Source organism: Sorghum bicolor, chromosome 3 (genome assembly GCF_000003195.3).
Source record: "Sorghum bicolor cultivar BTx623 chromosome 3, Sorghum_bicolor_NCBIv3, whole genome shotgun sequence".
Taxonomy (NCBI): domain Eukaryota; kingdom Viridiplantae; phylum Streptophyta; class Magnoliopsida; order Poales; family Poaceae; genus Sorghum; species Sorghum bicolor.
In genome coordinates this window covers 36,882,972-36,955,060 of record NC_012872.2, presented here as the reverse complement: position 1 = coordinate 36,955,060, position 72,089 = coordinate 36,882,972, and positions in this window count along the sequence as shown.

The window sequence follows — 72,089 nt, the reverse complement described above, 5'->3', positions numbered from 1 at the left end:
TTCGACAGCCGATCTCGAGCACCAGAGTCAGGGATCCCCAGCGAGAGGTCGAAGATCGAAGCCCGCCTCGAAGACTCGCTAGGGATGTCCAAGGTAGGGTCGAGACAGTCGAGAGGAATCCCCCCGACGGGAGGCATGGAGCCGCTGGACTCTATCGAATGAGATCAGTATCCCCGACCACGTCGACCCTGCTTTATGAGAACGCCTTTGGGCTACAGCTGACCCCCTCGCAAGGGGCACAGGCTCTCACTTGGACTACCCGTTAGGAACTCAATTTGGGATGGAAGACGCTCGCTCTATCGAGAGTACGTCGAAACCCCCGCACAAAACAAGCCAATCAGGACCTTCCACCACCGGTGTCGATAGCGTTTCTGAGAAGTTAGGCAATATAACCCTCGAAGGAGTCAAAAACTCCTCCAAGGGCTCGGGGGATACCCCCGCGGGGTCGCTCGCGCGTCCCCACAGAAACTCAACCGCAAAATAAAGCCTCCACTCGAGCGCCAGCGCTCGAACAGAGACTCGGGGGCTACTGTCGAGGGCATCAGTAAGGGGTACCCTAACTGATACACTCTAAGAGATTACCCGTGCACAGATCGAGGCCTTCAACTCGACGTTCTAATAAGCCATGCGGTCATCGAAGGCTGTAGCCTCGAAGACGTAAAGGACGTCGAGCGAACCACTCAGGGGTCGAGCGCTAACTACCGTCGAATACGGGAATAGGCTCGAGCGAATCGGAGGCGTCGAGCGCAAGGACACTGTCCGTCGCCTGACGCGCGCACGAGAGCCAGGGCATTTAATACGCCTATCGCCTTCCCACCTAACACACTGACCACGGGAAGCGTGATAGGGAAGAGGCACCCGTCCCATCATCCTTTTTGTAGCTTTCCCCACCAAACAACCCAGAGCGTACCAGGACGCAGAAAGCAGGGATGGAGCGTCTAATCGGGACCCCCTCGAGATGCCCAAGGTCAACGCTTTAGACAACAAGGCACTGCACGATGTCTGACCCTCGACCAGACATGTTTCCTTCCTGGGGAAGAATTAGGCGTCGACTGACAACACCGCAGCCACTCCGCTGGATCTGCCGCTATACCGTACAGCCGTGCGACCGGTGAACCAACCCGAGACGGCGTGCTGAGCCGGATACGGGGGCACGCATAATCATCATCAAGCTACCAAGACGGGACGGCTCGAGACCACGCCAGTACGGAGGCCTCGAGTAGGTCAGCGCGCCATGCCTCTATCGACCCCTACTCTGACACCTATACATGTACCCTAGGCCTCTCCTTGGAGCTATAAAAGGGGAGACCCGGGAATAGACATACACCACGCAACACTACACTCCTATGCAGTAGAACTCCCATACTCCATCTCATTCCATACCACACTTGTATTCGCCCCTGTACAAGCACTTATGTGCAAGATAATACAAACTTCCCTCCCCCGCTGGACGTAGGGCCTTCTCTTGCTCGAACCAGGATAAATCTTTGTGTCTTCTTGCATCACCATCTGGAAAAGGGAGCACGCATACAAATTTACTCGTTGGCGTGACCCCCCGTGCGGAAAACACCGACAAGCATCAACCAACATATCGACAACTGGCATTGGATAACCATCCATCGGTGTGGCTTTATTGAGGCTCCTAAAATTGATGAAAACACAAAGTTTTCCATTCTTTTTGTAGATAGGAACAACATTAGAAATCCATTCGGCATACCGACACTGCCGAATAAACTTAGCCTCAATGAGTTTGGTTATTTTGGCCTTAATATCAGGAAGAATATTAGGATTACATTGGCGTGCTGGCTGCTGATGTGGCCGAAATCTAGATTTAATAGGCAACCGATGTTCAATAATTGATCGGTCTAAACTATGCATCTCAGTATAATCCCAAGCAAAAATATTCTTTTAACAGATTGGTTAATTGCTACTTACATTCAGAATCTAACTTAGCACTAATAAAGGTAGGCTTTGGCCTATCACCACTTCCTATATCTACTTCTATTAAATCATCAGCCGATGTAAACCCCTATCCTAACTTTCCATCATCGGCGAACCTATCCATTAAAACTCTTCGTCAGAACCGACTGTTTGGATCAGTGGAATCTCATAATCGGCAACCTTGAGGAAATCTTTCTCCCAACCTCTCTTAATATGCATCTGGTCCGCTCATAGGTATCTGACTCCGCCGTTGCAATGACATATGAAGAATCTCTCGGGACAATCTCAATTTTGTCACCTACCCACTGAACAAAGCATTGATGCATTGTAGAAGGAATAAACCAATTCACATGAATCCAATCTCTCCCCAGCAGTAAATTATATGCACCTTTTCCACTGATAACAAAGAAGGTCGTCGGCCTGGTCTTGCTGCCGATGGTTAATTCAACGCATATAGCTCCCTTAACTAGAGACACATTTCCTTCAAAATCTTTCAACATCATATCGGTCTTAGTCAAATCCTGATCTCCTTTGCCAAGCTTCCGATACACCCCGTATGACATAATGTAATCGCGGCTCCCCCATCAATAAGTATTTTGGAATTCGGCTGCCCATCAACCCTGCCTTTGACAAATAAAGCTTTAAGATGCTGTCTTTCATCATCGGAAGGCTTCTCAAACATAGCTGTCATTGGATCAAGTGTCAACTGAGCTATCTGATCAGGGAGACTTATTTCTTCATCATCACTAAAGGGCGCAAGAAACTCCATCGGCAACATAAACACTATGTTAACATCTGCCGATGATCCTTTTCCCTTGGGATCCAATTGCTGCTGATTCTTAGACTTAGAAGAATTTTCTTCCCTATTCAAATCTTCTTGACGTTCTCGCTGCATCCTCCTTCTCTATGTCCTTGTTAACCATTCTTGACACCATCGGGGAAGCTTTGTCTTCCATGCTGGCTGATAGCGAACCTCTCTTGATTCTACCTGATGAGTATTGGCATCTCTTCAAAATATAAATTCATTGGGAACCCGTGCATCGGCCATTTCTTCAAGTTCCTCTTGGTTCCTTGGAAAATGACCAACACGTTCACCAAGGCTATCATGCATACTAAGCCTGCCCACCAGCCGATCATTGTTGACACTTACTTACACCACTTGTATACTAGGTTGTCATTCCCAGCATGGTGCCAGAGTGTACAAAGGTATTTATGAATATGGAGGCTCTCTAGAAAATAATCTATTCTATCCGCAAGCGCACAGATAAAATACCTCATTGTAGCATTTCACCAGGAAAGTATTCCGGGTATCGTTATTTATATTTTGCTTAAGAGAACGACGAAAGTGAAAACAGGGGTAAAATCTATCAAGGCATAGACTAGAGATAAAGTTGCAATAACATGATTACTAATGAGAAACTCGTCACACAGTCACTTGCTTTAGCAGAGGGTAAGCCATAATAATAAAGATAATGAAATATAAGCTCATGGGTAAATAACATAGCGATTAGAAATAGACTACTCCATATAAATGTAAGGTGACATCGGAGTAGCTAGAGAATGGATTCTGAGTATCTACTATCTACTAAGTCACCATTTACTCTAGTTATCTACAAGATCATATATAGCACAAAAGACTCTTTATTCATGTATAAGGAACATTGCTAAAGTAAATCAGAACATAGCAAGACTTACTCCTCAATACAAATTATTCCTGTCCTATCAACGGAGGGTGGACTATATAAGAATCAACGAAGCTGTCACCATCGCGAACTACCACATGACCCGGCCAATAGGATACATTTGCAGGTAAATAATATCTAAGTACCACGCCCACATATGATCTACCACTTAGCTCCCTCGAGTCAACAGCTAAGTGCTTTCCAAACTTATACATAAACTCATTATCAATTATAACTATATCATAAATAGAACTAGAGCAAACTAAGAACATAATAAATAGAGACATAATGCAATTAGAATAAAGTAGTAGAGAAAGATATGAAATAATACCAATCTTTATTGATGAAGATCCAAAACCCAGAGCGCTAGGCTCTACTTTTCTAATTTTATCTAATCAATCCTATAGAACTTGAAGGAATTGTGAGTAGCTAATTCTAATTCTCTATGGGAGAGAAATTCCTAAACCCTAACTTTGATGGCTTCCTCTGATAATGATTTCTGCTCTCCCGTTGGGATGGAGAGGCCTTGCTTATATAGCCACCTCAAATGAATGTGAGCCGTTGGATCAAAACGACCTTAATCGAACGGTTATTCTTGAAGATTAGAGGCGGTGGAGCACGATCTGCGAGACCAGGGCAGGGTGGGCGCCCAAGGGGGAGGGTGGGCGCCCTGCCCCCGGACCCGATCGGCCTCCTGTTCGTTCCCGTGGCTTCTGGACTCTTCTTGATTGAGGAAAATTGTGGGGCACGTAATTATCTCGTTGTAAACCTGACATGTGGGCCTTCTCTCCATATTTTCTGATAACCCCCTGCAGAAATAGACAAACACCAAAGCTCGTGGAATTCTATCAGGTAAAACCTTAATTCTTGATGTTTGGTGCATATTGATCCTTTTCAAAGTTTAGTTGATTGTTAAATTTAGTACTTAAGGACCGTCAACAAACTCCCCCAAGCTTACCCTTTGCTCGTCCCTGAGCAAACAGCTAAACTTAGATGGATCAGGAGTTGCTTCGATGTTTTCTTTCCTGACAGGCACTCATACTTTCACATAAAAATTCTCCCACATTAGAGTGAAGTGTCATGGAGCTTAGTACCTGCACTTAAGTCTTAAGTAACCGAAAGACAAAATAATTAAGTCAAGCACTATTCTTTCTGTCTATACTTCACCTTTGTTCTGGAGTTTTGCATACATTTTCAAAAATAAAGCTCAGAGTACCCAGCTATGATAATCTCAAATCTCTCTATATATGGTATTTGTGGATCCTTACAAAAAATGTCACTTACCTATAACTAAGGGAATGCTTATGTGGAGCTCAAAGGTGTGAAAAACAGCTCATATATATGTTGTCTAATCGAGCCATGGATCCAAAGGAACTCAACATGCAATTAAATCAAAATGTGCATGTGTGGTAGAGTAAATGATAGTAATGGTGAAAATATAAGTAATGATAAAACTTACTTCTCATTGCTCCTTATATTGCTATCTCTCCTCCTCTTTGATCTTTGCTTTGGGAGAACATGGACTATCTTTTTTTTCTTTTTTTCTTATTTTTTTTCAGGTGGGTAGCGAATACCCCTAATTCTACTGTCGGACACTTGTCCATTTTTTCCGCTCAGGTGGGCATCTTTGTACCCCCGAATTCTACTCCGGACACTTGTCCATTTTTACCTCTCATCTCACTCTTTTTTTTTCTTTTTCGAGGTTCCGGGCACTTGCCCCTTTTTATTTCCTCGCATATTTTTGCATAACCCATGCCTCTTCTGCATTGAATCTTTTTAGAGAGAGAGAATAACAATACTTCGGACAGTGAGTGATAATATTTTTAGCAATTTTAATGAATGATTGTAGATGGTGTAGTAGATGTGTGCAGGTGAATATCTTAATTTAACCACATGAAAAGCTCCTAAGGGTCTACACAGCTCGATCAAACTCAATGTGAATATAAGTAGCAAAAGATGCTATAGCAAGTATGGCTGTGGTAGAAATTTTGTCATGCTAGGAACTCATCATGTGATCTTCAAGTTTTTAAAATAAATCTCCAGAACTTAGTGTAGTAAGAACAAGATAAACAGCAGCTCAAACTTTATATCATGTCCTTCTCTTACCTAGACTTTACTTTTAGGCTCATGCTCACATAGATATTAAATTTCAGGTTTTAGTAATTCCTGAAAGAACTTTAATATAAAAGCTAGGTACTTGAAAGTAAGCAAACAGAGCAATTGTTCATCATTTTCATCAGGCATCTTTTTGGTCTTTTTATTTTTCTAGAGATTAATACTTAGGAGATAAATAAAGCACACTTATCTACACTTTTTTTATTTTGTTTTCATGTTTATAGAATGCAGTAAATTAAAGCAAGAAAATATTTATTGGTTTTTTTGAAATAGAGCAACAATGAAACACTAAAACAGAAAAGAATAAATAAGAAGAGCAAATAAAAACTTACTTGATAAAATGGGGAGGAACTCCCCCAAGCTGGATGTGGTTGTCGGTCTTACCCGATGTTCCAGAATCGCATCATAGTGGTGATGTTGTCGTTCATAGTCGTGGTGTCTTGCCTCAGTTCTTGTACTGCAGCGGCGTGGTCCTGGTTCCACTTTTGTTGTTGTTCCAGGAGTTGTCCATGTTTTGTTTGCATATTCTAGATGTCGAGGAGGGTGTTGTCGGTACGGGTGAAGAAGGCGCCGACCTCTTGGTAGTAGTCGTTCGTGAAAGCATAAGAGGCGTCGGAGTACCGTCCTGCATCCAATTGGGGCTGGGGCCTAGACCCTGAAGCTCCATATGGATCAGTGGAGCACCTCCGCGTACCAAAAGGCGGGTTTGCCCACTGGTCATCTTGGCCCTCCGGCATGTCTCCTGTGTCGGCTCCTGTGGCTGAGCATGTCGAACCCATGGGTCCCGAAGGACTCAGGGGTTGTAGTCACGGTAATGCAGGTGCGCTGCTTCTTCGGGCCCGGGATCAGCTCCATACCAGGTGCATTCTTGATGGGTGGTCATCCTTTCGGATGCCACTCGCTGTGGAGCTCTCTAGTTTACCGGTGTCACTGCAATCTCAATCAAATAATTTTGAACGACATAGAGGACAAGGTTCGGGTGAGGTAACCAAATCTTGTCTTTATTATTGTATAACATATACATTACGTTCCTCTCTTTTTTCAGCATCCGAGCTTGCCTAAATGTGTCATAGCTATGATAAATTCGTGACTCATCAATGAATTCCAATGACGAGTTTTCTAGCAAATTAAGACTAGAAGCTAGACGAGTGATGAGTGAAGTACAACAGACAGGTCCCTGAAGACTAGGTATACTAAGCCAATGAGAAACCAAAAGAGTAACAGGTGAAGTGGGTATTTTTTTATAGCAGCATATAGAAGTTGTAAATCTCCTACTCTTACTTTTCTAATATCGTCGCGATGGAAAAGATTGTACCCGAGCCATTTGTGGAACATCCTAAGAGTGGGGTGCTTCATGTCACTGGTTCGGGCTTGACTACAAAACTCATCCCTAGATATCTCTCTCCAGAACTGGTGCCTGTCAAAATTAGGCAAGCCGAAGTCAATGTCCAGGATGCATCTTGAAGAGAAACCGAGATGGTCGCTCAATTCTCTCCAAGACAACATAATGTCCTGTTTGAACATCCGAAAAGCGATTCCCCCCTCTTAATATTGCAAAGTGCAAAGAAATTCAAGGGTGAGAAGACGGGAACCTAGCTTAGTTATGTCCCAAAAGTTTGTCCATCCCACCATCTGGAGAATCAAGTCAAATTCGGTATCCATACCTGTTTCTTGTAGCAGGATAGGATCAAGAGTGGGGTGTGAATGAAATCTTTGTTCTTCAGCTGCTGGAAAACTTCCTTCTCCCTACGGGTCTTCAGTCCAAGGTCTCATGTCTTGAGGAGGACCTTGACTTGTGTACCTGACAAAGACGACAGAGCTTGCGGAGGCGTCGGGTCGATGCTCATCTCTGACTGGTGTGAGGAGTGTCAGAATGAACTCCTTGTACCTGTGCTCTTGAGGGTCTTGCCCGTGTTCTTTACCTTCTTGAACATCCTGTAGAGAAAAGTTGACACAAACACAAGTAGTGGAAAATGTTAAAGCCAGCTGTCTAAAATGTCAGTCGTTCAGGGGTTAGTCGTCTGAAACAAGTTTTAATTTTGGCGGCACTTCCCCCTAAACAACTTTTTAATTTGCTTTGGACAGCAGGGTCTCTACTTAATAATGAACCTTGCTCTCTTACTCCCAGGCTAGCAAACTCACTTTCACTCTTCTCTTCTCCTCTACTCTCCTTCTCACTTCACTACTAGAGCTCCTCCTTTAGAAACTGAGAACTAAAGTGTGCGTGGGTTTTCTGGAATGCTTGTGTGATGGAGATGGAGGTAGGAGGTGGCAATTTATAGGAGGAAGGGGGGACAGGGCGGGCGCCCTCTGCAGGTGGGCGGGCACCCACTTCTGGTGGCTATCCTGGCTGCCCTTTCTCTACTGCCTCGTTTGCTTAGTCTTTACGCCAAAAGATGACTTATGGGTGGTGGTTGGTCGGTGGAAAATTGCTGGTGAGTTCAAACATGTTGGTGGATCAAATAATGTGATGAGATATGTGGGACTCAAGGAATGTGGGTCATGTTTCTAGAAGGTTGCTATAATATAATGCAGGAAAAACTATGAAAATTTGAAACTTTTTGAAAATGAACATGGAAAAATATTTTTGTGCCTCCACAATAATTCATAAATGTGGGTTGTTACACACCATAAATATTATTTATATGGGTATTTTCATTATTATAATAATGCTATGAATAAATATGGATAATGCAAGAATTAAATATGAAAGAATTTTAATGATGCGGATAAATACTGATTTACCTCCAGGTGAGGGTTTGGGGTTTTTAGGTTCCCTAAGCTGGACCTCCAAATCTTTTAATCTTCTGAATTACCTTCCTCCAAAGATGGTGTCTCCAGTGGTTCCTCTTCATGAACTTCCTTCACTGCAGAGTCTCTCTCTAGTCTGGGCTTGAATGTGAAGTGTTCTTCTTGTCCGTTTATGTTGAATTTGATTTCTCCCTTCCCGACATCAATGTGGGCATTGGCAGTGCTCAGAAATGGCCTTCCAAGGATGATGGACACTTTTGAGTCGGGACTCATGTCCACTACCACGAAGTCTACTGGCACAAGGAAATCTCTGATCTTGACTGGGACGTTTTCAGCGATGCCCATCGGGTGTCGAACTGATTGATCTGCTAGTTGCAGGCACATTGATGTTGGTTCGAGGGTCGTATGCTAAAGCTTCTTGTAGACTGATGCTGGCATCACACTAACACTTGCTCCGAGATCACAAAGTGCATTGCTGAAGTGTTGGTTTCCGATTGAGCAATCAATGGTGGGACATCTTGGATCCTTCTTCTTCCTTGGTGGTTTGTTGAGGATGGCCGCACTGCATTCTTCTGTCAGCTTGATAACCTCAGTGGTGGGCAGTGGTCTCTTCTTGTTAAGAATATCTCTGATGTACTTTGCATATGTGGGTACCTGTATGGCATCAAGTAGAGGTATGTTGACATATAATTTCTGAATGACCCCTACAAACTTACCAAACTGCTCATCCGACTACAGTCTTCTGTTTCTTCTGGGAAATGGCAAATAGTTGGTGTCGTGAAAATCTTTCCTCATTTCTCCAGCTCTTGGTGGTTGTAGCAGGTCTTCTGCTTCAACTGGGCTTTCTTCTTCTATCACTGCTGGTTGCACTAGTGCTGATGTTCTCTGTTTCTCTTTTGGGTATGGGGGATCCCTAGTGTCGACGAAAGCTGGTCGGCAGTCTACCTTGGGGTATACCCACGGTAGTAGTTTATCGGTAGACGGTGCGCAAACTACGAACTCGATGGTGACGCAGGACACGGACAAGCTTTTTATCCAGGTTCGGCCGCCGAGTTGGCGTAATACCTACGTCCTGCGTCGGGTTGTATTGGATTGTGTTGAGAGATTATGATGTATATGACTTGTCCTCTAGGGGACCCCTGCCCCTCCTTATATATCCTGAAGGGACAGAGTTACAAGCAAAGTATCCTATTTGGTACAAAATCTTGTAGCCTTGCGGTGCACGCCGACCAGTCGTGCGCCGCACGTCTTCATCTTGTGGGCCGAGCCACCTCTGATGGTTCGGCCCATATAGGCCCATGAGGGTATAGGGGTTTATACCCCCACAGCTAGTCCCCGAGCACCATGTATTGTGATGTAACACGCCGTCTTGAGCTTCTTCGATCAGCGAGGCTTGACGTCTTCAATAAACAGGAAAGTCGCCCAAACAGTTGCAACGGTATTTTGACCAACTCAAAAGACAGTTGATCAACATTGACATCAAAGAAGCAGGTTGTTCGAAGAATGCATGGTGCTCCAAATTAAAAAAGATTTCTTTCCTGGTGAAGTGTGCCCACTTTACTTTTCTGAAAAGTATAGTCTTTCAAAAAGCAAGCACATTCACCGCAAGGTGAAGTGTGCCCACTTAGTCCCCGAGCCTGGTAGTAGGTGACGTAGGCACGTGGTGCCAGGGTCAAAAAGAAAAGTCCTCAAAGAAATTCTGAAACTGAGATGCATCGCCAGATGCATCGTACCGATGTAGTCCCCGAGCTTGCTGGAAGGCGAAGTATGAGCCTTGTAGCAAGGTCTAAAAAATCAGTCCCCGAGCATATCATGCTCGTATGCAATTGAATAGACTAATCGACCAGTCCCCGAGCATAGAACGCTCGGTGGTCGGTACAGTCCCCGAATTCTCAAATTGGTGGGCTGGTCGACCAGTCCCCGAGCGTATAGTGCTCGGTGGTCGGTGCAGTCCCCAAGCTCTTAAATTGGTGAGCTGGTCGACCAGTCCCCGAGCGTATAGTGCTCGGTGGTCGGCACAGTCCCCGAGCACGGCGTAGGGACCGGTGGACAAGTCCCCGAGCGTGGTTGGGAACGTAAACGTGCTCGGTGGTCGGCACAGTCTTCGAGCATAGCATAGAGAGTAGTCGACAAGTCCCCGAGCGTGGTTGGGAACGTAAACGTGCTCGGTGGTCGGAGCAGTCCCCGGGCACAGCGTAGGGAATAGTCGACGAGTCCCCGAGCGTAGCTTGTCGACTGGGCCAAACCCCTGAAAAATAAATATAAAGAATAGGTAGTACATGATGTATAAATAAACTTTAGATAAAAATCAGTACTGAGATAAGTTTTAGATTTTTTGTTATAAAATTAGCACAAGTAGTTAATTCATCCTAGAGCTTGTACCAGCTCTGGTCTAGCCAACAATCAGCATGAGGTGCGGAACCTAGGCATGCGTAGGATTGTCAGCCACGTCAGAGAGTACTGCCGACCACCCGGAACGCAGAGGGCGGATCTCGTGCACGTGTAGGGAGGAGTCGGAGACAATACCGGCTCTGGAAAGCTCGTGTAGGAGAAAAAACTAGTCGGCTAAAAAAAAGTTGTTTTGAAGAATAATAATCTTAAAAATATTATGCCAAAAATAAATAAAATATTAGAAGTGTACTTATCTTTGAAAGAAAGTCTAGTCGGTGACGACAAAATTGTCCGGCCCTCGAGCTTTTCGACTTGTCATGACGGTGGTCGCTGTTGTCATAGCGTCGTTCTTCGCGGCGATTATTATTGCGACTGGTGGTCAAAGCAAGTAGGCCAAACAATTCGGTCGATGGCCCGAGCAGGTCGGTGTTGTCGATCTGCCTCCCTTTGTAGCAGGGAAGCGTGCGACGCGTTGTCGGCGTGGTCGGAAACGTTGCTGGTGTGGTCGAAGTCGTAGCCAGCGTGGTTGGAGCTGCAGCCGACGTCGGTGAAGAAGTGATCGGCACAGATTGGATCTACGCCTCCTTCGCGGTCGTGGTGGTGAAGCTGTTGAAGCTGACGGTGAACGTGAAGCCGCCCACCATGGCCGCGAAGTCGGGGATGATGGCCATCTTGTTCGTCGGAAAAGTTGCACGCACACCCCCTACCTGGCGCGCCACTGTCGACGAAAGCTGGTCGGCAGTCTACCTTGGGGTATACCCACGGTAGTAGTTTATCGGTAGACGGTGCGCAAACTACGAACTCGATGGTGACGCAGGACACGGACAAGCTTTTTATCCAGGTTCGGCCGCCGAGTTGGCGTAATACCTACGTCCTGCGTCGGGTTGTATTGGATTGTGTTGAGAGATTATGATGTATATGACTTGTCCTCTAGGGGACCCCTGCCCCTCCTTATATATCCTGAAGGGACAGAGTTACAAGCAAAGTATCCTATTTGGTACAAAATCTTGTAGCCTTGCGGTGCACGCCGACCAGTCGTGCGCCGCACGTCTTCATCTTGTGGGCCGAGCCACCTCTGATGGTTCGGCCCATATAGGCCCATGAGGGTATAGGGGTTTATACCCCCACACCTAGTGGCTTTGCCTTTTCTAGTAGTTATGTTCTTTACCTGCTCAATGTTAGTGGCAACAGGCAATGCAGCAGCTAGCTTTATTAATTTAAGCTCTACCCTTTTATTAAGAGTGTTTTGCTCATCAAAGGCAGTTAATAGAAAATCCATTTTATTGTGTATATCTTTTAGAGATGATTCATTTGTATCTAGCCTTTGTTTAACTTCATCATTAGTTTTGGTTTGTTGAGCAATTATCTCTTTTAATGAAAGTTGCTTGAAAGTGTTACCTGAATTCATACCTTTGCTATTGGGTTGACTCGAAGTGGGTTGATATTTGTATACTGTCTCAATGCCCTTTGATCTTGTTTGAACTTGGCCCTCTGGTCAATCCAATGGAGCAAATTTTCCATCTTGGTTGATAGTGCATTTACTTCTTCTGGTATTTCTTCAGTTTGATGACAATGATGAGCTTTATCTTGGAACCAGCTTAGGTTTTCTGCTATCTTATCCAAAATTATCTGTGCTTTTCCAATTCTAAGCTCCAAGAATGATCCTTTAGCAGATGCATCTAGGCACTCACGATCCTTTTGGGTTAATCCATGGTAGAAGGTCTGGATAAGTAACCATCTGGCCATTCCATGGTGAGGACAATCTGATATGTATCCTTGAAAACGCTCCTAGGCTTCTGAAATGGTTTTTGTCTTCTGCTATTGGAAACTGACAATATTTCCTCTTAAGGGAGCTGTTTTGCCTATAGGGAAAAACTTTGATAGAAAGGCATCTGACAAATTCATCCAGTTGTTGATGTTATCTTGATGGGTGTAGAACCACTTCCTTGCTTTCCCTTCTAGTGAGAATGGAAAGAGGCAAAGCAGTATGACGTCTTTGTCAACTCCGTTGATGCAGATTGTGCTTCCAATCTCTAAGAAATTCTGCAAGTGTGCACTAGCATCTTCATGTGCCTTTTCACTGAATTGTGTAGCTTGTACCAAATTGATGAAGCTTGACTTGAGCTCGAACTCGGGTGCTCCTTCTTCTACTTCAAATCTTGGACCAGTTGGAATGTTCTCAAGACTTGGAGCAGAGAATTCTTGCAAGGTCTTTTGTGCCATAGCTTCAGCAATTGGTAGGTAGCTTCTTCTTTCTTTCTTAATTGCTTTGGTTCTGGTGATGAAGAGTTGAATGTACCAAAGTCAATCCTGATATACCCTGTATAAAAATATAAACATAGAAAAACAATAGGGTGAACCTGCCAAAGCAGAGGTGCCTTGTTATGATTTCTCAGTTAGTAGCTGTTTATGCAATTATTTCTTCATAGTCTAGTCTAATATTTTTGTGTGAATAACCTTGACTGATTTCCTGACTTTCCTTACCGTTCCCCGGCAACGGCGCCAGAAATGCTTGTTGACACTTACACCACTTGGATACTAGGTTGTCATCCCTAGCATGGTGCCAGAGTGTACAAAGGTATTTATGAATATGGAGGCTCTCTAGAAAATAATCTATTCTATCCGCAAGCGCACAGATAAAATACCTCATTGTAGCATTTCACCAGGAAAGTATTCCGGGTATCGTTATTTATATTTTGCTTAAGAGAACAGCAAAAGTGAAAACAGGGGTAAAATCTATCAATACATAGACTAGACATAAAGTTGCAATAACATGATTACTAATGAGAAACTCATCACACAGTCACTAGCTTTAGCAGGGGGTAAGCCATAATAATAAAGATAATGAAATATAAGCTCATGGGTAAATAACATAGCGAATAGAAATAGACTACTCCATATAAATGTAAGGTGACGTCGGATTAGCTAGAGAATGGATTCTGAGTATCTACTATCTACTAAGCCACAATCTACTCTAGTTATCTACAAGATCATATATAGCACAAAAGACTCCTTATTCATGTATAAGGAACATTGCTCAAGTAAATCAGAACATAGCAAGACTTACTCCGCAATACAAATTTTGTCTGTCCTATGAACGGAGGGTGGACTATATAAGAATCAACGAAGCTGTCAACATCGCGAACTACCACACGACCCGGCCAATAGGATACATTTCCAGGTAAATAATATCTAAGCACCACGCCCACATATGATCTACCACTTAGCTCCCTTGAGTCAAGAGCTAAGCGCTTTGCAAACTTATATATAAACTCATTGTCAATCATAACTATATTAAATATAGAACTAGAGCAAACTAAGAACATAATAAATAAAGACATAATGCAATTAGAATAAAGTAATAGAGAAAGATATGAAATAATACCAATCTTTATTGATGAAGATCCGAAATCTAGAGCGCTAGGCTATAACACTCCAAATTTTTGAAATTCAAATTTAGTTTAAATTTGATTTAATTTTGGCTTAGTTTGAATTTTTGGGAAAAATTAAATAATTTACAAAATTAAATAAAATGAAATATAAGGTAGAAATATGTTTGATTTTTTGCATTCATGTTGCTGTATAATTTTTGCTTGATTTTATTTATTTGCTGGTGCTTGTTTTGCTTTGTTTTGGAGCAAGAAAGATTAAAAAAAAGAAAAGAAAAAGGGGAGAGCCCTCACCTGGGCCTGCAGCGGCCCAGCCGCGCCCCGCGCCTCCCCCTCTCCCCGCGCGGCCCAAGCCGCGGCCCAGCAGCAGCCGCAGCGCAGCCCAGCGCCCCGCCTGCCTCCTCTCCACCCGCCACTCGCTGACGGGTGGGCCCCACCCGTCAGAGCCGCCCCAAACCTCCCGTCCGAAACGGACGGGGCAGCCGCGCCGCCTCTCGGCTTCCGAGCCGCACGCGAACCGAGGTTTGCCCGCGCCTTTAAATAGCGTCCCTCAGCCGCGCACGCGCCCCTACGCAAACCCTAGCTGTTCCCGCCGAATTCCGCAGCGCCGCCGCCGAACTCGTCGAAATCCGTGCCGCTGCCGTCGAGCTTCTCTTTGTCGTCGACGTTTCGCGAAGGTGAGCCCCCCATTGCATTCGCCTCGCCGAGCCGCACCCGCTGGTGCCCTTGCCTCGCCTTCTTGCGCCGCAAACCGCCGCCACGGCGAGCTCCCGCCCGCCGCCCATGGCGCCACCGCCGCCCGGCCTACGCTTGCCCCCGCTCCGGTGCGCGGTCCACCGTGGACCGCAGCCTGCTGCCCCCGCGCGGCCAGTCCACTGGACCCGGCCCACGCTGCCGCCAGCGCTCGCCCCGCAGACGCGGTCCACCGTGGACCGCGGCCCCCCTGCCCCGCACCCCCGGTCCACAGCACAGTGTCGTGGACCGGCCACTCCCGCGCCGCCACGTGGCCAGGCCGGCCACGGCCCCCGCGTGCCCCTGGCCTTTTTGCGAAAAAGCCCTCGCATTTCTTCAAAATTAACCCGCAATCCAGCGCAGTTATAGTTTCATTTAAAATATGCCCCTGCTTTTACAGTTTAGGCCCTGCACCCGTTGGTTTTTATATATTTAATCCAAATCTCTTTTTAATTCAGATTTAATTCATTTTAATTACGAAAAATAGTTCAGCTTATCTACAGATCTGCCATCCAACTTGTTTTAGCCATAACTTTTGCATCGTAACTCCGATTTAGGTGATTCTGGTCGCTATAGTTTCGTCTCGTCGAGTAGAACACAATAGTACAGTTGCTTTCTGCTTTCGCATGCTTTGGTGTACTGTTTTTGATTAAGCTTGTTTGCTTGCATGTATTATTCCTATGATTGATGATTGTCGCGTATAGCCAACGAGACGTTCGTGAAGGAAGAGGATCAGGATCCCGCTGAGTTCGAGCAACCTGACAACGATCAAGGCAAGTGCAGACACCATTTGATCATTTTGAACCTACTCATTAATGTTATTTACTTTATATGCATGTGTCCAATGAATACAAACCCTAAGGACATGACTAGCTTTACTTACTATTCCTTGTTCACTTAGGGTTATGTTTATGGGTAGTCTAGGCTATACTAGGTTTGCTTAGCTGCTCTACTCATCTTATACACATGTTTAAACAAGAATTACTCTCTACTTAACTAGATGCTCAAAATGTGCTGAACCTTTGGTCACTGCGGTGAAGGCGTTGATGGATGCTTACGAGCATCGTGATGATGGTGGTGACAGGGGGAGCGGGTACCGTTGGTTGTCCGGTTTGCCGGGCGTACCCGTCTCTGCTCTCCGTAAGGACTTAGTCAGGAAGCGGCCCCCTAGGACTTACAGTGCAGCTCCAAGCTATATGGCTCTGGCTTGACTAATTAGCAGGACCTCCACTAGTAGGGTGTTACTTTCTGGGTAGGCGTGAGGAAGTAACTTGGGTAATGAATATTAAGTTGTCGGTTGATCAGTACGCCATGGCTATGGGTATCGACTGCTGAGCGCCCCGGTAAAAACTTGCGAGTGGCATCCTATTAGTTGGACCCTGTGAAAGGTCTCGTAGTGAGACCCTGCCTACTCACCTTGGAAGTGTTTTGGGGAATCGCGACCCTGGGCAAATGGGAATCACGACTTGGAGTGAATGTGCACACCTCTGCAGAGTGTAAAACTAATATATTAGCCATGCTCACGGTCACGAGCGGCCCAGACCCTCACTTGATGAGCAAATTGGATTCACTGGATACTTGGAGATGGACCTTGGCGAGGTTGCTACCTCGTGTTTTGGCGGAATGGCTATTCCGTGTTGGCGGGATTGCTATCCTGTGTTAATAATTGGGGTTAATCCCTGGATTACTATAATAATTAGGATAGTACTTTAAAAGATGCTAATTACTACTTACACTAATTAAGGGTTGGGTTTATGCTACTCATAATTAGTAATAGGTTGTTCTTATAATAGTCATAATTAAAAGTGATCAACTAAAATGCTACCGCAGTCAAACCAAGTCAGCTTTACCTTGTTTTAAGCCTTGCATGTCATTACTTTCCGTCTGTGCTTGCTGAGTTCGACATGAGCTCACCCTTGCTATAATCATTAAAGGTTGCTCGGACGATCAGGAGTACAATTGCGATTTCCCTGAAGACTACCCTGAGTCTCCTAGTTGTTAGGCTCGTTTGGTTTTGCCGTCGACCTTCCTGTGGCAAGGTGGTCCTGCTACGTCGGCGTTTAGTTTCCCCTTTAATTATGGAGCAGTTTAGCTTATGTTTCCCCTTCGCACTTTGATAAACATTTGGCTTGTAATAATGGTACATTTACTGTCATTTATGTAATTAGTTTGAACACTGTGTTTTGTACCATTGATGATGTCGGTCCATGTGTGTGAATTTGAGATTCTGGCGCACATGTGATTTGGCACCCGAATGCTCTCTTACTTCCGGGTGTGACAGAAGTGGTACCAAAGCCGTGTTGACCGTAGGATCATGCAGCCTAGTTAGAAACAGCCGCTTAGAATGTCCCTTTTGGGTGGAATACACCATTGGATCTATTAACTACCTTACTAACCTGTCTCATTAGACTTTATCTATTAGCCTTATCTACTTACTTTTACTAACAATTCAGTTTTATTCACTCTACTTCCTGCATTTATTACCTTGTCATCATTTATTACTTCCTGCTTCTCATATTGCAATTATATTCTTGTGTCAACTTTTATTACTTATTATTTGAACCTTTCTTTTATACCTTGTCTTTTATTTTCATTCTACTCATATTACCTTCTTGTTCCTTGTTTTTCATTTATTACTTGAATTATGTTTTATTTCTGCCTTGACAATAAATTTCATTACCTTGTTTTTACTTCATACCTTCATTACTTGCTTTTACATCTTACCATAAATACCACCAAAGTTCATATTGTCCATCCACAGCATAATCTTGGTTCATCTTCATTACACATACACTATTACCTTCATTTATGTTATTCATTTATCTATCATTGTCATGATCTATTAACCGTTTCCTGCATGTCTATGATCTTATGCACAAGTAGATGACTCGCTATTTGACCTGCCGCAAGAGCGTCATTCGTTTCCGCCCTATTCAAGCTGTGGAGTTCTCGTTGACTGGTCGCGTGGATAACATCGTGTTCCAGCCTAACCAGCATCTTGATGATGGTGCTAACCTCCAAGACGCGGAACCCTATGAAGGACAACAACCACCTCAAGCTCTGGTGGTGCATGGAAGGGCGCCTTGCTGGGTCGCTGGAGGAGATGATCCCTTCGGTGATGATGATGACATGGATGATGATGAGGATGCACTTGGAGGACCTGGAGGACCTGGAGGCCCTGGAGGACCTGGAGGTCAAGATGGACTTTTCGCTGCTGATGATGGGTGGATTGTGACAGTCTGCACAAGGGATGGTGGAGAGTGTTTCTTCCACAGCGAGCTAAAGCGTCTCCTTGACCAACAACTAGGACATGGCATGTTCTCAGTGGAGTACCGCAGTGAGCACTGGAGTCACCCAGACTACCCGGCGTACTGGAAGGTCTGGGCACACGTCGGCAGGCCTAACCCGACACTGAGGGCACTGAGGATCATGTCCATACATGAAGCTGTGGCAGAGAGGTCTACCCAGATGGTGGGCATTAATGATGCTGCTCGTCAAGCTTTCTACGCATACCGTGATCACTTCTTCGAGGAGATCAGCCAGGACGAACGTCGCTACTACCCTCGCCGTCGCCGTGGAGAGTTGGCGATGACTATTGCTTCCACCACTGATGAGCAGGACCCCCGCATGCACAGGACTGTCAAGCTGGTGGCGGTCACTAACACCGAGCTCAACAGTTCACTAGTGGAGCTGAAGCAAGTGAGGAAGGAGCTGGATGACGCCAGGAAGAGGATAGCGCAAGCTCAGATCACTGGAGTGCCACCGCCTTCACCTAAGTGGCCTGCTTTCTCTCCGCCCCGTGAAGATCTAGCCTATGGAGATGCCAGCGCGCGTACTACTATAGAATAGGAGCTATTCCTAGCTTAGTAATAGAGAGTGCCACGCTTAGAACGTTAGCACGATCTTAGTCATGCGAGTCTAATGCTTAGTAGTTTGCTTAGTGTGTTTTGCTTGGTCTGTGTGAGAACTTGATTTATTATTGTGTTAATGGTGTGATTTGGTTCTTTGTAATGAGTGCGATGAGTTGTGGATTATGTCCACAACGCATCAAGAACAAGATTTAGTATTAAGTTAATATGAGATAGTTTGGGTTATCTTCGGTCTCCTTTATTTGTGCTTTATCATATTTCATATCGCTTTATCTTATCAGTCTTACTTTATCATGATCGGTTCACTATCTATATATTACATCTGTTATGCGTACTGTGTTTATCAACTGAAAAAGGGAAGTGACTATCAGCTGGTTCACACTTTGAGGAAAGATTATTACTTTGCAGTTTACCTTACAGATCAGATTCACACATATGAACTACATCTGATTTTATTATATGATTTCTATACATCAGATGCCTGTCAACACTAGGAGCAACACCAATGGAGGAAACAATGGGCAATCCAACAACAACAACAACAACAATGATCACAGCGGGACTAATGCCAACCCTCCTCCTCTGAATCAGCCCATGACCATAGAGCAGTTGATGACTATGCAGACTCAACTGATGCAAGGGATGGCCCATATTATGAACAACATGCAGCAGAACCAAGATCAGAATCAACAGCAGAATCAGAACCTGCATCAAGGAGGTAACCACGCGTTTGCCCCACCTAGGGACAAGCGTGGAGAGTTCATGAAGGGACGTCCACCGTTCTTCTCTCACTCAGCTGACCCTATGCAAGCTGAGGATTGGCTTAAAGCTGTGGAGAAGCAGCTGGTCATTGCTCAGTGCAATGACAGGGAGAAGGTTCTGTATGGCTCTGGGCAGCTTCAGGGAGCCGCACAGGACTGGTGGGATTCGTACTGCTTTGTGCATCATGACCCGGATACTATCACTTGGGATGAGTTCAAGGTCGCCTTCAAGACTCATCATGTGCCTGCTGGATTGGTGAAGCTGAAGAAGAAGGAGTTTCTGTCTCTGAAGCAGGGCTCCATGACAGTTTGTGAGTACCGCGACAAGTTCACTCAGTTGTCGCGGTATTGCCCGAATGAGGTGGAGAACGATGAAGACAAGCAAGATCACTTCTTGGAAGGTTTGAATGATGGTCTGTCTTACATGATGTCAAATGTCAAGTATGCCAACTTCCAGGAGATGGTGGACAGGGCATTGGTGCTTGAAAGCAAGCGTCATAAGATGGAAGACAAGAAGAGGAAATATAACTCCTCTCAGCAGCAGGCTAGTGCCAGCCGTCCCCGCTACAACAACCAGCAGGGCCCTCAGTCTCGCCCTGCATATCAGTCAGGCAACCAAGGACAGCAGCAGAATGTCAGGTACAGCAATTAGAGTCAGCAGACGAGCCAGCGCTACAACAACAACCAAGTGCAGCGCCCCGCTAGTCAGGCGCCTGTTGACGGTATTTATACCATGTTTTCTACTATCATAACCGTCAACATAAGACTCATTTTGGGAGAAAACAACCAAACAAAGTAGTAATATAGGTACATATAACCTAGTTCCACATGTACATGCTACTATTTGGTTGCAGGAGTAAGAACAGGTACTTTTCAAGGGTCCAAACACTAAGAAGGGGTGAATAACTAGAGATCAGTGACACCAGTAACCAAGACAACATTATAGTCATGAAGAGGAAGACATGTAGGACAGGGCTGACACCCTAACCCCATAGAATTGGGGTCGGGCGACCCCACTTTTGTGGGTCCCACAGGTCAGCTCAACTCCACCGACATCAGAGAGCCTCCAGGACACTGCAGGTGGGCCCAACCAGCCAGATAGGGGGTCGGCCGACCCCACTTCATGGCGGTTCCAGGGTCGGTTGGCCTCCCACCGACCTTGCCCACATGTTGCACATGTTAGTTTGCCTCTACCGTTGATCAGATGGCGGTTGTGAAGTCGGTTTGATCCAATGGTGCATGATGAAGATGACGCAGATCGCTGACGTGGCACCGGAGTAGCCCCTACTCCATCTCCCACTATAAATACCCCCCTATTCCTTCACTTAAGAGTCATGTATCTTAGGAGTAAACTACTTTAGTAGCTTAGTGCTATCATAGTGAGTAGAGAGTGAGGAGTTCCAAGGAGGAGTCCCGGCCTGTCGGGAGTCTTCTTCGCGGAGCACCTCAGCGGAAGCAGGTCTTCTTGTAAGTCTTACTTCTGAGTCTTTTCTAGTATTTAATATTTGGTCTGGTACTTTAAGTATAAGAATCCTTTACTGGCACATTGCTTGATCTTGAGTGCTCTTAGCTTTAGCTAAGCTTAGGGTAGCAAGAGCTAGTTTAGACGTGGTGTCTAGACTACTTCTTGCCAGTGTGGACTCCTTGTCGCAGTTGTGTAGACACCTAGTGTGAGAGTGACAGTCCTCGCTAGGCGGAAAGCTCCTCGCATCTGTTGTAGGCAAGTTGCAAATAATAGTTGGGCTGAGCAGGGTAGTCGCTTAGGAGACGGGGAGGTGAAAAACCTTGTTAACTCAATCCTCCTTTTCGGGTATCGCCCTCAGTAAAGAGTTAGGTGAAAAACCTTGACTATACTTAATTACCAAGACCAGGCATTAATACTAGTTAGACCTCTCTACCCCATTATCCTAGACCCTTTGATCATCACCTAACGATCTAAAGCCTAGTTAATTCACTTCGCGTTCCCCGTGGAAATCACGATACCTGGAATACTCCCGGTGAAGGCTACATTGACTACCGTACGCTTGCGGTATAACCGTTTGCCACTTCTGGTGTCAACAAGCTTTCTGGCGCCGTTGCCGGGGAACGGTAGCTGTTTTAACTAGGACAAAAAAATCGTTAAGTTATCTTTTGTTTGATTTAAAACTTTATACACATATCCAAATGGATCAAACAACCCTCTTCGATTACGCTGCTCCAACGGGCGCTGAGTTGGAGCCAGCGAGTTCATCAAAAGCCATTTTGGCCTGTCACTATGAGCTTCGCCCGAGTCTCGTAGCGATGGTTCAGGAGAATCCCTTTTCGGGAGAAGGAGATGAAAATCCTTACACACACCTACGAGATTTCGAACAACTTTGTTCATGCATCCACATCCAAGGGATGAGGCGAGTTACCCTCAAGTGGAAGCTCTTTCCGTTCTCTTTGACAGGAAAGGCCAGACGGTGGTACACTCGCTATGCAGGTAGTGTAGGAGGAGAATGGGAAAAGCTGCAAGCCAAATTCTGCCTCACCTACTTTCCCATCTCTAGAATAGCTCGTCTCCGTAGAGAAGTCCTAGACTTCAAGCAAGAAGGGAAGGAGTCTCTAGGTGCGGCCTGGGCGCGTCTCACCGACTTAACATCATCTGGCCCAGACTTAGGTATAACCGAGCCAATTCTTATGCAACATTTTTACCTCGGACTTAGCCAACAATCCGCACAATTCCTTGATTTAGCCTCTAAGGGAGCATTCCTTCATTTACCTATCAGTGAAGGTAAGGCCATTCTTGGGACTATTCTCGAGAATACCCCTTACACTGATGATCATATTGAAGCTCCTGAGGATGATCGAACTCCTAGGGATGAACCTTCGACAGCCAAAACTCCTTTAGCCGCAACCCAAGCTGTCGAACCTGAACCAATACCACAAGCACCTCCAAGGGAAGAAGTAATTCATCCCTTGGATTACCCACTTAACATTGAGACTGATCTATTTGCCGATTTTGGCAATGTCTCGAATCAACCTGTGCAAAGGAGATCTACAGCACGCAGAGCTCCGAATAGCCATATCCCAGCTCATCTTGAGGCTGGTTACCTCAGGGCAACTGCCCAAGAACTCACGGCTATTATGAGTAATGAATGGTTTAGAGAAGCTGAGACATCATCTGATGTCATCAAACTTCTCTCGAGTTTTACACCCATTCCCTGTGTCATAAACTCCACTCCTATAGAATCCCTTTATGACCCTGCTGTAGGAGTAAGCCTAATGTCCAAGTCATTAGTACTGACACTCCTAGGCGAGGAACCATTAACCCCGACCAGCAAATTTCTTAAATTACCCTCTAGGAAATGGTCGAGAGTTGTGGGATTGCACAGAATATTCCTGTCTCCATTAACAAAGTCAACATTCTGCTAAACTTCTTTATCTTTGATATGAAAGAAGTTGACTTGTTAATCGGGCACCCCATCATGAGGTTCCTAAATGGATTTCATGAAGGGCGTTTCAAGGGTAACCTCGAGAAGGGCTTAGACCTTTCTATGCCTTTTGCCGGCTCTATTAATTCTAAAGCCGAGACCCCGCCCGAGCCTGACCCAATAGAGGAGGTGATATCGGCATCTCTTCTGGACACTTCTCAGCCTGACTTAGAAGAAGACGCCGAAAACTTCATCCAAGAAGAAGAGAACAAATTAGAAGAACCATTAGACTTGGATGAATCTAAACCACCACCAAAACCCTCTATAGAACTTAAGCCACTTCCCTCTGGACTTAAGTACGCCTTCCTTAATGGTGATAGAGAGACTCCGGTAATCATTAGTGATCAACTGACAGAAGAAGAAGTCACCAAACTCATCACCGTCTTAGAAGAACGCCGCTCTGTCTTAGGATACTCGTTAGAAGACCTTAAGGGAATTAGTCCTGCACTCTGCACTCATCGCATCCCTATCGAACCCGATGCTATACCTTCCAGGGAGCCTCAGAGAAGGCTAAATAATGCGATGAGAGAAGTTGTGAAGAAATAGGTCTTAAAACTATTGCATGCGGGCATAATCTACCCTGTTCCGAACAGTGAGTGGGTCAGCCCCGTTCAAGTAGTTCCTAAGAAAGGAGGAATGACGGTCGTTAAAAATGACAACAATGAACTCATTCCTCAACGGACCGTCACGGGATGGAGAATGTGCATAGACTACCAAAAACTTAACAAGGCCACTAAGAAAGACCACTTTCCGTTGCCATTCATCGATGAGATGCTGGAACGGTTAGCCAAACACTCTTTCTTCTGATTCCTTGATGGGTATTCGGGTTACCATCAAATCCCAATCCATCCCGACGACCAAAGTAAGACTACATTCACATGCCCCTACGGAACATATGCATATAGGCGCATGTATTTTGGCCTATGCAATGCTCCTGCCTCTTTTCAAAGGTGCATGATGTCCATCTTCTCCGATATGATCGAGGAAATCATGGAAGTTTTCATGGACGACTTCTCCGTCTATGGGAAAACTTTTGATGATTGCCTAAAGAACCTGGACCGAGTCTTACAAAGGTGCCAAGAGAAGCACTTGATCTTGAACTGGGAAAAGTGCCATTTTATGGTTCGAGAAGGGATAGTGTTAGGACATAGAGTGTCCGAACGTGGGATAGAGGTAGATAGAGCTAAAATTGAAGTTATAGAACAGCTCCCTCCTCCCACAAATGTTAGGGGCGTCCGTAGCTTTCTTGGCCATGCAGGCTTTTATAGAAGGTTCATATAAGATTTCTCTCAAATTGCTAGACCTTTAACAAACCTGTTAGCTAACGATGCACCCTTTGATTTTAATGATGAGTGCTTGGATTCCTTTTACTATCTTAAGAAAGCACTTATCTCTGCACCAATCATTCAACCCCCTGATTGGTCGCTACCTTTTGAAATAATGTGTGATGCTAGTGATTACGCTGTAGGTGCTGTCTTAGGACAGACTAAAGATAAGAAGCATCACGCAATATCTTATGCTAGCAAAACACTAACAGGACCACAGCTGAATTATACAACAACTGAAAAAGAACTGTTGGCTGTAGTGTTTGCTATAGACAAGTTTAGATCTTATTTAGTTGGAGCAAAGGTGATTGTTTACTCCGATCACGCAGCTCTAAAATACTTGCTCACTAAAAAAGATGCTAAACCAAGATTAATAAGATGGATCCTACTACTCCAAGAATTTGACTTAGAAATTAGAGATAAAAAGGGAGTAGAAAACTCGGTAGCCGATCACTTGTCTAGGATGCAAATCGAGGATAAACAGGATCCACCTATCAACGACTACCTTCGAGACGACACACTCCTCCGAGTTTCAGAAGCCTACCCATGGTATGCAAACATAGTCAACTACCTGGCGTCCGGATACATACCATCTGGGGTAGACAAGAAGAAGCTTGTTAAAGAGAGTAGGGTGCACCTATGGGACGATCCTTACCTCTACAGAGTCTGTCAAGATGGCATACTCAGGAGATGTGTTCCCATGGACGAAGCAGTAAAAATAATGGAAAAATGCCATGGGGCAGAGTACGGAGGCCACTATGGAGCATTCAGGACCCATGCCAAGATATGGCAGAGTGGATTCTACTGGCCTACCATGTATGAAGATACAAAGAACTTCGTGAGGAGATGTGCAAGGTGTCAGAAGCATGGGAACATCAAAACTCGTGATGCAATGCCACTCACAAACAACTTACAAGTCGAGATATTCGATGCTTGGGGCATAGACTACATGGGGCCATTCCCTTTGTCACAAGGGTGTGAGTACATCCTAGTGGCAGTAGACTATGTGTCCAAGTGGGTCGAAGCAATGCCCTGCAGAGCAGCCGACTCTACACATTCGATAAAGATGTTCAAGGAAGTCATATTTCCACGCTTCGGCACCCCCAGACTAGTTATCAGTGATGGAGGGAGCCACTTCATTGACAGAAGATTCCGACGGTTCTTAGCTGAAGTGGGGATAAGGCACAACATTGGAACACCCTATCACCCTCAAACGAGCGGACAAGGAGAAACATCTAACAAACAAATCAAGAACATTCTGCAGAAGACTGTCACTAAGATGGGAACCGGCTGGAAAAGCCATCTACCAGATGCACTTTGGGCATATAGGACCGCATACAAGACCCCAATTGGTATGACACCATACCAACTTGTATACGGTAAGACATGCCATCTACCGGTAGAGCTAGAGCATAGAGCTCACTGGGCAATCAAGAAATGGAACATGGATTTGCCCTCGGCCGGAAGAAATAGAAAGCTCCAAATCTCCGAACTAGAAGAATGGAGAGATAAAGCCTATCACAATGCCAGGATCTACAAAGAGAGAACAAAAAGATGGCATGATAAAAGGATCAAGCAAAAGGAATTTCATCCTGGGGATAAGGTTCTCATGTTCAACTCAAGGGTCAAGTTATTTGGCCATGGAAAGCTAAGGAGCAAATGGGAAGGACCATTCTTCGTTGTTGACGCCGCGACTCATGGAGCGGTAACGCTGCGGGACGACGACGGCAACACCTTTAAGGTAAATGGTCATCGTCTCAAAGTTTTCCATGAACATGAACCTTTAGAAGAAGAAGTTGATATGATAGAATTTGAATCTGACACAAAGTCTTAAAATCCACATGTCCTTCTTTTTACCCCCTTTTTGTTTAAATAATTGCTAAATCAATATATTTAGTTCCTTTTTGTGTTGAAATAGGTTTGTAAAGGGTTTTAGATGACGTAGGATCAAAGTTGGGCCGCCGAACACCCCAAATGGGGGTCGGCCGACCCCTCTTCTAGGGGTTTTGGCCCAAGGGGGGATAGGTTTAGAAAGAGGGGAATGAATAGAGTTCGGTGCTGAAATTCAAAATTCAAAATCCTGAAATATAGGGGTCGCCCGACCCCAATATTTTGAGTTTTGAAATCCCCTGGAGTCTCGGATCGTCCCTCAAACGTTCCACGACGCTCCTTTTCAAAATTCAAACTCTCAGGCTCCAAACACATCTATTTATCCCCCCTCTTCTTCTTCTTCCTCCTCTCAATTCATTCCTTCTCGTCTTCACCTCGAACCAGACTCTCCTAGCCTCCATTCCTTGCCAAGAGATTCATCTCCATGGCTCCTCCAACTAAATCTTCCAACCAAGCCATTCGCTCCAACTCCCCACGTCCGCAAAGGTCTCTAACTGAGAGCCTGGAGCTTGCCCTAGCCGTCAACGTGCTGGAGCCTGAACCACTAGCCATGGTGCCGCCGGCTGGAGGGCCGACGGGCCCCATGTGGGGGTTGCCCGACCCCAAGAGGGGTCGCCCGACCTCGCCCCGGGTGACGCAGCGCTCCGCGTCGGCCTCTCGTTCGCTCACACCGCGCAGGGGCATCGGCAAGTCCCCTACTCGAGCCGTAACGCCGGTTCGACCTACCACGGGCCAACTTGCGCTGCGGGAGAAGGCGCCGATGGCCACCAAGCAGGCCATCACCATCTCCTCCGACACGATCCACACCTCTTCCTACTCGCCGTCCACCCCAACCTTTCGGAGGAACCACCATGTGGTGGGCGGTGGGCCGGGAAAGGGGAAGGTGCTGATCCCGCCGTTGAACTCTAAGGAAAAGATGGAGTTGCGAGAGTCCTTTGACTCGTCAGCAAGTCCATCCATCCGGCGGAAGATGGATCCACCTCCGATCAACGGTGCGCCTGGCAAATACGAAGAAGATCCAGAAAAAGGCGACATCGAGAAGCTCCTAGAAGTCACAGCTAGCCTTAGAAAGAAAAATAGGATCTTAGAGGAGACAGTGTCGGAGCTCAGGATGGAGAATCTTGAGTTAGAAGATCACTTCCGCCACCTGCGCATTAGCACCAGCGCTAAAATCAAGCGTTTGGCACAAGCAATTGGGCGGGAGGATCTCCTCAAACCTCCATCTCCCTAAATAAATTAGTTAGTTTAGGTTATAGGCACTATTTGATTATTTAGGTTTGATTACTCAATTTTATTTTTCCAATTTGTCACTTTGAATTTCACAATGTAAAAGTGCCTATACAATTGAAATTTGATTTAATAGAGTTGTTTTTGGTCCTGCTGGTGTGTTGCCACCAGCAGGACGTCTGCATTTGATCATCTCTCTCTGTTGTAAGTTCAGCTGCATGAAAACTGCAAGTGTGGGGGGGTCGCCCGACCCCCCAACTTCATCTCTGAACTGCCGTGAGCATGGAACAACACTGCATACACCTTGGCACGTCATGGCACCAAAAACAGGCGCGATGAGGGGGTCGCCCGACCCCCTTTCTATGGCAAAAGGAAACGACACAAGTGCAGAAAGACTTCCCGAGGGACGTAGAATCGAGTGGCAGGGCCAGGAACCTCCAGGTGGGGTCGGCCGACCCCTCCATAGAGCCCTGGGCCCACTAGGAAGCTTCTATACGACGAAACACATCTTTCCTGCCCGGTTTGCTAACTCTTCCCCCTCTCAGTCTGTCCAATTCTTTACCTTTGTGTCACAATTAAAATAAAATTTGATAGTTTAAACTTGTTTGCAAAATAAAAAGTGAACTGGTTCATGATTTAAGAGAAATAGTGACATAAAGTATAGTTCTTACAATTGTTCATCCTCATGGGTAAAAATCTATAGGAACCATATTGACTAAGTTGTTGATGAAAGTGATATAACTCTTGGCTAAGAATTCATAACATTTCTATTCAAGGTACTTAGAGATTTGTTTCAAAAATATCACAAAACCATAGTATCATTTACTCCTCATTAGCAAGAAATTCCCACTAAAAGCCATACACTTAGATATTCAAGTAACCATTTTATGAAATGCAACCTGCTTTTGTAATGAGTTTTGTCAAAACCTTGTTGACCCTAGTGAGAGTTGTATCATAGTCACAAGATCAAGATCACGTACACACCACATATATATATGCTGCTTCTACACTGGAAGTACGCAACCACATGTATTGTGCATCCACTAAATAGGTTGCTCCATACTCTAAGTGTTAGAACACCTCTCTAAATATTGTTTAGAAAATGAGACATAAAAGGCTTGGCAAAATAAAAGAAAAAGAAAAAATGGACATGTGCAAGTCCATGAAGTATTTAAAAAAAAATCGAGCACATAAAGCTCGAAGAAAAAGAAAATCTAGCCATGTCTCAATATACAAGTAGAGAGAGTGTAGCAAATAAAGGAGCAACCTAGTCCACCATATAACACACTTGCACATCTTGATCTATGACTATGACACTCCTCTCTTTGGATCCTTGTTTTTGACTTAACAATATTTGCAAAGTAGAGTATGCTACCTTGTTTATCCCTACCAAGCCCCATATAAGCCTATAGTTATAGGATGAAACAAGTTGGCATTCATGCCTTGGTGAGGACTACTAAAAAAAAAACTTTGAGTGATCTAGAGCGCTAAATGAGGAGTAGGATTGAACTATGTGACTTATTTTAAAAAGTGTCATAAAAACTCTAAGTACCAAGAATAGAAATTGGAATTTGATCTTGTTCTGAGAGTTGTTCCTTTTCTCAACCTCTGAAGGATATATGCTAGACACTTACACAAAAACCCATTTGGATGAACTATGTTCGAAGTAGCATTTTATGCTCACTACTATCTTAAGTTAGAAACCATTGATCACTCATTTTTAACCTTTACTCGAGGACGAGCAAAGACTCAAGTGTGGGGGGTCTTGTTGATGGTATTTATACCATGTTTTCTACTATCATAACCGTCAACATAAGACTCATTTTGGGAGAAAACAACCAAACAAAGTAGTAATATAGGTACATATAACCTAGTTCCACATGTACATGCTACTATTTGGTTGCAGGAGTAAGAACAGGTACTTTTCAAGGGTCCAAACACTAAGAAGGGGTGAATAACTAAAGATCAGTGACACCAGTAACCAAGACAACATTAATGTCATGAAGAGGAAGACATGTAGGACAGGGCTGACACCCTAACCCCATAGAATTGGGGTCGGGCGACCCCACTTTGGTGGGTCCCACAGGTCAGCTCAACTCCACCGACATCAGAGAGCCTCCAGGACACTGCAGGTGGGCCCAACCAGCCAGATAGGGGGTCGGCCGACCCCACTTCATGGCGGTTCCAGGGTCGGTTGGCCTCCCACCGACCTTGCCCACATGTTGCACATGTTAGTTTGCCTCTACCGTTGATCAGATGGCGGTTGTGAAGTCGGTTTGATCCAATGGTGCATGATGAAGATGACGCAGATCGCTGACGTGGCACCGGAGTAGCCCCTACTCCATCTCCCACTATAAATACCCCCCTATTCCTTCACTTAAGAGTCATGTATCTTAGGAGTAAACTACTTTAGTAGCTTAGTGCTATCATAGTGAGTAGAGAGTGAGGAGTTCCAAGGAGGAGTCCCGGCCTGTCGGGAGTCTTCTTCGCGGAGCACCTCAGCGGAAGCAGGTCTTCTTGTAAGTCTTACTTCTGAGTCTTTTCTAGTATTTAATATTTGGTCTGGTACTTTAAGTATAAGAATCCTTTACTGGCACATTGCTTGATCTTGAGTGCTCTTAGCTTTAGCTAAGCTTAGGGTAGCAAGAGCTAGTTTAGACGTGGTGTCTAGACTACTTCTTGCCAGTGTGGACTCCTTGTCGCAGTTGTGTAGACACCTAGTGTGAGAGTGACAGTCCTCGCTAGGCGGAAAGCTCCTCGCATCTGTTGTAGGCAAGTTGCAAATAATAGTTGGGCTGAGCAGGGTAGTCGCTTAGGAGACGGGGAGGTGAAAAACCTTGTTAACTCAATCCTCCTTTTTGGGTATCGCCCTCAGTAAAGAGTTAGGTGAAAAACCTTGACTATACTTAATTACCAAGACCAGGCATTAATACTAGTTAGACCTCTCTACCCCATTATCCTAGACCCTTTGATCATCACCTAACGATCTAAAGCCTAGTTAATTCACTTCGCGTTCCCCGTGGAGATCACGATACCTGGAATACTCCCGGTGAAGGCTACATTGACTACCGTACGCTTGCGGTATAACCGTTTGCCACTTCTGGTGTCAACAGCGCCTCGTCAGAATGCCCCAGCACCATCAGGCTCTCGCCAGAACTCCAACACTGTCCCAGCAAAGCCCAATGCCAACCCCACCCCCACTAGAAATACCTACTTCAAGTGTGGTCAGCTTGGACACTACACGAATGCTTGCCCCTAGAGGCAGAAGAACAACATTGGAAGGGTGAATCATGTGAAGCTGGAAACTGCTGAGGAGGCTCCAGACGTGGTAGTTGGTATGTTCCTTGTCAACTCTTGCCCAGCTACTGTTTTGTTTGATACTGGAGCATCACATACTTTTATAAGTGCACAGTTTGTTGAGGAACATAGTATAGCCACCTGTACCATGCAAAACACCATGATAGATAAATCACCTGGGGGAAAGATGCATACTAATACTTTGTGTCCGGGAATGAGCATTAAAATAAGGGGGGTAGATTTTCCTGTCAATCCTATTGTGTTGGGTTCAGAAGGTTTAGATATGATATTGGGAATGAGATGGTTGTCCAAGTTTAAGGGTGCTATTCAGTGTGCTGAGAAGTCAGTTGCTCTAACAGCACCTAGTGGGAACAGAATTGAGGTCAAAGTCTCTATGTCACCTAGCAGTGAAGGAACAGTTTACCATGTGAGCAGTGGGTCAGTAGAGGATATTCGAGTTGTGAAAGAATTCCCTGATGTGTTCCCAGAGGATTTGCCAGGTATGCCACCTGAACGTGAGATTGAATTTGTTATTGATTTATTACCTGGTACTGCACCCATATCTAAGAGACCTTATAGAATGGCTATTAATGAGTTAGAAGAACTTAAGAAACAACTAAGGGAGTTACATTCTAAGGGGTATATCCGTCCTAGTTCCTCACCTTGGGGAGCTCCAGTTATTTTTGTAGAAAAGAAGGATGGAACACAGAGGATGTGTGTAGACTATAGATCTTTGAATGAGGTCACAATTAAGAACAAATATCCTTTGCCTAGAATAGAGGACTTGTTTGACTAGTTGAAAGGAGCTTGTGTGTTTTCCAAGATAGATCTGAGATCAGGTTATCACCAGTTGAGGATTAAACCTAGTGATATCCCAAAGACTGCCTTCACTACCAGATATGGACTTTATGAGTATACAGTTATGTCTTTTGGGTTAACTAATGCTCCAGCTTACTTTATGTATCTGATGAATAAAGTTTTTATGGAGTATTTGGATAAGTTCGTGGTAGTTTTTATTGATGATATCTTGATCTACTCTAAGACTGAGGAAGAACATGAGGAACACCTGAGGCTTGTGTTGCAGAAATTGAGGGAACATCAGCTCTACGCCAGGTTGAGTAAGTGTGACTTCTGGCTGAAGCAAGTGTCTTTTCTTGGTCATGTCATTTCAAATGGTGGAGTTGCTGTTAGTCCAAAGAATGTGGCAGATGTTCTTAAGTGGAGTCCACCTCAGACTGTTGGAGAAATCAGAAGTTTTCTTGGAATGGCTGGTTACTATCGGAGATTCATTGAAGGATTTTCCAGTATTGCTAAGCCCATGACTGCTTTGTTAGAGAAGGGTAAGCCATTCAAGTGGAATGAACAGTGTCAGGCTAGCTTTGAGGAGTTGAAGAAGAGGTTGACTACTGCACCAATTCTAACTTTGCCTGATGTGACTAAAAGTTTTTCTATCTATTGTGATGCTTCCAAGCAAGGTTTGGGATGTGTGCTGATGCAAGAGGGAAAGGTGATTGCCTATGCATCTAGACAGTTGAAGAAACATGAGGTGAACTATCCAACTCATGATATTGTGTTAGCAGCAGTGGTCCATTCACTGAAGATCTGGAGACACTATATTCTGGGTCATAAGTGTGATATCTACACGGATCACAAGAGTCTGAAGTACACCTTCACTCAGAATGACTTGAACCTGAGACAGAGAAGATGGTTAGAGTTGATCAAGGATTATGAACTGAAGATTCATTACCACCCTGGCAAGGCTAATGTAGTTGCTGATGCTCTGAGTAGAAAGAGTCAAGTGAATATGTTGGAAGCCACGGAGTTACCGATGGAACTACTTGTAGAATTTGAGTATCTCAATTTGGGGTTTGTTGCTAACACCCAAGGAACTTCCATGGACATAGAACCAACTCTTGAGCAAGAGATCAGAAAAGGTCAGAAAAAGGATGAAGAGATCAAAAAGATACTTAAGCTGCTTGAGGAAGGTAGAGCACCTGGATTCAAAGTTGATCAAGAAGGAATTGTTTGGCACAAGGACCGATTGTGTGTGCCTGATATTCAGAGAATCAAGGATGTGATACTGAAGGAGTGCCATGAATCTGCTTACTCTATTCATCCGGGAGGTACTAAGATGTACCAGGACTTGAAACAAAACTATTGGTGGCCTGGTATGAAGAGAGATATTGGTGAATATGTGGCATTGTGTGACACCTGTCAGAGAGTGAAAGCGGAACATCAGAGGCCAGTAGGGTTGTTGCAACTGTTGAAGATACCTGAGTGGATGTGGGATGAGATCAGCATGGACTTCATAGTGGGATTGCCGAAGTCTCAACGAGGTTATGACTCAATATGGGTTGTAGTAGATCGATTGACCAAGGTAGCTCATTTCATACCGGTCAAGACTACCTACCATGAGGATCAGTTAGCAGAAAAGTATAGGGAACGGATTGTGTGTCTGCATGGAGTTCCTAAGAGGATTGTGTCTGATAGAGGTACACAGTTTAAATCAAAGTTTTGGGAGAAGCTACACGATGCTTTGGGAACCGAGCTCAGATTCAGCACAACTTATCACCCTCAGTCCGATGGTCAGACAGAGAGAGTCAACCAAATAGTGGAGGATATGCTCAGGTCTTGTGCTATACAGTATGGAGATAGTTGGGATACTAGCTTGCCCTACGCCGAGTTCTCCTATAACAACAGTTATCAGACTCGTCTTAAGATGACTCCTTTTGAAGCCTTGTATGGAAGGAAGTGTAGGACTCCATTGTTCTAGAACCAAACTGGTGAAAGGCAAGTGTTCGGCCCTGATTCATTAAGAATAGCCGAAGAAAGAGTTCAGTTCATCCGACAGACTCTGAAAGCAGCTCAGTCTAGACAGAAGAGTTATGCAGATGTGAGACGAAGGGAACTTGTGTTTCAGGCAGGTGATTATGTATACCTGAAAGTGTCTTCGATGAGAGGTCTAAAGAGGTTCAATGTGAAGGGAAAGCTAGCTCCAAGGTATGTTGGTCCTTTCAAGATTTTGGAGAGGAAAGGAGAAGTGGCTTATCAGCTTGAGTTGCCTGCCAGCTTATCCAATGTGCACAATGTTTTCCATGTCTCCCAATTCAAGAAATGCTTGAGAGTGCCTGAGGAATAGTTGCCACTAGAGGAACTGGATTTACAGGATGATCTAACTTATGAAGAGAGTTCTATCAAAGTTCTAGACACAGCGGAGAGAATTACCAGGAGTAAAACTATTAGGATGTGTAAAGTACAATGGAAACACCATTCTGAGAAAGAAGCAACCTGGGAAAGAGAGGATGATCTGATATCCAAATACCCTGAGTTATTCTCTGGTTCATCCTAATCTCGAGGACGAGATTCTTTTAAGGGGGTAGGTTTATAACACTCCAAATTTTTGAAATTCAAATTTAGTTTAAATTTGATTTAATTTTGGCTTAGTTTGAATTTTTGGGAAAAATTAAATAATTTACAAAATTAAATAAAATGAAATATAAGGTAGAAACATGTTTGATTTTTTGCATTCATGCTGTTGCATAATTTTTGCTTGATTTTATTTATTTGCTGGTGCTTGTTTTGCTTTGTTTTGGAGCAAGAAAGATTAAAAAAAGAAAAAGAAAAAGGGGAGAGCCCTCACCTGGGCCTGCAGCGGCCCAGCCGCGCCCCGCGCCTCCCCCTCTCCCCGCGCGGCCCAAGCCGCAGCCCAGCAGCAGCCGCAGCGCAGCCCAGCGCCCCGCCTGCCTCCTCTCCACCCGCCACTCGCTGACGGGTGGGCCCCACCCGTTAGAGCCGCCCCCAACCTCCCGTCCAAAACGGACGGGGCAGCCGCGTCGCCTCTCGGCTTCCGAGCCGCACGCGAACCGAGGTTCGCCCGCGCCTTTAAATAACGTCCCTCAGCCGCGCACGCGCCCCTACGCAAACCCTAGCCGTTCCCGCCGAATTCCGCAGCGCCGCCGCCGAACTCGTCGAAATCCGCGCCGCCGCCGTCGAGCTTCTCTTTGTCGTCGACGTTTCGCGAAGGTGAGCCCCTCATTGCGTTCGCCTCGCCGAGCCGCACCCGCTGCTGCCCTTGCCTCGCCTTCTCGCGCTGCGAACCACCGCCACGACGAGCTCCCGCCCGCCGCCCATGGCGCCACTGCCGCCCGGCCTGCACTCGCCCCCGCTCCGGCGCGCGGTCCACCGTGGACCGCGGCCTGCTGCCCCCGCGCGGCCGGTCCACTAGACCCGGCCCACGCTGCCGCCAGCGCTCGCCCCGCAGACCCGGTCCACCGTGGACCGCGGCCCCACTGCCCCGCGCCCCCAGTCCACAGCACAGTGCCGTGGACCGGCCACTCCCGCGCCGCCACGTGGCCAGGCCGGCCACGGCCCCCGCGCGCCCCTGGCCATTTTGAGAAAAAGCCCTCGCGTTTCTTCAAAATTAACCCGCGATCCAGCGTAGTTATAGTTTCATTTAAAATATGCCCCTGCTTTTATAGTTTAGGCCCTGCACCCGTTGGTTTTTATATATTTAATCTAAATCTCTTTTTAATTCAGATTTAATTCGTTTTAATTACGAAAAATAGTTCAGCTTATCTACAGATCTGCCATCCAACTTGTTTTAGCCATAACTTTTGCATCGTAACTCCGATTTAGGTGATTCTGGTTGCTATAGTTTCGTCTCGTCGAGTAGAACACAGTAGTACAGTTGCTTTCTGCTTTCGCATGCTTTGGTGTACTGTTTCTGATTAAGCTTGTTTGCTTGCATGTATTGTTCCTATGATTGATGATTGTCGCGTATAGCCAACGAGACGTTCGTGAAGGAAGAGGATCAGGATCCCGTTGAGTTCGAGCAACCCGACAACGATCAAGGCAAGTGCAGACACCATTTGATCATTTTGAACCTACTCATTAATGTTATTTACTTTATATGCATGTGTCCAATGAATGCAAACCCTAAGGACATGACTAGCTTTACTTACTATTCCTTGTTCACCTGGGGTTATGTTTATGGGTAGTCTAGGCTATACTAGGTTTGCTTAGCTGCTCTACTCATCTTATACACATGTTTAAACAAGAATTACTCTCTACTTAACTTGATGCTCAAATTGTGTTGAACCTTTGGTCACTGCGGTGATGGCGTTGATGGATGCTTACGAGCATCGTGATGATGGTGGTGACAGGGGGAGCGGGTACCGTTGGTGGTCCGGTTGCCAGGCGTACCCGTCTCTGCTCTCCATAAGGACTTAGTCAGGGAGCGGCCCCCTGGGACTTACAGTGCAGCTCCAAGCTATATGGCTCTGGCTTGACTAATTAGCAGGACCTCCACTAGTAGGGTGTTACTTTCCGGGTAGGCGTGAGGAAGTAACTTGGGTAATGAATATTAAGTTGTCGGTTGATCGGTACGCCATGGCTATGGGTATCGACTACCGAGCGCCCCGGCAAAAACTTGCGAGTGGCATCCTATTAGTTGGACCCTGTGAAAGGTCTCGTAGTGAGACCCTGCCTGCTCACCTTGGAAGTGTTTTGGGGAGTCGCGACCCCGGGCAAATGGGAATCACGACTTGGAGTGAACGTGCACACCTCTGCAGAGTGTAAAACCGATATATCAGCCGTGCTCACGGTCACGAGCGGCCCAGACCCTCACTTGATGAGCAAATTGGATTCACTGGATACTTGGAGATGGACCTTGGCGAGGTTGCTACCTCGTGTTTTGGCGGAATGGCTATTCCGTGTTGGCAGGATTGCTATCCTGTGTAAATAATTGGGGTTAATCCCTGGATTACTATAATAATTAGGATAGTACTTTAAAAGATGCTAATTACTACTTACACTAATTAAGGGTTGGGTTTATGCTACTCATAATTAGTAATAGGTTGTTCTTATAATAGTCATAATTAAAAGTGATCAACTAAAATGCTACCCCAGTCAAACCAAGTCAGCTTTACCTTGTTTTAAGCCTTGCATGTCATTACTTTCCGTCTGTGCTTGCTGAGTTCGACATGAGCTCACCCTTGCTATAATCATTAAAGGTTGCTCGGACGATCAGGAGTACAATTGCGATTTCCCTGAGGACTACCCTGAGTCTCCGGGTTGTTAGGCTCGTGTGGTTCTGCCGTCGACCTTCCTGTGGCAAGGTGGTCCTGCTACGTCGGCGTTTAGTTTCCCCTTTAATTATGGAGCAGTTTAGCTTATGTTTCCCCTTCGCACTTTGATAAACATTTGGCTTGTAATAATGGTACATTTACTCTCATTTATGTAATTCGTTTGAACACTGTGTTTTGTACCATTGATGATGTCGGTCCATGTGTGTGAATTTGAGATCCTGGCGCACATGTGATTTGGCACCCAAATGCTCTCTTACTTCCGGGTGTGACATAGGCTCTACTTCTCTAATTCTATCTAATAAATCCTATAGAACTTGAAGGAATTGGGAGTAGCTAATTCTAATTCTCTGTGGGAGAGAAATTCCTAAACCCTAACTTTGATGGCTTCCTCTGATAATGATTTCTCCTCTCCCCTTGGGGTGGAGAGGCCTTGCTTATATAGCCCCCTCAAATGAATGTGAGCCGTCGGATCAAACTGACCTGAATCGCATGGTTATTCTTGAAGATTAGAGGTGGTGGAGCACGATCCGCGAGACCTGCCCTGATTGGTCATCAGGGCAAGGCGGGCGCCCAAGGGGGGAGGGCGGGCGCCCTGCCCCCGGGCCGGATTGGCCCCCCGTTCATTCCCGTGGCTTATGGACTATTCCTGATTGAGGAAAATTGTGCAGCACGTAATTATCTCGTTGTAAACCTGACATGTGGGCCTTCACTCCATATTTTCTGATAACCCCCTACAGAAATAGACAAACACCAAAGCTCGTGGAATTCTGTCAGATAAAACCCTAATTCTAGATGTTTGGTGCATATTGATCCTTTTCCAAGTTTAGTTGATGGTTAAATTTAGTACTTAAGGACCATCAACAATCATGAACTGACATTCTCCCCCTGATCGGCTCATTAAAACGTCGATCATTGTTCTGGAATCACTGATCTAACCAATCATACCAATGATAACCATTGCATTTAGGACAGTCTCTAACAGTTGGCAATTTGATATTTTGTTCCCAACAATGAATGAACAATGGGCAATTCTAGTGATCTTTATGCCGATTCCATTCTTCTTGTTCCGTCTCCTCTTGTTGACGTCGATACCGATCCTCATGTTGCTGCAAAGTCTCCCGATGCCGCCTATGAGTAATCACGATGCCAGAGCGAGGAGGCCACCCAGAGCTGCTACCCTCCTTGATCATGCCTTTGCCTTTGGTGTCATTGGTGGTTACTTCATGCTGAGGATCCACCGATGCGTTCTTTTCAGCTGTTTTTGACGTAAAGACCTTAGTCTTACCTTTGGCATCCAACATATTTGCAGGGAAAGGGTGTTGATAAATTTTCATCGGCTTCTGAGCTTTAGAATTATCAAACTTGATTCTCCCAGATTCTATAGCCGATTGCAATTGTTGCCTAAACACTTTGCACTCATTCGTGCTGTGTGATGTTGCTTTATGCCATTTGCAATATTTGATTTTTCTTTAACTCCTCTGCCGATGGGATAACATGATTAGGTGACAATTTAATTTGCCCCTCCTGAAGCAAGAAATCAAATATACTATCGGCCTTGGTGATATCAAAAGCAAACTTTTTTAGTTCTTTTTGACCGAAAGGACAAGACATCGGCCTTTTGTTTTTCACCCACTCTGCCAAACCGATGACTGGTTCTTCATCAAAATCTGAACTCATTGCCTCATCAACAAATGATACTTTCTTATTCCAAGCTTTTCTAGGTTCAATAACCTTGATATCCTGATCAGAAATCCTCTGCACCAAATGACTCAAGCTTTCAAACTCTTGACAAGGATAGTTGTCCTTGATGTGTGGCAATAATCCTTGAAAAGCCAAATCAGCTAACTGCCGATCGTCTAGAACCAGACTGTAACACTTGTTTTTTTACATCCCGCAGCCTCTACACAAAGCTTTCAACTGATTCATCATTACGTTGTCTTAGTCTTACTAAATCGGTAATTTTCTTTTCATGGACTCCAGAAAATAAATACTTGTGAAACTACTTTTCTAGATCAGCCCAGGTAATAACTGAGTTTGGAGGCAGTGAAATAAACTAGGTAAATGCCGATCCTGACAAAGATGATGAAAATAAATGAACTCTTAACTCATCTCTGTTAGCAGCTTCTCCACACTGGATGATGAACCGATTGACATGTTGCATGGTTGATGTGTCATCTTGCCCAGAGAACTTAGTGAAATCCGGTACCTTGTACCAACTTGGAAGTCAGATCAAATCATAAGCAGGAGGATACGGTGTCCGGTAAGAATAAGTGTTAACCTTGGGTTTTATTCCAAACTGGTCTCTCATAACTTCTCCTATCTTTTCGGCCCAATAGGCATCGGCATCCTACCGATGTGCATGTTGAATTTCTAGCGCCTGCTGATAAGCTTCCATGTGTCTCTCAGGTACACGGTCTCTAGGAAACATCACATTGGCCATAGCTTGCTGACCACCAATATGTTGAGTAAGATTCATTGGCTGATTTACACGTCCCTGACTCTAAAAGCCGTCCTACATTTGTCCGTGCTGGAATCCTGCAGCCAGATGATTCTCCTGCGTCATATGTGGAAAGAACAACTGCTTTGTCCAACCATTGTTGGCGTTCATCGGCATATGTCCTACCGATAGTTTATAATTAGTTATCATTGCTGGGTTAGCATAACCTGTTTGGGTCACAAACCTCTGCTGAGTTGGCAATGGATTTGCCGATGAATTTGCATTAGGCATCTGGAATGTCGGCATTTGAAAATTCCCTGTAACAGGTCTTGTAGTAGTATTTGTTGAATACTGAGGAATTTGAGTCAGCGGTGAAACTGAAGGTGCCGATGTCATAGGAACCCTCCCTGCTAAATCAGTTACTTGAGATGTTCCAGAACTGTTTGTGAAAAATTCTTGAGGCACGCCATATCCGCACCAATTTGGAGGAACTTGACAATTCTGAAACACAGATCCTGACATTGCCGATGCCGATAGATCTATGTTGAGCTGAACCTGTCCCCTGATGTTGGTGGATTAGGTCTCATCAGTGTAGATTGCTAATTAGTCAACCCTAATTTGCTTGGAAGACAAATAGCTTTTGTACCCGTGTTGATGGAAAAGCTGATATGCAAACACAAAGGGCTAATACCCGATTCAAACGTTAAGGCGTGCGAGCCGATTTGACCTTCCAATCAACAATGGTGGTAACTCGAACACTTTGGTCCCGACAACAGCGATGCGCCCCGATGTCACGGCCAAGAGGTGATCACGCGGAACTGAAGAACACGCCGAGTTTGACTTGACGAATTCCTAAGAACTCGTAGTAAAAAGAAAATATGACGAAGTCGTTGAAAAAGTAGATGCTGGAATATGAGTAAAAACTTGTGTTTGATTGATTGATAGATAGATTATTACATTGCCCTAGGGTCTACATTTATACCGTGTCCAAAGTGCTACAACTAGACACGACTAGGATTCGAATTCCAAATTAAACGGAACCCGTATACAAAACGAATTCTAATAACTAAGGAAAGCATTAAACTATCCCCCGTAACCGATTGGGACACTACCACGAGTAGATCGGCAAATCCTCCGCGCTTTTCTCCAGAGTCATCGGCAGACTACCGATCACAGCCATCGGCAAACACCGGCACTGGTCATCGGCACGAATATGTCATCACTTCTAGACTAAGTCATATTCGGTTGTCTCCCCATCGGCAACCACCTTCATCGGCAACTCCCCTGTAAACTAGTCACCACTGCTCCATCTGCCGATTTACATCTTATTAACTCCAGGTGCGTGTCAAAAGATACGTGTCCAAAAACGGTATCAACACATGCCCCCCAATTTTGGAGTATGAAATCATTAATGCTCCGAAATTCTCTGTAGTAATGACGCCTTTCCATAATTATTTCTCCCAATTTGGTAATATGAACAACCTTGGCCCGATTCTCCTGCAAATTCCTTGAATTTCTCAACCTCTCGAATCGAATCTCCCCACTTATGCATTCGACAGCAATATTGCCGTTAGAGAAAACTGTCGATGGACCGACCAGGCGATCTTGCATAGTAAAATATCTTCAAAATCACTGCTTGCTGTCAAATCACCTCCGCAATCCCTTGATTATCATGCGAACAGTTACCATATCTACCTGAACACCCTTGGATTTCAAGGATGCGGCAAAGAGATAAGTCAGATTTGCCCCGGCTCGTTTTGTCCTAGAAATACTTCCTTCTCCGGTACTCTTTCTCCATCTTGTCATTCTACAGCCCAAAATCCACCTTCCTGGCGGCAGCATTACCTGAGAACTCCAAGAACTCCAGCAAGGGCCTCCTCCACCAATCTTCCAAGTCATCGATCCCTCCTGTTCCAAGGGAAGAAATGGCCATCAACTTCATCGTTCCTGAGGTCAGTCTACCATCCTTCTTTTATACTTTTACTGTACTCCTATTCATCTGCAAATCTGGTTACTGAGCACCCTTTTTCTTCTTTTTCTTTTCCTCTGAATTCTTTTGTTTCTTCATTCTCCAAACCCTTTAGGAGTTGGCGGATAAGATCGTGATCCCTACCGATCAACCTCACTTCCAGTGCCTCGGTCCACTGGGAAACCCAGGTCCCACCGACCTGATAAATGCAGAAACAAATAGGATCCCCTTTTGAACCGAGAACTTCTCTCTAGATCTGTGGAAAGACACTTTCCGTTCCTGGCCCAACCCTACCAAGGGATGGAAGGATTGGTTTCTTAGAATCGGCAACTCAAATGAAGTCCAATGGGGTGAACGGAAATTGGACCAGTGCATTAGGTTATCCATTGCCGATATGGAGAGGAATGAATCTCTTTTGATAGATGCTTCATATTTTTGGTTTGATACCCTCAATGATTTTGTATTCGGCCATGGTCCTGCATCTCCCACTTTAGCCGATGTGCTGATGCTTACTGGTTTGGACATATCATCTGCAGATGATAATCACCTTTATGACCGCAAACCTGAGCGCAAAGTAGAAACCCGCAACATAGGCGGTTGGTCGGGATACATCCAGAAAGAGAACATGCTATCTTTCTGAACATGTGGCTAGATAAGCTTGTCTTCTGTGGCTGATCGGTAGGATCAACTTCTGTCTATCTATCAGCAGCAGAAAGACTGGCCGATGGTGGCTGATTTCCCTTGGCCGATATTTGCTTGGCTCTGTCTATCACCGTCTCCATCAGGTGGCTAAGAAACTCCTGTTAGGCCAACCCATCGGCAACTTAGGGGGACCTTGGTGGTTTATCAACATGTGGCTCAGTGTCCACATGCACAAGCGCCTTGAATTCAACCTTTTTGCACAGTGCTTCCCCAAAGATATAGCCGAAGATTACGAGCTGGATGAGGAAGAATCGGCAACCGGCTCCCCTCTGAACTATGGTGAAGCTGCCATTGTTCTACCTGGTACTAGTGGTAATGAAGATCAGGTCAGCCGATTCTTTCAGACTCTTTATGAGGGTCTGGCCAAAGAACAGCGGGCATGGATGCCATATGAGGATCTAGACACCAGATTTCCCCTGACTTTCCATCCCTTTGACAATGCTCTCAACAAGGACCATGATCTGATGACGGCAATCATCACTCTGAGAGCTATACCAGTGAACTTCTTTGGTAGTGGGAAAACTTCTAATCTCTCCTACGAGTTCTACAATCCATCGGCATTGGCCCGTCAATTGGCCTTTGGACAGCTGCCGATTGCGCTCTGCTATGCCGACGTGGTGAAACTGAGGGAAACCATCACCAGTGGTCTTGAATGGATCAGAATAGCTCAGCTTCCACCAAATGCCGATACATCGGATATCGACTTATCAGCTTGGATCCTAGCTCTCTTTATCACCCACGCGTACAAACAATGGTGACTGGAGTGGAAAGAGCATTTGTTCTGCAGATTGGCTCTCACATACTGTGGTATGATCGACTGCGCGTACAAGGTCCCTGAGAACACTGTAAGTCTTCAATCGATGCCTCAATTCTATTACTTCCGCTTTTTGTCGGCAACTTACTTCCTTTATTTTACACAGGTCGATGATACACCATCGTCAGTCAGCAGAAGTGGTAAGCCGATCGAACTCCTTCCATCGGGTTCGATCTCTTTGATCGGCAACAACGCGCCAAGCTTAGCGGCTTTAATGCACTAGGGCGTGCGTTTCAAGAAGATTACCACCAGACGAGCGAAAACATCCCCATTGGTAGCTGCTACTGCTTTGGCACAATCTTTCAAGGTAAATTCCTGACTTCTTCCACTAATACCGATTCCATTGCATACTTACACAATTCTTTTAGGATACATCGGCTGCTATGGGAACCTCATCGGTAACTTTTACTATTTCAACCAGAATCTCATCAATACCCTGTTACGCTTGTACTTACAAAACTTTTGTTGTTGTATCAACAATCCGGCAAATCAGTATCGACCAGAAGTGCCAAGACAAGTGCTGCTGCCCCCCAGTCCAGCCAAGTAAAGAGAAAGGGCTCCAAGAGTACTAAGTCACATGCAAAGCGTCAGAAGACAGCAGCACCTCCTCCTCATCCTCTAGGGTCACCGATTCATGTGGAATCGTCCCCTTCTTCACCAGAAGCTCAGACAGAACAAGCACCATCTCCACCTCAGCCACAAGAAGCACCTCAACCAGAAGAGACATCAGCCGATGTACATGAGCAGACCACCGATCCAGTAGGTTCGATCATAGCATCGGTAGTCTCCTCAATTCAGACAAGCACTACACCCCCTCAAGGTAAAGTACTATCTATGAAATCATTGCTGATGGACCTATCTTTCCATCTTATATTTATCTTTATTAATTTTCAGCCGACATTGTCCCATCGGCAACTCTGGCCGATCAACCTGTGGTACCATCGGCCTCAACTAGCCAGAGGCGAGAGATAACTTTGAAACATTTTGGTAGCTGCTACTGCTTATTTAATCCTCATCCTCTATTTCACTAATCATTTTGTCATCAAATAACCTATCTCCTTTTCCTTTTAGGAACAAATTTCTCCCGACAGCCTGTTCTCCTTTGCCATCGAAATTTTCGACGATGAAGGCGAGGAAGCAAGCTCTTCTCAAGCAATCGGGATTTCATCGGTAGAAATTAGAGCAAAGCTAGAAGATTTGTTGGCCCTGCTTCATCAGGATACAACTCAACTGATTAATGACTTCGATCCAGCTAAGGTCCTTTTCAAGGCTCTCAGAGGCCAAATCCCTGCCGATGCCGAGGAGATTCTCTTCAAGGCTGCACACTTGGAGAGTCGATAACTCCAGTACCAAAAGGCCACTCAGCGTCTTGCCGATAGAGCCACTTATGCCTAGCTTTCAGAAGAGGTGATGAAAGTAAAGCACCTTGCCGATGAAAAACACAAGAGCATCGGCATTCTGAAATCCTCGGAAGATACGCTGAAACAAAAGATCTCCGACCTATCGGCAAAAAGGGAAGCCCTGTTAGCAGAGCTTAAATGAGTAGAAGAGGCTCTGTCCCAAGCTCAACAAGAAGAAAGTCAACTGCCTGAAACGATCAAGACCCTCGAACAAGAGCGAAACACTCAAGCCCGCAAAGCACTGCAGATGAAGAAGAAACTGAAGCCAGTAGAGGGTTCTGCCGATGAAGACATCAGAGAGATAGAAGAAGAAGATCAAATCCGTCTGCGCGCTATATCGGCGATCGAAGCTCTACTGAGTGTATAAGCTTTTCATCGGCGGCGTATTTTACTCTTTCTTCAGAAACTGCTGATTGTTTTGGTCTAGCCGATAGGACTATTATCGGCATCTTTTGAAACATCATATTCAGTCCCAGATACATTCCAATCCAGCCGATAGGAGTGTTATCGGCACTTAAACTTTTATGCATCGACCCATATGCTTGGGTAATACTTCTTTAAATATTTTCCATTCAATGCTCTCAAAAATTCAACTCCTTCGAGAGTTTCCAAAATATCGGCATTACCAGGAGCAGATCGATTTATCCGATAAGGACCTTCCCAATTGGGAGACCACTTGCCAAACTTTGAGCTTTTAGTCCCAATCGGTAATATTAGTTTCCATACCAAATCTCCATCGGCAAACTCCTTAGCCTTTACCTTTTTATCATACCATCTGGCAACTCTCTTTTTATTTTCTTCTATACTTATCAAAGCCTTCAGCCGATGCCCTGCTAAATCATCTAACTCGTCTTTCATCAAAGTAGCATAGTCATCGGCAGCCAGCTAATCTTGAAAAGATAATCACCTAGATCCAGTCTTAATCTCCCATGGTAGCACTGCATCGTGTCCATACACCAACTGATAAGGTGAAACCTTAGTCGACCCATGACATGCCATCTGATACGACCATAAAGCCTCATTTAACAATGTATGCCATTTTCTAGGATTTTCTTCAATCTTTCGTTTGATGAGTTTAATAATTCCTTTGTTAGACACTTTGGCCTGCCCATTGGCTTGAGCATAATAAGGAGAAGAATTCAACACTTTAATTCCCATACCGATTGCAAATTCATCAAACTCTCCCGATGTAAACATAGTACCCTGATCGGTAGTAATTGTTTGAGGAATACCAAATCAGTAAATAATATGTTCTTTCACAAAATCAATCATATTGGCCGACGTAACTTTCTTCAAAGGAATAGCCTCAACCCACTTAGTGAAATAATCAGTGGCGACAAAGATGAATTTATGCCCTCTACTCGATGGTGGGTAAATCTGGCCGATTAGATCAATAGCGCATCCGGAACGGCCAAGGTTTAATAATGGGATTCATGGCCAATGCGGGCGCCCTTTGAATATTGCTAAATTTCTGACATCCTGGACACCCTTTGAAATATTTAAAGCAATCCTCGAGTATAGTCGGCCAATAATACCCATTTCTCCTGATCATCCATTTGATCTTGAAAGCCGACTGATGTGCTCCACACACTCCTTCATGGATTTCTCCCATCAAACTTTTAGCTTCATCATTGCCTAAGCATCTGAGAAGAACCCCATCTATTGTTCGGTAATAAAGCTCATCCTCGGGGAGCACATATTTGGTAGTTTGAAACCGGATACGCCTCTCAGCCTTCTTAGATGGATTCTCTAAATAATCAATAATCTCTTTTCTCAAATCATCGGCACTGATTGCCGATAACACATTCAATATGGGTTGATATCTCGAGGCATGCTGAACCAACCGATTAGCCTCCTCATTATGTAACCGAGGAACATGCTCTAATCGGAAATCCTTGAATTCCTTTAATAGTCGCATACTCTTTTCATAATAGGCTATCAAGACCTCGCTTCGGCACTCATAACTTCCAGCCATTTGATTTATGACCAGCATAGAATCCCCGAAGATTTCAACAGCATCAGCATGAACCTCTTTTAACAATTCCAACCCCTTGATTAGAGCTTGATACTCGGCTTGATTATTCGTTGATGTAGCAACAATCGGCAAAGAGAACTCATACTTCCTTCCCTAGGGGGAAATTAGTACTATGCCGATTCCTGCCCCCCAGTCACACGTAGATCCATCAAAGAAGAGCGTCCAAAGCACAATTTCCAAAGTCTCCACTACACCGCAATGTTGAGTCACAAAATCGGCCATAATCTGTCATTTAACCGCCTTAGCCGATTCGTAACGTAGATCGAATTCTGACAGTGCCAAAATCCACTTACCGATTCTACCACTCATAATCGACATAGATAGCATATATCGAACCACAACATCTTTGCATATAACAGTGCATTCGGCCGATAGCAAATAGTGTCTCAACTTAATTCAAGAAAAATATAAGCATAAACACAATTTTTCAAATACCTGGTCTCAGCATCAATCAATCTTCTACTTAAATAGTGAATCACACGCTCCTTCCCCTCGAATTCTTGAATCAAAGCCGAACCGATGACCATCCCATCGGTAGATAAATATAATCTGAAGGGCTTTCCTTGCTGAGATGGAATTAAGACTGGAGGATTTGTCAAATAATTCTTGATTTCATCTAAGGCCAACTATAGCTCTTCTCCCCATATAAATTCTTGATCGGCTTTCAATTTAAGTAAAGGACTGAAAGCACGAATTTACCAGACAAATTGGAAATAAATCGCCTGATCAAATTTATTTTGCCGATCAGAGATTGGAGCTCGGTTTTGTTGGTAGGAGCAACTACTTTGTTAATAGCATCGATAGATCTTCTGCTAATTTCAATCCCTCTTTGATGCACCATGAAGCCAAGAAATTGCCCTGCCGATATGCCAAATGCACACTTATTAGGATTCATCTTTAAACCATGTTTCCTCGTGCACTCCAACACCTTTCGCAAATCGGCAAGATGCTTTGTGAAATCTCCAGACTTAACCACCATGTCATCAATATAAATTTCAACCAGCTTGCCGATGAACTCATGAAAGATAAAATTCATAGCCCTTTGATAGGTAGCACCAGCATTTTTTAAACCAAAGGTCATGACTATCCATTCAAACAGCCCAACATGACCAGGACATCTAAATGCAGTCTTTGGAATATCTTCTTCAGCCATGAATATCTGATTATATCCTGCATTGCCATCCATGAAGCTTATGATCCGATGTCCAGACGCAGCATCGACTAGCAGATCGGAAACTGGCATTGGGTAGCCATCCATCGGCGTAGCCTTGTTAAGATTCCTAAAATCAATGCATACTCGAAGCTTCCCATTTTTCTTGTAAACTGGGACAACATTGGAAATCCACTCGGCATACCGACACTTCCGAATAAATTTAGATTCAATAAGTTTGGTTATCTCGGCCTTCATGAAGAATATTAGGATTACATCGGCGGGCTGGCTGCTGATGTGGCTGAAATCCAGACTTGATAGGTAACCGATATTCAACAATCGTTCGGTCTAAACCAGGCATCTAAGTATAATCCCAAACAAAGCAATCTTTATATTCCTTTAACAAATCGGTTAACTTTTGCTTACATTCAAAATTTAACTTAGCACTAATAAAAGTTGGTCTAGGCTTATCTCCATTACCTATATCTACCTCTATTAAATCATCGGCCGATGTGAACCCCCGGCCTAATTATCCATCATCGGCGAACCTATCCATTAGAACTCCTCATCAGAACCGACTGCTTGGATCGGTGGAATTTCATAATCGGCAACCTTGAGGAAATCCTTGTCCCAAATTTCTCCTGAGATGCACCTGGTCCTCTCATAGGTATCTGCCTCTGCGGATGCGATGACATAAGAAGAATCTCCTGGGACGATCTCAATTCTGTCACCTACCCACTGAACCAAGCAATGGTGCATTGTTGATGGGATGCAACAATTGGCATGGATCCAATCTCTCCCTAGTAGCAAATTATAAGCACCCTTTGCACTGATCACGAAGAAAGTTGTCGGCAAGGTTTTGCTACCGATGGTCAACTCGACGCATATTGCCCCCTTAACTAGAGACACATTTCCTTCAAAGTCCTTTAGCATCATATCGGTCTTGGTTAAATCTTGATCTCCTTTCCCAAGCTTCCGATAGACTGCATACGGCATAATATTGATAGCAGCCCCACCATTAAGTAATATCTTGGTCATCGGCTGTCCATCAACCCTTCCTTTTACGAATAGGGCTTTAAGATGCTGCCTTTCATTGTCGGCAGGCTTTTCAAAGGTAGCCGTCATTGGATCCAGAGCCAACTGAGCTATCTGGTCAGAAAAATCCACCTCTTCATCATCACGGGACGGCGCAAGGAACTCCATCGGCAACATAAACACCATGTTAACATCCGCCGATGGTCCTTTTCCCTTGGGATCCAGTTGCTGCTGATCTCTAGACTTACCAGAATTCTCTCCTCTGCTCAAATCTTCTCGTCTTTCGCGTTGCAACCTTCTTTTCTGCGTTCTAGTCAATCCCTCTGGACACCATTGCGGCTGTCTCACCGGTGGTTGACGATTTTCTCTTGACTCCATTCGATAAGTATTAGCATCTCTGTAAAATATAAACTCATCAGGAACTCGTGCATCTGCCATTTCTTCAAGCTCCACCTGATTTCTAGGAAAATACCGGACACGGTCACCAAGTCTATCATGCACACTGAGCCTGCCCCCCAGCCGATCATGAACCGAAGCTCTCCCCCAAATCGGCCCATTAAATCGCCGATTATCGTTTTGATACTGCCGATTAGGTCTATCATACCGATCATAACCATTGCACCCAGGGCAGTCTCTAACAGTGGGCAATTTAATGTTTTGCTCCCAACAGCGGATAAAGAACGGGCAGTTCCAATGATCTTTATGCTGATTCCACTCCTGCCGGCGTCTTTCTTCTTCCCAACGATAATCCTCCTGTTGGCGCCGATACCGATCTTCACGTTGCTGCCAAGTCTCCTGATGCCTTCTATGAGTTATCACAATGCCAGATCGGGGAGGCCTTCCTGAGTTGGCTACTTCCTGAACTAGACTCTTGCCTTTTGCGTCATTGGTGGTAATTTGATGTTGAGGATCTACCTATGCGTTTCTCTCAGCTGCTTCTGATGTAAAGACCTTGGTCTTCCCCTTGGCATCCAACATATTTGTAGGGAAGGGATGTTGATCGATCTTCATCGACTTCTAAGCTTTAGAATTATCAAACTTAATTCTCCTAGATTCTATAGCCAATTGCAGCTGTTGCCTGAAAACCTTGCACTCATTTGTACTGTGAGAGGTCGCATTGTGCCATTTGCAATATTTCATCTTCTTTAATTCCTCAGCCGATGGAATTACATGATTCAGAGACAACTTGATTTGATCTTCCTGGAGTAAAAAGTCAAATATTCTATCGGCTTTGGTAATATCAAATGCAAATTTCTCTAGCTCTTTATGCCCAAAAGGGCAAGACATCGGCTTCTTGTTCTTTACCCACTCTGCCAAGCCGATGACTGACTCTTCATCAGAATCTCAGCTTGTTGCCACATCGACAAATGACACCTTTTTATTCCATGCTCTCTTAGCCTCAAAGGGTTTGATATCTTGGTCAGAAATCCTCTGCGCCAAGTGACTCAGGCTCTCGAACTCTTGAGAAGCATACTTGTCTCTGATATGTGGCAACAATCCCTGAAAAGCCAAATCGGCTAGCTTCCTATCATCCAGAACCAGACTATAGCATTTATTCTTAACTTCTCGCAACCTCTGCACAAAGCTTTCAACCGATTCATCATTGCGTTGCTTCAATCTGACTAAATCGGTAATCTTCTTCTCACGGACTCCAGAAAAGAAATATTTATGGAATTGTTTTTCTAGATCGGCCCAAGTGATCACTGAGTTGGGAGGTAACGATATAATCCAAGTGAAGGCCGATCCAGACAAAGATGACAAGAACAAGCGAACCCTTAACTCATCTCTGTTAGCAGCTTCCCCACACTGGATGATGAACCTGTTAATGTGCTCCATAGTCGATGTATCATCCTGTCCAGAAAACTTAGTGAAATCTGGTACCTTGTACCGATTTGGAAGTGGAATCAAGTCGTATGCAGGAGGATACGGTGTCCGATAAGAGTAAGTGTTGACTTTGGGTTTTATCCCAAATTGGTCTCTCATTACTTCAGCTATCTTATCGGCCCAATATGCATCGGCATCTTGCCGATGAGGCGGCTATGGATCTGGCACCTGTTGATATGCTTCCACGTGGCTCTGTGGTACATGATCCCCATGGAACATCGGATTAACCATCTGACCACCAATTTGCTAACCAAGATTCATTGGCTGGTTGACCAACCCCTGATTCTGAAACCTAGGTTGGATTTGGCCTTGTTGAAACCCTACAACGTGATGATTCTACTGAGGCATCTATGGAAAGACTAACTGTCCTATCCATCCACTATTTGCATTCATCGGCATCGTCCCTGTCGATGACTTTTGGGCATCATCATTGAATTGACATACCCTAGTTGCGTCATAAACCTCTGCTACGTTGGCATTGGATCTGCCGATGCATTAGGCATTTGGAACATTGGAGCTTGAGAATTCCCAGTATAAGGTCTTGCAGTAGTAGTTGTAGTGTACTGGGGACTCTAATTCATCGGCGGATTTGGAGGTGCCGATGCCATAGGAGCCTTGCCTGTTACGTCAGCCACTTGAGATGTTCATGGACTTTTTACCATCATCTCTGGGGGCATACCATAAACCCACCAGTTAGGAGGAACAGATCCTAACATTGCCGATGCTAATAGATCTCTGACAAGCTTGATTTGCCCATCTGATGTTGATGGATTGGTCGTCATCGGTGTAGATTGTGCATTAGTGATCCCTAATGTGCTTGGAGGAGAAGTAGCTTCTGTACCCGCAACGGCTGTAGTAGCCGATGGAGCCGTCACCAATGATGATCCTGGCTAATGATAGGCAGGTCCCACATAATTTGGTGGCAATTGTCCTTCCTTGAAAGTTCTAGCCACTGCATTGAAAACTGTATTGGACAACACACTTGCTTGATTGATCAAGGCACGATTAATAGCAATGTCAACCATGTCTTGAAATTTACCAGGATTGGATTTGAAAGTGATTTGCTGAGGCATCGACAATGCTTCCTTCTAGATCACCTCTCCACTCCTGTTGATACTGAAAGATTTCAAGCATAACTGTTTGTAGTCTTCCCTGGCTTTTGCCATAGCTTGCTTCTGCTCATCTCTGAGACTGGCTTCCGTCACGGGGATGACGTTCTCCAAGTCGAAATCGGTGTTCGACATGTTGATCTTGATCTTGAATATGGTCCCACCGAGCGTGCCAAAAGATGTGTTGATGCAAAAGCTGATATGCAAACACAAAGGGCTAATACCCGATTCAAACGTTAAGGCGTGCCAGCCGATTTGACCTTCCAATTGACAAAGGTGGGAACTCGAACACTTTGGTCCCGACAACAGCGATGCGCCCGGATGTCACGGCCAAGAGGTGATCATGCGGAACTCGAGAACACACCAAGTTTGACTCGCCGAATTCCTAAGAACTCATAGTAAAAAGAAAATATGACAAAGTCATCGAAAAAGTAGATGCTGGAATATGAGTAAAAACTTGTGTTTGATTGATTGATAGATAGATTATTACATTGCCCTAGGGTCTACATTTATACCCTGTCCAAAGAGCTACAACCAGACACGACTAGGATTCGAATTCCAAATTTAATGGAACCCGTATACAAAATGAATTCTAATAACTAAGGAAAGCATTAAACTATCCCCTATAACCGATTGGGACACTACCAAGAGTCAATTGGCAATCCTCCGCGCTTTTCTCCAGAGTCATCGGCAGACTACCTGTCACAGCCATCAGCAAACACCGGCACTGGTCATCGGCACGAATATGTCATCACTTCTGGACTTAGTCATATTTGTAACAGAACCACCCAAATTATAAGAGATTAAGCGAAATAGTGACCATTTACACAGTCGAACCATCGAGCTTAAGTCCGTGAAATCTCGAAGGATTTCAAACCACAACTCGTACATACAGCCAAGATCGTAATAAGTTCAGCGGTCACCATCCACAATTACATTCAGTTCACAACATTCATAAAATACATCAGAGTCCTTAAAATTATTACAAACCAAGTTCTAGAGTAGCGGAAGCTTCATAGTTCGAAAATAAAAAACACATACTTAGTCTAATACAGTGCCATAGTTCGGTCATTCCCACAAAGCAAAAGAGGAGGTAGAGTGACCATCGCCCTTGGTCTAGTCATCGCCCATCGCTGGGTACAAGCAGAGTATACAATAACCATAGTACATTTGACCATCTGCAAATCAACATGGGAGTAGAACCCTGAGTACGAGAATGTACTCAGCTAGACTTACCCGTCATAAACCAAAATAAAGACTCTTCAAGGATCATGAAGGCTATATAGTGGGGTAGCTGATGACTTTTTGCATAAAAGCACTATTTTATTAAACATATCCTAAAGGAATCCTTCTTCTTTTAATTAGCTCAAGTTGAAAGTATCATTACCTAATATCTAGGTTTGCACCTGCACTATGGCAAACAAATGTAATAATATGATGGTACCTCATAATAGCATTCATGAAATCATTTATCATATAACCCAAGTGTTCCATAGTCCTTACTACGATGACAGGGCTCATGTCAAGTGCTCACTATCCAGGAGTGATGGCGATTCGAATCGATTTCTGACCAGCTGGCGAGTTTATTCCCCACACAAACCACACTCATGGATCAAGTGAGCTACAGATCACCGTGTTGCACTATCCAGGACCAATTCGCGGGTTCGACAGGCACCGCCCGTACCCGAGGACCGTTCCGGTGACCGAGGTATCCAAGGTATACCAAGGTTGCGGGCCGCGCCCTCGTCGTTCTCCTCAACCATCACCAATACAGCGCGTACATCGGGCCGATTCCCGGCCCGGATAGTGCTCAGGCTTCGTGGTCGGAACGACTTATCCTTCCAGCTAAGTGTGGGGCATGCGTTCAACATGACATGAGGGCCGTCAACGATCGGTCCTTAATCGACGCAGGCAGGGGCACTACAGTCAACCCACCATAAGACCCTACCCGGTCTCAAATTCCATTCCACACTTGGTTATTCTTTCCCAAAGCAATCACCGCTTAATCAAGCTGGTATCCACCTATATCTCGCAGGTGACAGAAAATCACCCGACTTCTACCGGACTAAGCAAGCTAAGCATAGACTCCATGCCTATCTACATAGGACAAGGTAGGTACACAAGTGATGATGTCAAGGAGTACATATGCATCAACGGTATCAAGCAACTCCTATCACTTAAATGCAACATAGTAGAACAAGCATAATATATCATTTAGGTTAGCGAGAATAGGGAGACTTAGAATGCTCCAGGGCTTGCCTTTCTCAAACGTGCTCGGTCTGTGATCCGGGCACTCCTACAGCTCTTCTCCGGGCTCTGACACTCCCAGAGGTTCCTGCTCCTGTGCTCCCTCCAGCTCCTCGGGTCCCATCTCGTTCTCCTGCGAGCCTGTATGATGCATGGATGCTCATGAGTGATGTGCGAGATGCCCGAGGTGCAATGCTTATGCAAGAGGATACCAAATGACCATGACATGATACATAGATGATTTAAGTGGTCATTTCTACAAGGTAGTCAACATCATCCAAGACACATGCAATTGAGTTAAGCATCTATTGCATTCTCTTCTACAATTTGTATTCATGGTTAACCAGCCCTCACATGATGCTTCAAAGATACACCAAACATCCTCTTACTTTATTTAATCTATGTATAACAATTATAATTTCTTTATCCACTTTTAGGCCTACCAAAAATAGCATACATTTCTGTTTATCAATAAATCCCACAAAAATTACAGTAGACTACTAGTCACTCATAAAGTCTACCATAAATTTTTCATAATATTTGAACACTTATTTTGAGCTACAAAAATCACAAATTAATCCATATAATTAAGTATAATTATCCTACTGTTGTGTTAGTGTCAAACAGCAGATTTCATATTTTTATAATTTACTTATTATCATAAGAAACACCCACAAAAATTTTCAGATTAATTGCATGATCCAATTATTTATTAAAAATCCTACACCACTGCCATGCAAGCATTTAAATAAACATAAATTCATTCATACAGCAAATAATGTATAACATATTTTTCCCAGAGCCTAACCATCCATGCAGAGCCAATAAAACAAGTTTCATATTTTTCTGAGTTATATTTTAATTACTATGCATTTTCTAATTTTCAGCAAAAACATGGATTAAACATATTTGTACAGAAAAGTTGTTCAAACATGACATGCAACCACACCAAACTATAGATCTGAGAGTATAGAACAGATCAAATTTTATTTCACAAATTTTGGAGCCATGCATCTCAAGTTATGGATTTTACAACATTTAAATCAATTTCTGGAAATTATTTTCTGAAAACCAATTCGAAATCGGGATAAAAACACTAAAGACACCCAGATCTACACCCAACTCGGTCCCCCTGCGACTGCCAGTGGGCCCCTGACCCCACTGGTCAGTGTGACCGAGAGGGAGGGCACCTTCGATGAGCGGATCTCGCCGGCGGTGAGGTCCCCGGCCACGGGGGAGCACCATCGTGCTCCCCGCAGCGAGGCGCACCCGAGGGTGCCCTTGGATCGGCCGGAGGGTGACCAGAGCACCCTCACGAGCATGCATGGTGGCACGGCGGCGCTGCTCGCCGTGGCCAGGCTGCTCCGGTGTGGTAGAACACGCGCAAGTGCTCCTCCGAGCTTCCCCGTCAAACTACGGACCTAACGTGCCAAAAAGCAAGCAAAATGAGACAGAAACGAGCGAGATTCGATGCGGAGGAGCTCTCCGGCGAGGTCGGAGCAACTCCAGCGTGCGATTTACGGCGAACGAGGGTCTCTCACCTCGGTAGAGCGTGCGCAAAAGCTTACCGCGACGAAGGCGAGTGCGATGGTGGTCTTGGCGTCGAGGTTGGGGCACTGGCGTGGCCGGCGGAGAGCAGCGGAGCTTCTCCATCGATGGCGCTGCGGCGGAGCTGCTACGGCTGCAGTTGCGCTCGCGAGCGGAGGAAGAAGAGAGAGAGGAGCGGGGACAGAATGGAGTGGCCTGGGGGCGCGGGGCGGCGTCCCGACCAGGTGAAGGCGGGTCGGCCGCGGCGCGTCCACGACGCCGGCGTACGGCCGCCATGTGGCCGGCGCCGGGTGGAGCGAGGTGGGCGCCGCGCGCGGGAGACAGAGGGGAGGGGAAGCGGGCCGCACTGCCTGGCTGGGCCGAAAGGGAGGCGGGTCGGCCCAGCAGCGCCTGTCCCTTTCCTCTTTTTTTTAATTTCTTTTCTCAAATTCTTTCTAAATTCATTTGGACTATTTAAAAATCATTTTCACCTTTTTCTCCCAAAATAAAAGTTGTTCCAAAACAAAAACCCTACAACTTTGTTTTAATAAGCAAAGCCAAATTCCTAATAGAATTTGAATCACAGATTAAAACTATTTCTAGGTTTTAAATAAATTTATTTTAGGGATTTTTGCATAATTTCCATTTCTCGAATTCCATAATTACCCTTAATTCTTTTAACACACAAATCAACCTAATTTGAATATTTCACATTTTAGAAGCAAGCATTATATTTTTAACATATTTAATTCACCTGAAATAAAGCACACATAAAATGACACTTGAATTATTATTGTGCTCATGGGATGTGATGCTCATGCCATGCTTGATGAGAATGCTTGTGAATGTTTTATGAGACTAAGTGCATGCTTAACACCAAGGGTGTTACAGCCCTTCCCCCCTTAGGGAAATCTCGTCCCGAGATTTGGGTTACTAACCATTTCTTATGAAATTTTGGGTAAACTGTTTTTAAGTAATCCTCGGTTTCCCAGGTGGCATCCCTATCATCATGATGACTCCACACCACCTTATATGTTTTGACAACTCTGTTCCAGGTTACCCGCTCTTTGGTATCTACGATACCCACTGGCTGCTCCTTATGCTCCAAGTCTGCTTTTATTTTGATTCCTCGGGGTTCAATCCTTTGCTCAGGTACCTTCAAACATTTTCGTAGCTGGGACACGTGGAAAACTGGAAAGATTGAACTCAACTCTTCAGGTAACTGAATCTTGTAGCCTATAGGGTCTTTTCTTTCTAGTATCTGATACGGTCCCACATATCTGGGTGCAAGCTTGCTTCGAACTCGGAAACGCTGAACCTTCTTCATTGGCGTAACCTTGAGGTAAACATAGTCGCCTATATTGAATTCAAGTGGACTCCTTCGCTTATCGGCATAACTCTTTTGTCGCGATTGTGCTGCCTTCATATGTTGTTGTATGATTTGCACCTTTTTCTCAGCCTCGTCCACGATGTCGATACCATAGTATCTCCTTTCACCAGGTTTGACCCAGTTTAACAGAGTCCTGCACTTATGACCATACAAAGCTTCGAACGGAGCCATCTTGATACTCTCTTGATAGCTATTATTGTATGAGAATTCAGCCAAAGGCAACCATGATTCCCATGATCCCTTGGACGATAACACACAGGCCCTCAACATATCTTCTAGTATTTGATTTAGTCTTTCCGTTTGACTCAAGGTTTGGGGATGATATGCTGTGCTTCTTACCAGACTAGTCCTCAAACTCTTATGCATTCGCTCCTAGAAATGAGCGGTGAACAGCGGTCCCCTGTCTGATATGATGGTCCTGGGAATACCATGCAACTGAACAATCTCAGCTAGATACAAATCGGCATACTCGGGAGGTCGGTAACGAGTCTTCACAGGAATGAAATGAGCTGATTTAGTCAATCGATATATGATTACCCAAATCGAGTCATTCCCCTTTTGTGTTGTTGGTAAACCTATGATAAAGTCCATGCTGACCTCTTCCCACTTCCACTCTAGAACTGACAACGGTTGCAACAGACCTGCAGGTTTCATATGTATAGCCTTGACTCTGCAACACGTGTCACAACGGGCCACATATGCTGCTATCTCTTTCTTCATCTTAGTCCACCAAAAGTGAGATTTTAGGTCTTGATACATCTTACTACTGCCAGGATGGATAGAAAGCTTGGAGAGATGGGCTTCATCCATGATGCGATTCTTTAATTCTCGATTCTTCGAAACTACTAGTCGGTGTTGAAACCACAATACCCCTTTCTCATCAACGCGGAACTGAGTTTTTGCGTCATCTTTGATCTTCTCTTTGATGTAGAAAATACCCTTGTCTGCTTTCTGACCTTCGATGACTTGACTCTCAAGCGAACAACTGAGCTGTATGTGACATAGGACTTCAGGATGCATGAGATTGAAACCATCTTCAAACAGAGGTTGAACAACTTGACAATGCGGTTTGCGACTCAAGGCGTCTGCTACCACATTAGCTTTGCCAGGATGATAATGGACTTCCAGATCATAATCCTTGATCAGCTCGAACCATCGTCATTGCCTCATATTCAACTCGGACTGAGTGAAGATGTACTTCAAACTTTATGATCTGTGTAGATATGACACTTATTTCCCAGCAAATAGTGCCTCCATATCTTCAAAGTGTGCACTACTGCTGCTAACTCAAGGTCGTGAGTTGGGTAGTTGACTTCGTGTTTTCTCAACTGTCTTGAAGTGTAAGCTATTACTCTGCCGTCATGCATCAGCACACATCCCAAGCCACTTTTCGATGCGTCGCAAAACACATCAAAAGGCTTCTCGATATTGGGTTGCGCTAAAACGGGAGCGGTGGTTAGCAACTTTCGCAAGCTGCGGAAGGCTAGTTCACACCATTCCGTCCAAACAAACTTATGATCCTTTTGTAGCAGAGTGGTCATCGGCTTAGCAATCTTGGAGAAGTCGGGTATGAAACGACGATAATACCCGGCCAGACCAAGAAAACTCCGAACTTCCCAGATAGAAGTTGGTGCCTTCCAGTCCATGACTTTCTTTACTTTTGACGGATCCACAGCAATCCCTTCTTCAGATAGAATGTGCCCTAGGAAAGGAACTTTCTTCAACCAGAACTCACACTTGCTGAACTTTGCATATAACTGATGCTCTCGCAGTCGTGTTAGCACGACCCTTAGATGCTCGACGTGATCTTGTTCATTTTCTCAATAAACCAGAATGTCATCGATGACCACCACAACAAACTTGTCTAGCTCTGGCATAAAGACCGAATTCATCAGATACATGAAGTATGCAGGAGCATTTGTCAACCCGAAGGACATGACAAGATACTCATAGAACCCATATCTGGTGGAAAAAGCAGTCTTTGGGATATCTTGCGGACGGATCTTGATTTGGTGATACCCGGACCTCAAGTCTATCTTGGAAAACACTTTTGCCTTGGACAACTGATCAAACAAGATATCAATCCTTGGCAATGGATACTTATTCTTGATCGTCACCGCATTGAGTGGACGATAGTCCACGCACATGCGCAGCGATTGATCCTACATGCAACAGTTGAGTAAATAAATCATAACCAGAGTTCTATAGATCCAAAATTCATGCAACAAGACATTATGGAAAGCTTATAAAATTGTATACAATTCATATTCAATCATCTTAGCATGATTAGTAAGTTAACTAAGTCAAACATGCATATTTACAGAATCTAGTCCAGGAATTCCAGAGAACAAGCATTTTGATAGATAAACTTAATACCCTTATAACTCACAAACCATTTGTCCAAATGATATGAAACTCTAATACAAGCTAGATGAAAGAGTTATCTACAACTTTTGTATAGAAAAGTTTCACAGCAAACATAATTTATACTATGGAATTAGTTGCACAATTAAAACTGCTCATGTTGTCCCCAAACAGTAGGGTACAAATAAAGACAGAAAACTGATAGGCACTTCAAGCAAGCATAACTGGAGTTACACAACTCCAAAAGACATGCAAGAAGACATTCCCGAAAGCTTAATAAATTATCTATATTTCATCTTTAGACATGAAAGCATGATTCATAAGTTTGGCAGGTCGAAATATTAGGATTACAGAATCAGGTCCTAACAAGACAGAGAGCAACTATTTCTGAAATCCAATTTTGAACAGACATGACTCACAAAAAATACGGCTAAATACTACCAAATTTTAACAGCAGCTATATAAATGAATTATCTACAACTTTGCTATAAACAAGATTCCCAGAAAACATCATTTACATATTGTAAATCAAACAGTTCCAGAAACTATCCAGAAACAACAATTGCAAACAATTAATTATTAACTTACGTTTCAAACATGCATTTGAACAAAACCATTATTACCAACAGTTTGCACATATCTGAAGAACACCATAAAACATAGTGGTCACTACCAAATAAATTTATTTAATGCATCATTTATTTGGATAATAAGGTTAATTAAAGAACATATACCAAAAGTGCACAGTAAATTCCACCAAAATTACAGTAGCCTCTACATACTATAAATAGGCTACTATACAAATTTCATTGTATTTTAACAAACATAGCAGTCTCTATGAAAAAGACAAATTGCTATTGCAATTAACCATGTGAGAGCAAGATAAATCTAAAACTCACATTTTCTTCAAACACATGACCAAAATATATATCAACACGATACAACAATATCACAGAATGGTAGTGGAACAACATTTTCTGTTTTTACATTTTTATTTATAATTATAAACTATTTATCAATCCCCATGAAGACATCTCTGTTCAAAACATGGACAGAATCTGTCATGACACATTAAACAGCCATAACTTGAGTTTCATATGCCCATAAATTATGGTTATGTACTTTCTAGAAAGCTTACTAAATTGTGAACAACTTTGTTAGAAACATCTAGAGCTAAATCTACAACTAACAAGGTCTTACATAACAAACAATGCACCCTGTCTGGGTTTAGACAGAAACTGAAACAATACTTTAAATTACTATAACTAAACATATGCTCTACCAAAAATCATGCTATTTAGCTTGATGGAAAGCTTATGAAACGTACTACAACTCATATATTTTCATCCAGGCATGATTCACAACTTAACTGAGCCAAACAATACAAACATGCAGATCTACTCAGAATAGGAGCAAAGCAACATAGGGTAATTGTCATTTTTATAAATCTTAATCTGTCATTCCTAAATTCATGAACCTTTTACCAGACATCAAGTATTATATTTAAAGCATGTCACAATATTTTCACATTTATTTGAGCAATAATACAGCGGTTATGAAAATGACAAATATAACAAGCAATTAAAACCGAACTGCACAAATCTATTTTTACCGTTAAAACTTCAAACTAAAACATGCAATAATATAGATATACTGCATAGATAATTTCACAAGGATTCCAAAAAGTACACATTTGCTATTTTACGACTTTTCTACGAATTACTATACATTTCCAAACTTCATCCATGAAATCTGCTAAAACAAAAGAAAAAGGAAAACACTTTTGCCTCGTGAACCCTGGGTTTTCCATGAATCACGCTATAACCCAGAAACACTATTCATATGAGTCTTGGCTTCGCATCTGGAACCCTGAGGTATCTCAAATTTCAAACCAATGTCCCTCACGCGAGTAACAACAGAGGGACCGTCGGCTTTGCGCTTTCTGGCCAATGGTGGCCACGTCGGCGGCGAGGGAGGGGTGGGGGAGCACCAGGAGACTTTCCCGCATCCATAAGACCATTTAACTTGGCCCGAGGAGCCTCGTGGTGGCTTGGCCACGCTCACCCATGAGGCATGGCGGCCGGCCATGGTGGTTCTGCTCTGGAGTGGTCATAGGGCGAGGGAGAGGGCGAGACGGGGTTGGAGAGGGATGAGGAAGGCGCTGGGGTGCTTCTCCACTTCGACAACCGGGCGTGGGGGCACCTGGGCGAGTAGCAGAGGAGGGGGCGCGCACTCAGGCATGGCAGCCACGTCCTCGCCACGCGTCGCCCATTGAAGCATTTCGTCGAGCACGTGGCGGGCAACGATGTGGTAAGCGTGGGAAGCGATTTGGGCCAGATCTGGACCGAATTTGGACATGGACCAAAAATGAAGTTTACTCTACTCTTGACACTCTCCAACTTTGATTAAGAGTGCAAAGCCATTAGAGTAACAGATTAGGAGATAACAGGATGCCAAACCACTAGTGTCAACACATTGATGGTGATTAGCGAAACTCGAAATTGATGACCAAAACAAAGTCAAACTGGTGCCATCTTTCGGTATGCTCTTGTCCACAATGTATACTTCAACTTTTATTAAGGGGTCAACTCAAGTTGTTTAACAAAATTTGGAGAACGCGGAATGCCAACGTGATGAACTGCAATCCGAGACTTAGAAATTCGAAGTGCTGGAAATTATAGCAGATTCAATTTTATGACCATTATTTGACATGCTTAGATGATGATTCAGATATCAGGCCTTAAACAAAGTTTGTAGAATATGAACTGATCTACAACGTTTATTAAAGGCTCGAAGACTGTTTCAGCATGGTTAGGAACCTACAAAGCTCCCAATTAGGATACCCGAAACTGAAACACAGATGACTTGGCCAAAAACAGCACTACAATGAATCTTGTGAGCTTAATTTGACTAGGATAGGTACCAAACTAGCTCCTGACATTTAAATAAAGTTTGTTCTACAGAAGCGAAACTACAACTTTTATTTAAGGTCAAACCTCATAACTGGTACCAAAGTCAAACTTTCACTTTGGTCAAAGTAGCAACTTGATAAAGCTCAAACTAGGGTTTTAGAGCAAATAAAGCATTTTCTTGGCACAAGCTCAACATAAACCCTTCATGACCTTTGTTGTAGAGTTCATATAGAGTCATTTGGTCAAGATTGAAACGTTAATTTAGTAAACCAAGGTTCCGTTCACTTGATAAGGTCATTCCAACAAGCATGTAACTTATCCTTTAATTTGACCTTTTGAATCCAAGCTTCATGAAACTTTTTGAGTGATCAACCTAGGTAGAGATGGAGATGATACACATGAAAGAAGCACCATCAACACCCACAAGCTTTATTATGCAGGATCATCAAGCATTCACTTGTCACAACATCAAAGTATGTTTCATACTATCATATATGAACAAATGATGCTTATGCTCATGAAATGTAGGTGCCAAAACGCAAGATAAACACATGGGGTGTTACATTATACTCCACCACCACGCCCAAGAAAGCTCTCTTGCCCATTTGTTCAGCTAAGATACACCTTGTGATGCACGAGAGAAGCAAGAGCCTAGAGAGGATTGAGATTTGAGTGATTTGTCGAGTGATCCTTCTCTAGTGAGATCAAGAGTTCAAGTGTGCATCCACCACTCTCCTTAGCCTCGTTTGGGTCAAGTGAGAGTTCATTGCTAGTTACTCTTGGTGATCGCCATCACCTAGATGGTTCGGTGGTGATTGGAGGCATGAAGATCACCCAGTGTGCTTGTGGGTGGCTTGTGCCAAGCTTGTGAGCGGTTGTGGGTGATTCACCACGACGGAGTGTCATAGAATCAGCCCATAGAGAGCACTTGGTCCTTGCGCGGATCAAGAGGGAGCAAGACACTTGCGCAGGTGCTCCAACAAGGACTAGTTGGGAGTGGCGACTCTTCGATTCCTTGGCAAAACATCACATTGTTCCTCTTCCTCTCATCCTTTACATTCTAGCATTTAAATTCAGCATTTTGGATTCCTAGAATTGCCATGCTAGAATAGGATTGGAACTAGGTTGCAAAACTTTTATCTGGTAGTTCTCTAGAACACAATTAGACACAATGGTTAAATTGAGGCTTATAGGTTGCTTAAATTTTTAGAGAAGCCCAATTCACCCCCCTCTTAGGCATCTTGATCGTTTCACAACTACGAAAAACTCCTACCAAAGTAGTTGCTTTAGCTTAATTGAACTCCCACAAACCCGGTAGTCCGAGAAATCATGAGAGATTTCAAACCAACCAACATAGAAGCCAAGATCGTAGTGATTCAACATAACAAGTCATATGTTAGATCCATTTTACAAGTAGTTTGACAAACATCAGAGTGCAACTTAGTTATTACAACTTGAGTTTAAAAGTAGTGAAAGGAAAGTAATTTGAAACTAACATTGCCATTAATTGAAATACATGCCAGTATCTAGGTCAACTCCAACAAAAGCAACATAGATGAGGTAACTAAGAAGGATCATGCCCATGATCTTACTCCTCCACTATGGTAGGAGCCATCCAACTTTTGCAGTAGCCATGATACATCACAACCTTCAAAAAAGTGGGAATAAACCTTGAGTATGAGAAGGTACTTGTAACAGAACCATCCAAATTATAAGAGATTAAGCACGGTAGCGACCATTTGCATAGTCAAGCCATCAAGCTTAAGCCCATATATTTCCGATAGTTCATGAAATCTCAAAGGATTTCAAACCACATTTCACACATACAACCAAGATCATAATAAGTTCAGCGATTGCCATCCACAAGTACATCCAGAACACAACATTCAGAGACTACATCGGAGTTCAAAAATAGTTATTACAAACCAGGTTCAAAGGTAGCGGAAGCATTTTAGTTTCAAAATCACACACACACTTAGTATAATACAGTGCAATAGTCTGGTCATTCCCACAACAGCAAAAGAGGAGGTAGAGTGACCATTGCCCTTGGTCTAGTCATCACCCATTGCTGGGTACAAGCAGTGAATGCAATACCTATAGTACATCTGCCCATCTACAAAACAACATGGGAATGGAACCCTAAGTACGAGAATGTACTCAGCTAGACTTACCTATCATAAACCAAAATAAAAGACTCTTCAAGGATTATGAAGGCTATATAGTGGGATAGCTGGACCCTTTTTGCGTAAAAGCTTTAGTCATCTAGGAATATATCTTTAAACACTTTTTGCTTTTATTTAGCTCAAGTGAAGTATTATTACCTACCATATAGGTTAGCACCTGTACTATTTCAAATAGTTGTTCAACATGATAGTACCATATCATAGCATCCACAAATCATCATTTACCATAACCTACGTGTTTCATAGTCCTTACTACGAGGACGAAGCTCAAGTCAAGTGCTCACTATCTAGGAGCGATGGCGATTCGAATCGATTTTTTACCAGGTGGCGAGTTATGCCCCACACAAACCACACTCACTGATCAAGTGAGCTACAGATCACCGTATTACACTATCCATAACCAATCCATGGGTTCAGCAGGCACTGTTAGTACCCGAGGACCGTTCCGACGACCGTGGTATCCAAGGCATATCAAGGTTGTGTGTCGTGCCCTCGTCGTTCTCCTCAACCATCACCAATACAGCGCATGGCGGCTCGACTCCCTGCCCAGATAGTGTTCAAGCTTCACGGTGGGAACGACTTATCCTTCCAGCTAAGTGTGGGGTATGCGTTCAACATGACAAGAGGGACGTCAACGATCGCTCCTGAATCGACACAGGCAGGGGCACTACAATCAACACCACCATAAGACCCTGCCTTTCGATGAAAGCTAGTCAGTAGTCTATCTTGGGGTATACCCACGATAGTAGTTTATTGGCAAACAGGTGCGCAAGCTACGAACTTGATGGTGACACAAGACACTGACAAGGATTTTATCCAGGTTCAGCCGCCGTGTTTGTGTAATACCTATGTCTGATTGTATTGATCTGGGATGTGTGGAATTGTGTTTTTTGTCTAAGGCGGGTCCCTTGCCTCTCTTGATATAGTCCAGAGGGTAGGGTTACAAATCTGGAAACTAATCCTAGTCGGTTACAATTGCCTTAGATAATGCAATATCAATTCCTATTCTAACCGACTAGAATCCTGCTTGATCTCCACGTCTTGTTTCCTTACACGAAACTCCAGGCAGCTGGATAAGGCTTCGAGCTATCTCATAATGGGCCAAATCTCCTGGACCAAGTCTGGCCGTAAGGGTATAGGTATTTATACCCCCACAGCTAGTCCTCGAGCACCATGTATTATGATATACCACTTTGTCTCGAGCTTCTTCGACTAGTGAGACTTGACGTCTTTGACGAGTAGGAAAATCGCCCGAGCAGTCGCGACGGTGTTTTAACCAACTCAAAAGACAGTTGGTCAACATTATCATCGAAGAAACATGTTGTTTGAATAATACATGATGCTCTTAACCAAAAAAGATTTCCTTTCTGATGAAGTGTGCCTACTTTACTTTTTTGGAAAGCATAGACCTCAAAAAAGCAAGCATATTCACCGTAAGGTGAAGTGTGCCCACTTAGTCCCCGAGCCTGGTAGTAGGTGACGTAGGCATGTGGTGCCAGAGTCTATGAAGAAAAATCATCTTAAAATTTCTGACACTAACATGCATCGCTAGATGCATCATACCAATGTAGTGCCCAAGCTTGCTGGAAGACGAAGTATGAGCCTTGTAGCAAGGTCTAAAAAAAGTAAAATTATCCAATCCAATTGAATACATAGACAATCTCATAGATAACCAACATAAATCCTTTGCTTCTAAAACCGACTAATTCTACCAGTCTCCAGACATACCACACTCGGTGGTCTGCATAGGATCTAGGTCACGTAAGCAAACTGGTCGACCAGTCCCCGACCATACCATGCTCGGGGGTCGGTACAGTCCTCAGCTTCATTGGGTAGACTGGTCGACCAGTCCCTAAGCATAACATGCTTGGTAGTCGGTATAGTCCCTAGCTTCATTGGGCAGACTGGTCGACTAGTCCCTGAGCATAACGCGCTTGTTAGTCGGTATAGTCCCCAACTTCATTGGGCAGACTGGTCAACTAGTCCTCGAGCATAGCATGCTCGGTAGTCGGTACAGTCCCTAGCTTTATTGGGCAGACTGGTCAACTAGTCCCCGAGCATAGTATGCTCGGTAGTCGGTACAGTCCCCAGCTTCATTGATGACTCCACACAAACCTCTTAACCTGATTAAATCTGCTTATTTAAATTTTGAATATGTCATATTTCTTCATTAATTGGTGATGTGACGAGGCGTCCGGCCATCTTATCAGTTCGGCGCATGGAAAGGGGGGTCGTCTGACAGCACAACCATTCATCACGCAGACCGATAAAGGAAATCCATTAATCATTAGAAAATGCACCAAATTTACTACAACAGAAATTGAAAACCGAAATGCCGTTCCCGCCGCCAAAACCACACATTTCCCCAGAAGTCGGGAAGTGGAAGAGGTGGTTCCTCTGTTATAAAGACCCTAAAGGTGAAATGCTAAAACTTCACCCAGCAGTTGTGTACTAGCCTCTTGCCTTCATCTTCCTCGCTCTCTCCAAGTCCGCCAGATCCTGTTCGAGTTTTCATGCACAAAATGGCCAAAAGCTACTCTAAGAAGAGGGTCGAGATGATGGCAAAGGAATGGAAGAAATCCTAATGCACCGCCAGGTCTCTCAATGACCTTGTCGAGATGGGTTGTTGCACAATAGAGCTCGGTGGCTGGAGGACACCGGAGGGAGAAAGCTACCGAGACCCCCGAGACGGTGAGATTGTTGTATTTGAAGATTTCTTTAAGAGGGGCTTTGGGATGCCGGTGCATCCATTTCTTCAGGGCCTTCTTCTCTACTATGAGATTGGGATTTGCAATCTGCACCCAAACTCAATTTTTCTTGTCGCGACTTTCATTCATCTTTGCGAAGCCTTTGTCGGTATTGAACCGCATTTCGATTTGTTTTGGTACCTCTTTTGCTTAAGGAGGAAGAGAGTAGTTGGAGGCTCCAAGATTGCAGGTGGAGTATACCTCAATCTGCGTGACGGGTTGAAGAACCGCTACCTCAGCTGCCCCTGGAACACATCCCTGACTGAATGGTACAGGATATGGTTCTACATCAGGGAAGAACCTGGCAGCGCCACATTTTGCGATGTTGGTTATGTGCCAGAGAAGAGAGCCAGCTGGACAGACCGACCAGAGTACACCGGCCAGGTGGAAGAGCTGATGAACCTCATCGACTGGTCACGTCTGGATGAGCCTAGCGTGGTTGGCAACTTCCTCAGCCCATGAGTTCTGTCGTGCCAGAGGAGAGTCCATGCGGTGTATGAGTATTAGGGAAGCCAGGACTCGACAAGGATGCATAGAGACAACTTGGAGAAGCCAGAAATTCAATGCAGGATCAACGAGCTGTTCAACCTGGCGGACAACAATTTCGTGCGAAGCGATGACTGTACGCACGCATACAAGTTGGGTCGACCAGCCCTGAAGGTAAAGCTTACCCAACTTGTAATTAATTTTTTTGGTCGTCAATCTCCTCCTCTGACATCTTTTCACCCTCGCATTGCAGATCAGAGATATTGACCGAGCGTCAGTGTATGTGTCACTGGCACTTGGCATAGAGCACCTGGCGAGGGTAGACCCGCCCATGGACAACGCTACTCGTTGTTACCATTACACTAGCAGCGACGACGAGGAAAGTCGGCCAGCACCGACTACCAACGATAGGGTCGCTGACAAGAGACCAATGGCCAGAGAGTCATCCCGAGCAGGGGCAGCACTGGCTGAATCAGCACAAGGACCCTCAACTAGACAAGGCTCGGCTTCAGGGGCCCGGGTGCCGAAGCGTCGACGACAGCTCCGAGTCATTCATCATGACGACGAGGAAGAGGAGGCAGCCCCGACTCTGGTCCGCAAGCCGCGTAGCTGCCCGGAGGTGGTCCTGGCAGAGGGTGGACGGGCCAGTGAAGATATGACACTTATTTCCCAGCAAATAGTGCCTCCATATCTTCAAAGTGTGCACTACTGCTGCTAACTCAAGGTCGTGAGTTGGGTAGTTGACTTCGTGTTTTCTCAACTGTCTTGAAGTGTAAGCTATTACTCTGCCGTCATGCATCAGCACACATCCCAAGCCACTTTTCGATGCGTCACAAAACACATCAAAAGGCTTCTCGATATTGGGTTGCGCTAAAACGGGAGCAGTGGTTAGCAACTTTCGCAAGGTGCGGAAGGCTAGTTCACACCATTCCGTCCAAACAAACTTATGATCCTTTTGTAGCAGAGTGGTCATCGGCTTAGCAATCTTGGAGAAGTCGGGTATGAAACGACGATAATACCCGGCCAGACCAAGAAAACTCCGAACTTCCCAGACAGAAGTTGGTGCCTTCCAGTCCATGACTTTCTTTACTTTTGGTGGATCCACAGCAATCCCTTCTTCAGATAGAATGTGCCCTAGGAAAGGAACTTTCTTCAACCAGAACTCACACTTGTTGAACTTTGCATATAACTGATGCTCTCGCAGTCGTGTTAGCACGACCCTTAGATGCTCGACGTGATCTTGTTCATTTTCTCAATAAACCAGAATGTCATCGATGACCACCACAACAAACTTGTCTAGCTCTGGCATAAAGACCGAATTCATCAGATACATGAAGTATGCAGGAGCATTTGTCAACCCGAAGGACATGACGAGATACTCATAGAACCCATATCTGGTGGAAAAAGCAGTCTTTGGGATATCTTGCGGACGGATCTTGATTTGGTGATACCCGGACCTCAAGTCTATCTTGGAAAACACTTTTGCCTTGGACAACTGATCAAACAAGATATCAATCCTTGGCAATGGATACTTATTCTTGATCGTCACAGCATTGAGTGGACGATAGTCCACGCACATGCGGAGCGATTGATCCTACATGCAACAGTTGAGTAAATAAATCATAACCAGAGTTCTATAGATCCAAAATTCATGCAACAAGACATTATGGCAAGCTTATAAAATTGTATACAATTCATATTCAATCATCTTAGCATGATTAGTAAGTTAACTAAGTCAAACATGCATATTTACAGAATCTGGTCCAGGAATTCCAGAGAACAAGCATTTTGATAGATAAACTTAATACCCTTATAACTCACAAACCATTTGTCCAAATGATATGAAACTCTAATACAAGCTAGATGAAAGAGTTATCTACAACTTTTGTATAGAAAAGTTTCACAGCAAACATAATTTATACTATGGAATTAGTTGCACAATTAAAACTGCTCATGTTGTCCCCAAACAGTAGGGTACAAATAAAGACAGAAAACTGATAGGCACTTCAAGCAAGCATAACTGGAGTTACACAACTCCAAAAGACATGCAAGAAGACATCCCGAAAGCTTAATAAATTATCTATATTTCATCTTTAGACATGAAAGCATGATTCATAAGTTTGGCAGGTCGAAATATTAGGATTACAGAATCAGGTCCTAACAAGACAGAGAGCAACTATTTCTGAAATCCAATTTTGAACAGACATAACTCACAAAAAATACGGCTAAATACTACCAAATTTTAACAGCAGCTATATAAATGAATTATCTACAACTTTGCTATAAACAAGATTCCCAGAAAACATCATTTACATATTGTAAATCAAACAGTTCCAGAAACTATCCAGAAACAACAATTGCAAACAATTAATTATTAACTTACGTTTCAAACATGCATTTGAACAAAACCATTATTACCAACAGTTTGCACATATCTGAAGAACACCATAAAACATAGTGGTCACTACCAAATAAATTTATTTAATGCATCATTTATTTGGATAATAAGGTTAATTAAAGAACATATACCAAAAGTGCACAGTAAATTCCACCAAAATTACAGTAGCCTCTACATACTATAAATAGGCTACTATACAAATTTCATTGTATTTTAACAAACATAGCAGTCTCTATGAAAAAGACAAATTGCTATTGCAATTAACCATGTGAGAGCAAGATAAATCTAAAACTCACATTTTCTTCAAACACATGACCAAAATATATATCAACACGATACAACAATATCACAGAATGGTAGTGGAACAACATTTTCTGTTTTTACATTTTTATTTATAATTATAAACTATTTATCAATCCCCATGAAGACATCTCTGTTCAAAACATGGACAGAATCTGTCATGACACATTAAACAGCCATAACTTGAGTTTCATATGCCCATAAATTATGGTTATGTACTTTCTAGAAAGCTTACTAAATTGTGAACAACTTTGTTAGAAACATCTAGAGCTAAATCTACAACTAACAAGGTCTTACATAACAAACAATGCACCCTGTCTGGGTTTAGACAGAAACTGAAACAATACTTTAAATTACTATAACTAAACATATGCTCTACCAAAAATTATGCTATTTAGCTTGATGGAAAGCTTATGAAACGTACTACAACTCATATATTTTCATCCAGGCATGATTCACAACTTAACTGAGCCAAACAATACAAACATGCAGATCTACTCAGAATAGGAGCAAAGCAACATAGGGTAATTGTCATTTTTATAACTCTTAATCTGTCATTCCTAAATTCATGAAACTTTTACCAGACATCAAATATTATATTTAAAGCATGTCACAATATTTTCACATTTATTTGAGCAATAATACAGCGGTTATGAAAATGACAAATATAACAAGCAATTAAAACTGAACTGCACAAATCTATTTTTACCGTTAAAACTTCAAACTAAAACATGCAATAATATAGATATACTGCATAGAGAATTTCACAAGGATTCCAAAAAGTACACATTTGCTATTTTACGACTTTTCTACGAATTATTATACATTTCCAAACTTCATCCATGAAATCTGCTAAAACAAAAGAAAAAGGAAAACACTTTTGCCTCGTGAACCCTGGGTTTTCCATGAATCACGCTATAACCCAGAAACACTATTCATATGAGTCTTGGCTTCGCATCTGAAACCCTGAGGTATCTCAAATTTCAAACCAAGGTCCCTCACGCGAGTAACAACAGAGGGGCCGTCGGCTTTGCGCTTTCTGGCCAATGGTGGCCACGTCGGCGGCGAGGGAGGGGTGGGGGAGCACCAGGAGACTTTCCCGCATCCATAAGACCAGTTAACTTGGCCCGAGGAGCCTCGTGGTGGCTTGGCCACGCTCACCCATGAGGCATGGCGGCCGGCCATGGTGGTTCTGCTCTGGAGTGGTCATAGGGCGAGGGAGAGGGCGAGCCGGGTTTGGAGAGGGATGAGGAAGGCGCTAGGGTGCTTCTCCACTTCGACAACCGGGCGTGGGGGCACCTGGGCGAGTAGCAGAGGAGGGGGCGCGCACTCAGGCATGGCAGCCACGTCCTCGCCACGCGTCGCCCATTGAAGCATTTCGTCGAGCACGTGGCGGGCAATGATGTGGTAAGCGTGGGAAGCGATTTGGGCCAGATCTGGACCGAATTTGGACATGGACCAAATACGAAGTTTACTCTACTCTTGACACTCTCCAACTTTAAGATTGCAAAGCCATTAGAGTAACAGATTAGGAGATAACAGGATGCCAAACCACTAGTGTCAACACATTGATGGTGATTAGCGAAACTCGAAATTGATGACCAAAACAAAGTCAAACTGGTGCCTTCTTTCGGTATGCTCTTGTCCACAATGTATACTTCAACTTTTATTAAGGGGTCAACTCAAGTTGTTTAACAAAATTTGGAGAACGCGGAATGCCAACGTGATGAACTGCAATCCGAGACTTAGAAATTCGAAGTGCTGGAAATTATAGCAGATTCAATTTTATGACCATTATTTGACATGCTTAGATGATGATTCTGATATCAGGCCTTCAACAAAGTTTGTAGAATATGAACTGATCTACAACGTTTATTAAAGGCTCGAAGACTGTTTCAGCATGGTTAGGAACCTACAAAGCTCCCAATTAGGATACCCGAAACTGAAACACAGATGACTTGGCCAAAAACAGCACTACAATGAATCTTGTGAGCTTAATTTGACTAGGATAGGTACCAAACTAGCTCCTGACCTTTAAATAAAGTTTGTTCTACAGAAGCGAAACTACAACTTTTATTTAAGGTCAAACCTC